Genomic DNA, 72,089 nt, shown 5'->3' with positions numbered 1-72,089 from the left:
GTGTTTTCTGTCCAATGGGAGACACCTGAACAGCATCCTTGCCAGAATCATTTGGCTCCAGTCAGTGCTGAGGAGCGGCTCAGTTTGTGAATATATCAGACTCTTAGCTTTGGAAGTGATGATTCCCTCAACAAAAGTCAAAAAGAGGTTCAAGATGCAAGAATTTGGAGACTTAGGAGCAGCAAACTACAGAGATGCAAATAGGATATTCAATATTGTGTTTTCATCTGTGCATTATCATATAAAGAATAAGAATTGTTGTTTTTATTACCTTCAGGGAGAGTTAGTGTGTGACCAAGCTGCACTGGCATGTTTCTACCTTAGCTCCGACCTGGCTTCTTCGTCATCCTCTTCTTTTCTGTTTCATAACAGGTGGCAGTGATGTGGATTTTCAGGATTTCAAGAGCCAGTGTAGGGCCAACTGGAGACTAAACCTGGTCCTGCCTAAGCCTCAACACCTTACTCTCTGTTCTCTAAGTCTATTCTTCTAAAACTTTCTAAGTATTCAAGTCTTCTTCTGTGGAAAACGTAGAGTCAAAGAGCATTTGGAGTCGAGTAGAGTTGAGTCCAGAGAGCTTTATTCTTTAATACAGAGTACAAAGCCCAAGCAGTTCTGCAGAACAACTGAGTTTATACCAACAGAACATTCCCTTTTAAAATGCAAGATGTAGGCGTGTATGTGATGTATATGCTCATGGACCATACCCTTTTTTCTTTCTTTTTTTTTTTACCATACTTTGAGTGCTATTTTAACAGCCTTATGTTTGGACAACATGGCGTCCCATTCAGATGAAGCAGTTTTCAGTGGTCAGCTGCTGCAGGTAAGACAGATTTAAATAGTATGCTAATTACCCCCTAGGGTGCCCCAATAACTCATGTATGGCATGTTTCATGTGTGCTGTAAGCAAAGGAGTCAAATGTCTTGCTAATTACTTTTTAAAAAAAAAAAATACCCTCAGCTGCCCCCATTGACATTACTGTGTAATTGCAGTTTTGTGTAAACATTGGTTGCTATAGCACAACACAGCTGCTCTGGCACTTTCTTTTGAATAGCTGTCTTCTGTGATTTCACAGATTAATATATACTAATGTAACATGGCTTAGTATAGCAGCCTTACAAAGTAGCACTTGCATGCAGCTCAATAGAATGAGAGAAAATAAGACACCACAGTAGTGTTGGGAAGTCTGATTCTTTTCACTAACTCGATTCTTTCGGTTCATTCATCTGTTGTGAATCAATTCAGAATTGATTCATTTGATTCACCAATTTAAAAAAAAAAAAAAATCTAGTAAGTGCTAGTCACAAACTGGCAGTGCCAAATTGCCAAGTGTATGGCTTAGAGTCTGGTTTTGAGTGTCATGAGACTGTCATGAGTTAACTTTTGTTATGATTTGGCACTATATAAATAAAATTTGATTGATTTTAATTTGATTGTATGCTTAATCCACTACACCACTTGACAAGCAGAAGACACAATAGGTCTAACCCTTAATATCTCTGTTTTCTGTCTATGAACAATATAATTATAAAATTACAAAACTTTAATAAAGGTTTTCCACTGGTATATCAACATAGTACTCCTGTGTCAATAGTTATATTTAGTATGTTTTGACTTTTTATCTATCTAATAATAATAATGGATTAGATTTCTATAGCGCTTTTTTGGCCACTCAAAGCACTTTACATTATTGACCCATTATTTATTCACTGTCACATTCTCCCTCTGGTGGTGGTAAACTACATTTTTAGCCACAACGTGGCAGCCAGTTCGCTCTGACCCTCACCAAACAGTCACATGCACTCATACACCAGTGTGAGTGGCACTGGAGGTAAGGAGGGTGAAGTGTCTTGCCCAAGGACACAAAAGAATGACTAGGACTGAGCGGGATTAGAACTGCCAACCCTTTGGTTATTGGACAACCCGCCCTACCATCTGAGCCATGGCCATCCATCCATCTACCTATCTATCGACAAGTCCTCGGTAAGGAAAGTACCTAGCTGTCCTAGAAGTCACTAGATGATGTCATCGCCTAATTTGCATATATGTCCATTTGCATGGAATTTTAATGGACGCTGTAGGAGAGAGGAATGAAAAAGAAACAAAAAGTGAGTAAAAAACACCGTAAATATGTTTAGAATTGTGAACGATTGAGCAATTTGTGAACAATTCAGAATCGACCCAGCTGCTCTCGGCCAGAGACTCACTACCTCAGCTTAGTCCGTCCGTCACCTGCAACTAGTCTCACAACACAATCAGAGGTCTTGCCATGGAGACAACCAGCTGCTACACTGTGCGTCACACAGCACTTCCACCTCCGACTTGAGTGATTCTGACTAGTTTATGTGAATTCAACAACATATTAGCAAAGTCCTGCTGAATCGATTCAGTTGCGTTCGCTCAGCTCGTTCACTTAAATGAATTGATTATTTTGAATGATTTGTTTGTGAATTGCCCTTCACTACACCACGACATCCAGCTTTAATTGTGTTTGATTAATTAATTATTAATATCCTGTTAGCTAAAAATCCAGGAACGGCTAAAAACAACACTGAATTTAACAAGTTAGCATTTTCAGTAACTACTGTAGAGGAGGGTGAGGCCAGGGTTACTTAAAGGGATAGTAGGATACAAACTGTAACTTCACCACTATATATCACTAAATATGGTGCATTGCCGCATAATGAGCTTTAAAGAAATGTATGATGAGAGTACAGAAATGCAGATAAAAAGGACAATCCCACCAGCAAACAGTTGGTAGGCAGTAAGTGTTCAATATAAATTAACTTTACGTGCTAAGAGAAGGTGGTAAGTTTGAGACCTGAAAGAGGTTTGGATCAAGGAGTGCAATGGAATAAGTGGTCTGGATCAAAAAGGGATTGAGGTTGGGTCTGGGCAAGACAGCGTCATGGATGGGGAGTCATAAAGTGAGATTCAACTTTTGGGGCAATGTCTTATAGAGGTATTGCAGCTTTATTGTCCACCCCCTGTAGTTTTTCTAATGACAGCTCAGGAGGCAAGGAAGCAGAAAGGGGGTTTTGGATGAGAATCAGGCAAGGTCTTTGTTCTTGAACCTAACTTATAATTACTTCATAAAGTTCGGTGCCTATTCAGAGGGATGTTAGGGGCTAATACCTTCAGAGCAGCACAAAGTAAAGGAGGTAAATGAAAGGACTTCATTGAGATTATCTCAGTATTCGTGATTTATGTAGCACCTTAATATGGTCTGTGTTACCAGGTAGTTTCTTCACCGAATTGGTCAAACTGGAAGGTTATTTGCATTGACCTTCAAGCAGAGCAACTTAATCTGTTATTAACTGGAACATGAAATGCCCTATTCTGGAAATCCATGTAATAGCCAAAGGGACATGCTAACCACAAAATGCCTGCAAAAAATCCAGTCATTTTCAGCGCAGATCTCATCCATTCTTGGTGCTTTTTTTTTGCTTGGATGAGAAGGCAAATTGCAGGGTTAAAAAGAGCTCTATTAATGACTGCACTTTTAGAGAAGAGAGCGAGCAAGACACAGAGAAACAGTGAGAGTAAGGCAAGGCAGACATTTGCAAGTCTAATAGCATCCTGGCTGTAATGAACAGTGTTTCTGGTCATCCTCAGAGTGGTGAGGAAATAATAGCTTACAACAGGTTAGAAATAGGCAATGGACTGAGAGTAAGGTGGTCAGGTCAGTAAAGGGTGCCGATAATGAATACCAAATAGGACAGGATCAATAAACAGCTGTGTATTTGTTACAAGGAGACATAGTGTGTTTGTGTGTTTCCCTGTGTTTCTGCATGTGTGTGTTCATCTGTATGGATGCACATTTTAGAAGACACCACACCAATGATTTTACATGCTTCATTTTTCCCAAACAAAATTAAAAATTGATTTTTGCATGCTGACAGTATGCAATAATACTGTGTGTGTGTGCATGTGGAAACTGAAGTCTGTGCGCTAATGTGCAGTTTTCCAAAAGACAGATAACCATTTAAGTACATAAAAGACTCTGCTGTTCATTAAAAAATTATTCATGTGCAGGAAATATTATAATTCTCATCCAAATGGAAATAAATGGATGTAGATTGATGGTATTTCTAAGGACCCAAAGTTTCAATTTCCCATTTTTCTGCTGCATGTATGGGCAAATCTGTCAGCCCCTTACTGTCTGAGTATGCATGTATGTGTCCATGCCTTCCAATAGGTCAATACATATCCTATTTGTATTTGATTATTTGAGAGCTATGTGTTGCATGTCTAATAACTGGTTCTTTCTATGACCAGAAGATGGCAGTAAAGCATTTCCTCATCGAGGCTGTTGAGCGCCTCTGCTTTCCCAGAGAACTGTGGCATGAAAAGAGAGGCCTTTTTTTTGTTGGCGCTCCAGAAACACATTTTTCTCTTCTCTTCTCTTCTCTTCTCTTCTCTTCTCTTCTCTTCTCACCGACTTGTTTCTTCATACATCTTGTTTTTTTGTTTATAATAATTGTTCTCCACTCCACTGAAAATGTTTATTTGTTGGCCTAGATCACAACAGTAACAACAGAAACTATGAGAAGATGCACTTATTAATTGTTTTGCCATCCCTCTGTTTGCCTTTCGTTCTCTTTCAGTCTCCTGCATCACTCCCTCCTGTCTATCACAGGCTCTTAAAAAAAAAAAAAAAGCTGAAAAACAAGACATTAGGTTGTGCAAAATGTAATTCTGGAGGTAGACAAACAGCACGTGTTTAATACTGTCACCATAGCAACAGTAGGGAAGAGCATCACAGTAGGGAAGAGCAATCACACACTACAAACACTCCCACTCACATACACGCACGCACACACACACACACACACACACACAACACATGCATTCACCACAAACACCCATAGTACTTTATGTATTCTGGATATTACTGTACTTTAGTGAGTACAGCTGTGCAGTAGTTTATTTCAAAACTTGATTTGACATTGATGCATACACAGTATTGCATCTGTACTCATATTTGATATTTGCTGTGTGTTTGGAGTTTGCCATAAATGTACAAGACGTTTGTTTTAACTCTCCTGGTGTTTGTGATTTGGGAATTTGAGATAGCATTATCCATGGGTGCCGTGACTCACTGACATATGTGGTCTTTGTTTTCATCTGTTTTCATGAAACTCAGCAGGAGCACTATCCTAATATAATCAGCACTTCAGGTGAAGGTGATGGTGATAGTCTATTTGTAGACTCGACCCCCATGACAACAGCACAGTTTGTGCAAAATGTCACCAGATCCATTTATGCATGATCACAACATGCGTTAGATCTCTTTATTTATGTATATATTTAAACTTAATTGCAGCTGATGTGCTTTAAAAAACTTCCAGAAATCAATGAAAATATGTTAAATCCCATAACATTTTTTTAAAAATAGTAAGCCTGGCTTAAAGCATAATTGCAATAATACACAAATTATGGCCAGAACTGTATGTATTTGAGACCCTCCTGGCGCCAGAATCCTTGTCACTTAAAGCGTTTAAAATAATCTAATCATTTAAAATGATTAGAAACGCTGATGTGAGCCCTCCCATACTCCTCTTCTGTAAAGCTGCCTTATAAATAGAACCTGTGTTGAGCTGTAAAAGCCAAATAAGTGCTATTGAACAGTTAATCCCATAAAACCAGCAGATTACTGAATATTCTTTGCCAGTCAAGGCAGTAGGCCATTAGCCCAAAGTGCCGTCTTGTCTCTACTCTTTTCAATATTACTTTTTCCTTTAATCCACTCTCCTTTTTATTCTTCTACTTCTACTATGTTTTATTCCCTCTATTTAACTATGTCACTCATATTTTTCTTATAACCCACAATTTTCTCCATTATTACTTCTGTATTGTTGTTGTCCACATATTTCTCATAATATCCTTTTTTTTTTCTTAAGGAGGAAACTTCAACAAGCCAAATCTCAACCAATCTACTGCGTAAGCTGAAGCCTTTTTCTCCCCTACCTCCTATAAACCGCCATCCACCATTAAGCAGCACTTCGGAAAATAGTAAATTTCAGCCTTAGCCATTGGAAGAAAGTGAGAAGAGAAGCATGGTTCCCAGTAGACAACATCCTCATTAGCCACAGTAGAGAAATGAGAGTAGGAAGAGAGAGAGAGAGAGAGAGATGGGGAGGAGAGGGGAGAATCATCTTAAGAGGAGTTATAGACAGATGGACCAACTGTTTGCCATTGAGCTAAATGGATCTTGGAAAGTGGGAAAAAAAAAATGAATGTTTGTCACTTTAAACTTCATTGGAGTGCCCCTTGGTAGCCACATCCTCAAGGCTGTGTATTCCATAGTTGCAAACACGCTGAACGTAGAACTATCATAAATACTATATGGAAATTGGAAATTGTGATGACTTGGGAAGGTACTGATTTAGAAAACATACACATTTGGAGACTGAGAGACAGCAAAAGTATAAAATGTTGGTATTTCAGTGGCCAGTTTTGCCTCTTCTATGGCCCCGCTGCTTGGATGGCAGATTCTAGTTGTTCATCACACACATGCTGATAGCACTGCTGGTGTCAATACGGACATCATCAGTTGTCTGTAAGCATGTGTGCTGGCTCGGGTTGCCTGTGTGTGTCTGTACGCGCCGTTCTGGCGGCAACAGCGAGAGCCCAACACAAACAGAGGGGAGAGCATTTCATTATCAAATGTCTCCTCAGCCTACTCATTTTTTATGCAAGCTAAAAGCTAAAATTATACTTATATGAACTCAGCTATTCCCATCGCTGTATTATCCCCACCCTTCACCCTTTTACTCAGATTACAGGGTAAAGCTGGGGGTGAGGGTGTCCAGGAGAAGCTGAAAGAAGGATGGATAGCAGGAGTAAATGGAGGGAAGGACTGAAAGGTGTGAGGAAGGCATGTACCTGTATTTAATCCTGTCCTGTGCTGATGCTGGAGTCAGATATGTGTTTGGTTATCTGCGGCTGCTGCTTCTGCCAGAGGACTGAAGTACACACACATTCACAGTTGCACAGCCACATACTATGTAAGCACACACTGGACAGGGCCAGGCAGTGGCCACTGGTGCCTGGCTGTATCGATTAGAAAAGTAACACAGTTATTTCTGCAGGTCTGTCTCCAACAGCTGTCCCCCTATGACCACGGGTGAAAAGAGAAGGGGTGGGTGGTGGTGGAAAGGTGGAAGATAGGACAGACAAAAAGAAATAACACAACAACAACAACAGGAGCAACAACGACAAAGGGCCATTCCTGAAAATGGATGGGAAATTGCAGCGAAAGGGAATCGGGGAGAGAGGAACATAGGTAAAGGAACGTATGAGATGAGTGAATGAGATGTAAAGCCAGGGGAGGGAAAAAAAAAGTCAGAATTAGATTGGGGTGAGAGATGGATGGCAGAGGTAAGCAGGGGAGATTAATCGAGGTACAGTAAAGTAAAAACTGGAAAAGGAGAGAGGTGGAGGATAATGGAGGAAAGGGGGGGGAAACAAATAAGAGGCAAGTTAAAAAGAACATGAGCCAACAAAGAGAAAGAATCTGAAACAGAGATGCAAGAGTGAAGGTTAGATTGTAGGACACAGTGGACTAAACAGGAAAAAGAAAAACACGGCTGGCAAAGAGGGGGGTTCTTCCTTTAACACAGGCCTTTTATGCATCTATTGAGTGGATGGGACTTGGTAGGAGACCCTTGTCGTCAGTTGCGGCGAAGATTAAACTCTAACTCACCCGATGTGTGTGACCGCTGATTACACTGGAGAGAGTTATGGAGCTGTGTTTATGTTCAGTGAATGCACCTCATGTGCACACTCATGGGTAAAATTCCACACGTTTATATGGCGTTGTGCATGCATACGTTATGTGAGCGTGTAGGCAGGGGTAGTATGTGCACACCACATTTTCTTGGGGTAATGGTTAACTGCCAGAGTGGAGTGCTGCTGACAGAAACACATTGACGTGGGACAAAATTTACAACTTCCCTCCCCGTTCACACACCCTTCCTCATCCTCAGCCACTCTGATGGGCCAAGGTCAGCCAATTACCCTTCACTGACCAGCACGCGCACACACACACACACACACACACACACACACACACACACATAGAGACACATGCGGGACGTCAGCTTTTTGAGTGTCTGACTGTAGTGTAGTGGACAGCGGCCTGGCATGCTAGATTCATGGGGAATATGTCAGCCATCAGCCTGGGCATTTCAAACAATGCCTCACAATGTGCTTGACAGCCCTGAAAAACAGCCTGGTGCTTGGAAACTGCCAGCCCATCATCTCAACTCCCTCATCTGGGCTCTCTCTGGCTCTCCATCTCATTCTCTCACTCTGTTTGTGTGTGCTCATCTCTCGGCATCTCTCTCCGTATCTCATTTTCTCTCCTAATTCACCCTCCAAGCTCTCATTTTCTGTCACATACATTCTCTGTCAACTCCTACCCCTTTATATTTTTATTTTACCCATTTCCTGCCCTCGGAAACATTCCCATGTTACTTTTTTTTTCTTGCCCACCCCCCCGCCCCCAACCACAAAAAGCCTTTGTCATAGAGCAATGTACTTTTTTTCCATAGCTTTTTTCCCCCATCCCATTCCTCCTCCGCTCTTCCATTCTGTAAAACAGCACCAGATGCCCCTTATTAGGAGCTGAGCGGCAGGTCACCCGGTAGTTAAGTACATAACACACACCGTCAGGGACACACACATACACACACAGGGTAGTTATGTACATGATGGTATTATCTGGCCAGGCGGTGATATATCTTGGTGAGACACAAGCCCATAAAGCTGCAGGGACATGCAGTCCCCGTCTCTCTCTCTCTCTTTCTCTCTCTCTCTCTCTCTCCTTTCTCCTCCCTCCACTCTCTCTGCTCCCCTCCAGTCACATGCAGTAACAACCAGCCCTGATTCACAGCATTCAATTTACACTGGCTCGTAACAGGAGGTGATGGGCTCTTGGAGGTTGGAGGAAGGCTAAGGATAGGATTGGGGCATGAGCAGCAGTGAAACTGTGTTCATGTGTGTGAGTGAAAGAAAGAGAGAGAGAGAGAGGGAAAAGCAAAAAAGTTCGTTCTCACATGTGAAAAGATTAGTCATAATCCAGACATTGCACTGTTTCTAACACAACGATGATTAATGAGGGTGACGCCATTCCAGATTAGGATGATAAGAACTCTTTGAGATATGCACTGTTTTGATTAAATGAAAGTCTAAATAGATAATTATATAATTCTGTTGATGCCAAAATGCAACCTCAGTGTCCTCTCACTCGTTCCACTGGTGGCGTGCTTAGAATTCTGTTTATATATATATGTATATACATATATATATATATATATATATATATATATATATATATATATATATATATGTGTGTGTGTGTGTCTGTGTGTCTGTGTGTGTGTGTGTGTGTGTGTGTGTGTGTGTGTGTGTGTGTGCATTTTTACAAGTGTCAAGACGGGCATAGAATACAATCCAAAGAACAGGCCGACCCCAATCCCATCCCCCATATGAATATGTATCATTCCAAAAACCCTGATCCATATCTGCATGCTGTAATTCTAAACTCTGCAGTCCCAATCCCCTCCCTTTTCCACTGCATGCACCATGCTATGCATATATAAACTTATGAATCTGTTACGGTTCAAAAACACATTTACATCTGAGAATTTCTTTGGGAATGTATTTTTATACAGCTGAAAAGCCTCTCAGGTATTGTGTTTTCTCTTCTGTGCCTCAGAAACTATTATGCATTTGTGGCTATGAAAAGAAAATAATGATAAAAAAAAGGAAAAAGAAAAACACATTGTATTGCATTCTGAACTTCTGAATTGACATGCATTTGCCGAGGTCAAATGTTTCTCGCTCTTCCTTCCCTGGTAACAGGACACAACAGTAACAAGAATATGTTAATTATATTCTTTCATTTACTCAGGCACGGCAATATGTAGTGCATTGAGCGTCAACATTCAAAGTGTTCAGTGGCAACATTATGCCTGCTTTTTGTTGTTGCAGACCTCGCTCTATCACAGTCTCCAGACGTGTATTTGGTGATATTGCTCCCCTGTCTATGGGCATTACAGTGATGTGCATAGTGGGAGGTAGTAAACAAATAGAGTAGTGTCTTAAACATATGCCCAGTGGAATGTCTAAACATCTACTCATGCAAGTACATCAACAGAATTATGAATGATGTGAGCAGGGTTTCCTTTTTGACATGTTGCGACATTTAAACAAAATTTATAGGCTTGAATGCACCCAATCAAATGTAAGTATATGAAAAAGGTGCTGAAATTATGTGTTTACTATCTGCATGACAGATAGATATATAGTCCACCTAGTCCATGCCACTGAGAGATACAGCACTGTCCTGTGGGAATGTGCAATGTGTACATGTATTCCACGTTTTTTGCGTTATTTGGATAATTGATTGCATGTGTAAATGACAAGAGCTTTGCACACATATCATTCATAGGCACATGGCCCGCTGAGCGAGGCCTGATCTTTTGACATATCAGCCTATGAGAATGATGGATACACATGTGGGCACGAGAGTTGACATTCATGCTCAGCTGATAATTCATGAGCTTGTGCATTCATTCATTGTGCATGGAGCTCCCTATTTTTCCCCGAGACTGACAGAGGAGTGTTAGCACAGAGGTGCACCATGGACATATTTAGCATTCACTCTTTAGCAATGGGTGTGTGTGTTTCAAATGGTCAATGACACCCACTGTGAGTGATTCATATTCACAGTGTACATTTGTGCCATGCAGGTAATGGTTTCTGATGCATGCCGGATCATTGAGATTCATTGCGTGCATGGCGCTGCAGCCGCAGACCTGTCAATAGACAAGGAAGGGAAGGGAGGAGGGAGGGGGGGGCGGTGAGAAGGGAGCACTGGAGGGACATGGGGGGGGACGGAGAAAGAGAGGGACAGAGCAGAGATTTGGCTGTCTTCTCTGTCATTTCTTACTTGGAGACGGAGACCCCTGGGAGCCCCCTTCAGTAGCAAATGGACGGAACACACACACGCATATAGATGCACACAACACAGTGGGGACGGTTGTCAGTGGGAAAAAAAAGCAGTGAGACAATGTCCATAACAATGATATGTGCCCATCAGACGGGCCACCCCTGGTGACACACTGGCAGGCCTGCGAGCCATGGCTGAAAATTGTTTATGACAAATATTTGTGTGCCATTTCCCAATTTCTGCCTTCTTACCAGTAAAAGTGGCAAATGAGCAGGCATGAGAGACAGAACTCGAGACAGTAAACAAGTGTACAACGTATATGAGGAGAAGATAAAGACACATAAATGATAGGAACTGAAATGTAAAGAGACAAGCGGCATTTGGCTGTTTGCAGGCAATGAATGCAAAGCTAAGAGCTACCCACAATTCACTCTCCCCCCTCCAACTCCAATCCCATCTACGTGCACATGCATACCTTCTGTCGTTTCGTGTGTCTTTGTCTATACTACCAAACACTGAACAGAGATGCTAGTGATGCCTTAGAGCAGTCTGAACCACACGTATGTGGCAGATACAGAATGTCAGCTTTGCTATGAGGCTATTATTTCAGAGTTGCTCATCCCAAAAAGCCATCCTAGCAGCATCAATGTTTATGTTCTCTTAGGAGGGTCTTTTACAGTGCATCATATTTCCAAGCATCTCAGTGGCCTCCTTATATTAGAGGCTGCTTTAGGTTACAGATGAGTAATCGCAAATGGAATAAAATGGAACAAGGCAAGGTCAACAGGTGTGAATCCTGGATGGTTTATTGCTTTATTTGCGCATTAAAAGCAGAAGCGTATTCTTTATTTCTAGCCTACAACAATATGAAGTGTCCGTGTGGAAATGCTGGCAATATACATAAATACTGAAATGCATTATACTGAATATGTGATGTTATTACTCTCCGTTTAAAAAGGGGAAAAAATGCAATACCACAGTCATTTAGAACATCGAGCAAATGCTTCTATTTATGTCAAATCTCAAGCATATATATGTTGATTATTGCCATGTGATAAGAAACACATTTCAGCTCTATTAATAACTATAAGCTCACTTCCTGACAATGACACTTCATCGTCAATCAATCATCAATCACCCACACAGACCACTTACCACAAGTGCAATCAGCACCCTGCAAGGCCCTTCAAAGTAGGAGGCATTTTCCAAACTCAGTCAGCTGCATTACACTGCACTGAACCGGGAAGGTTCCTTTTATTTCCTCTCATGGAAAAATATATCTATTTCAAAATAAAGTGAAAGGTTACTTCACACGTATCACTGTGTTATCCAGACTTGCAATAATTTTTCGTGAAGCTATCATATTTTGTCTTGCAGGTTCTAAAAATGAAACACTTGAAGTATACTGTGACCTTTGCTGTTGCTACTGATGGGACTACAGTAGTGCAGTAATGACAGTAACATACTCTGGTAGAAGTTATATCCCCTGTTGGTGCAAATACCTGCTATTTATATAATGGTCTCCTTAGTTTTCAGAGGGTCAGGTACAGTAGATAACAGGTCAGACACTTCAAACTACAAGACAGAAGAGATTTACTACAGTGGCATGGTTATACATCAAGCAATGCATTAGTTTATACCAATTAAAGGGCCAATAAAAGTGTTGGATACCTTGGAGAAAGGTTGTGGCTGCGTGGCTCAGGGTAGCATGCCAAATTAAAAGCAAAAAAAAAAAAAAAAAAGCCCAACTTGGAACCCAAAACTTACTTTTTCATCTATTCATTCATTCAGTTAGCCTGTCATTAAAAGCCATGCCAGGATCTCTGACTCACCCCCTCTCTGCCAAACTGTGACACCGTGTGTCCTTGTTTTAAGCTCCCTGATTTGTCTTAAAATAGACACAATTACTGCATTGGCTACTTAAACCTGTGGTGCATGCCAAGACACACTTTTGTAGAAACAGGAGGTTCAAATGTTAAAAATAATTCTATGAATACTAAAATGTCCCATAGCTTTAGATTAAAGACCTTATGAAAGCAGCCACTAGAGCTGGGTTTCCATTACACTGTGTTTAAATGATCTAAATGTACTTTATGAACAAGACTGATGTTTGTGTTCATTTTTAATAAGCCTTATATACATGTGTTTTTCTCATATGAGCATTTGATATAACTTAAAGAAATCTGGGTCAAAGCACCCCTCTGCCAGACCCACCCCAACTGTGTTATGGAGTGTTACATGAAAATGTATAATGGATTCTATGTGATTATTCATACATTTTATGTGGTAGTCACTCTGATTTTCAAGAAAAATAAGTAGCCTACACATGGTGTTCCCTCATCTGGTACACATCTATGGAACTTTTGATTCTTCGGTTTTAAAAGCATTAGAAGCACAGCTAATAGTGCTTATTTACATGGGCGGAGTGATATTCCCAAAGGAGAAAAGTTGTGATGTGGTTTTAAATTAAAAAAAAAAAAAAAAAAGAAGAAGAAATTATTAAAAAAAAAAAAAAAAGAAAACTCTAATTTTTGACATAAATACCTTCTGTTCTCTTTGATAAAGTGTACATTATGCATGGATGCAGGTCCCCCATGACCTGGTTTCAGTTTTATTGCAGTAGTAATACAGGGTGCTTGCTCTTTATTCAAATAAAAATTGCAGACTTTTACCAGACTTTTTCAAAACTGCTACCCCCACCCAGTTTCACTAGTGATTATCAGCTTAATTTACTTTGAACCGCTGTGGTGGCGGTGGTTATGGGGGGTACATTGTTATATTGCTACATACATGTTGTTGTGAGAGGACATTTACGATGTCTCCAACTTGGAATTTGAAGTGGGACAGTTTTGCCAGTCGTATTTGTGCCCTGAAAGTCTGACTCTCTTTGTTTTTAAGTTGTTAAAAGGGAGCATGTAGAAACTATAAAACTGTCCTCTGTTCTCTGACTTTTTACACCATGGAAACATGACTTTGCAGAGCATCAATTTACTTCATGAGAGCAGCTCTGCAGACTGTTAGCCTCGTAGCATAATTGCCTAAGTCATACACTATATGGACAAAAGTATTTGGACATAAATTCAGGTGTAATGAAAAATGTCATAATATAGTTTCATATTGTGATAAATATCATTGCATTGATTAGTTTTGTTTAAATTGTTTTCTTTGCTGCCTCAGAAATGGCTTCTCTCAACACTGATTTTTTTCTTTGTTTTGTTTTTTTTTTTATCTATGACTATGATTTCAAAAGTTCTAACTCTAAATTTCTAAAATATTTTTTCATGCTCTAACTGTAAATAATAATTTTCTACCACAACCAACCATCTACTTTCTTCACATCTCACTTAGGAAGAAAAATCTCCCATTAAACTTAAATGGGAAATATTGATGTTTACAAACTGTATGGACAAAAATATTGGGACACATCATGGCGACAGCTCGCAAGATGTGCTCTTCATACTGATTTGAGATATAAACATCAATACTAATAATCAATATAATATTAATCACAATATAAAACTAGAAGCACTCGGAGAGCGCAGACCTCCGCCAAGGCTGATCAGTGGCCCCACCCACGCCAAGGAGGTGATGTTTTTGCCAGGGTTTGTTTGTTTGTTTGTCTGTCTGTTTGTCTGTCTGTTAGTGTGCAACATAACTCAAAAAGTTATGGACAGATTTTGATGAAATTTTCAGGGTTTGTTGGAAATGGGCCCCCCCCATGGGCCCCCCACCCCCGATCACCACCAAAATTTAATCATTTCTTCCTTATCCCATTTCCAACAAACCCTGAAAATTTCATCCAAATCTGTCCATAACTTTTTGAGTTATGTTGCACACTAACGGACAGACAAACAGACAAACAAACAAATAAACAAACCCTGGCAAAAACATAACCTCCTTGGCGGAGGTAACTATATTATGACATTTGTCATCATTGTTTTGTAGCCCTGTTAGAAAAGAAACATTTGAATTCAACATGTCCAAATACTTTTGTCTATATAGTGAGACTTAAGCAATTACGCTATGAGGCTAACGATGATTTTGTGCACCTTTTCCTTTAGGGAACATGACTTCAAAGAACATCTGAACCAGAATCAGGTATGAAAAGACTTAAAATGAACAGTGTAAGTCAACTGATCACTCGCGCATACACCCACTCACATACATAAATTTGTACATGAATAATTCTGTACCAGGCTGCTTGATCCGCATACAGTAAACAGTTCTGTAACTTAACTGCATTCATCCACAGCTTTAGTGCTATTTCACTGGTTCTCTGAGGCTTGTTCATCTAGTAATGTTATATTAAAAAAAGGTCAAATCTAGTATTGAGTGCAGTAGTAGTAGTAGTAGCTTCTACTGCTTCTTCTACTTTTTAACAGGGAAAAAAATATTCAGTTTGGTTGAAAAACAGCTATTATTCAATGCACCATGTCTTGCAATGTAATTTAACATTGTTGGAAGTAATGGGAGGCCAATAAACACATTATGGTTCAAGGTAAGATAGCTTTACATTGCCATCTCTGTGGTAATAGCTATTGTTAGAGTAAGGAGTACCACAAGAGTGTTTTGCTAAATGGAGAAAAAAAAAAAAAAGGAAAATACAATCATACATTGTGTATACAGTGACAATGTGGGGTAGTATGATGGAGGCAAATGGACAAAAATAAGCAGCGGCATTGGTTTCCTGTCAGTTAGAGGTTACTTTTGATAGTGTGTTGGGTGAATAGAGTGGCCTTTGGCTGTGTTCACAAAGAAGCAGTTGTGTTTTTGTGTATGTTATATTGACACTGTAGAGTTTTTTGTGTGAGTGAAATATTTTTTTACAAGCAAATGAGCTAATTGCATTAAGCTCATTTAAGCCTCCTGAAAGAGCCAGATGCTGTAGATCCACAGGGCTGGATGGATTAAGACTTTAACAGTGAATGCACTGCATCAGTTCAAATGAACTGACTGTCACTGTGCTTTATTAGTTTATCATTTTTACTATTGACATACTTAGCTCATTTCATGAAAAACATCCGAGGTGTAATATTTTAATTTCATTTGCATGTTTATCTACTCAGCTCTCCAAATCACTACATGGACACGCTAATAGTTTTCATATCAGGCCAACATCTCAAGGTGCACCTGTATTCATATTCGTGCAAAACAACTTTGAATTATTTTCATCCTCTGCAAGGAGGCTTTCCCTATTTTTAAACAACTGTTGTTAACTTACAGAGTGTGTACAAACAGTGTCCAAAGTGAACGTAACTTAGTGGCTAAGGAACTATGTAGATGGAGGATATCTACTAGACAAAATATATGCACACTGTGTATGAATGTAGTATTTAGTTAGGACAAAATGCTGTAGTAAAACAGACCCCAGATGTAAGCTGCCTAAGCAGGTGCCTCACACTTTGTAGCTTTTAAGCTAGTTTTATAAAAAGTCCAAATGATCTACTGACACTAAAACTTAATAAATATATATTTATTAGTACTAGCGGCATTGTACCTGTGGTGCCATTGTACGACAGCATGATAAGTAGAATTTGTCTGCCACCACTATCCATTTGTAAACTACCATTTAATCATGCATTGTGCAGGTAATAATTTGAGGCAACATGTGAGGCATGAAGGGAAGAGCATGCATTTGTTTGGCCTGTCAAGCATGATTAAATTCATACAGCAGTGGTGAATGGCAGCCTTCACATTGTAGCATGGTCTGGTAGGAGCAGAAATTTCATGAACGGCAGCATAACCACCAGTGTTGGGCAAATGACTTCTAAAAAGTAATTAGTTATAGTTACTAATTACTTTTCCAAAAAAGTAATTGAATTAGTAATGGAATTACTCCTTCATAAATGTAATTAGGTACCAGGGAAAGTAATTATTACGTTACTTTTTTGAAAAACCCTCAAATATGTATAATGAAACTGATTTTTGAGCATGTTTCACGGTCCGTTGCATAGAGTACAACAGCAGACAGGTACTGAATACTATAACTGTGGTGAGGCTGGGGTCCACCAGGGCCCGGCTTTTCCCCCACATGAATGCATATGTGCATTTATAGGAAGAAGATGGTCCTCCAGTTAATCCCACATGTCCACTTTTTTCAGTCACTCCTCCCTGATACAGCAGTAAATGTCTTCAGTCCAGTCAGACTGACTCACTGATAGCTCCTCCCCTAAGTTAGCTGCACATGTAGCTGCGTTCAAGGGAATGGGGTGTGCTGCAGACTCAAAGTCGGAGATGTCATTAGTCGTTCAGGTGAAGGCAACGTGGACAACTCAGACTCATGGACACACAGGTGAAGCATGAAGGCAGTGTGGGCAATTTGAATATAAGAACGGCTCGTAAACAAATGGCTCGCAACAAATAGGTTCTTATCGTTCACTTAAAAGAGCCGTTCAAAAGTCTCAACTCGTCTGCGAACGTCAGATCTGTCGTGCCTGGCTGAGCGAGCCAGGATGGATAAAATCGCCCAGAATACCTGACAACATTTGAATACGTACATAAAATTGTGCCTAGTAGATAGTCAGGTAATGTTTCTATTCATTTGGCGAGTTTGGTGGTGATCGGGCCTGTGAAGGAAAGGAAAGGAAAGGAAAGAAAAGGAAAGGAAAGGAAAGGAAGGAAAACCTGTACAAATGCCCTCCCGTGCTGCAATATCAGGACACGCATCGGACACGTGTCGGACACAGAATGTCCATTTTAGTAGGATATATACTGAGTATAGTTTAATCAATCAATCAATCAATCAATCAAACTTGATTTATATAGCAATACATCATAACAAAAGTTATATCATGAGAGAGAGAGAGAGAGAGAAAATATGAATATGAATGAATATTGATAATGGAGGCAGGAGAGAAGCAGGACCATGGCAGCAGGTCCAGAGATGGGACATAAAGCACATAGACTCTGGGGAAGAAGTCAAGTCAGTAACATGTATTAAAGGGGTCATATTTAGCTAAACCCACTTGAGTTTGAACCCTCCAGGTGCCGCAAAACTATCTTTATATTCATTTTGGCAAAAATCAAGTGGATTTCTACAACCCGTTTTAATTTCTGCTTAATTTGTCACAACATTTGCACATATAAGGTCAAGACTTCCGATGAACATTTCTCTGAATACCCCAGAATTGTTTGTCAGCAGCAGCGGTTGTAGTCCATACTGAAAATATGTCCAAACTTCAAGTCGATTACCTAACATGTTCAGTTGTTGGTTGAACAGGACAGAGCAGCACAGCCAACATCCTGGAGGGGGTGGGACATGAAGTAGCTCATGTGCATTTAAAGGGCCAGCGCTCAAAATGACTTTTCTGGTGTCGTTACTCAGAAATAGGGTTGAAGATGGACCTGTGCAGTTGAATTATTAAAGAATTCAGACCCAAGCATAGCATTTACAGTTTATGTAGACCACAGGGAAATGTTTGAAAATGTATAATTCCATTTAAAAAGCAAAATATCACTCCTTTAATATGTACTCTGTAACATATTCCCTGTAGAATTCACAGTATACAGTATAATACCAGGCAAAAAAAAGTTGCCAATAAACTGCTGTAATATTGTTTGCTAATTACTGTAAAAATAATTACAGGATATTACTGGATACTTTTTACAGGTTTTTGCTATATATAAATTACAGCAATGTATTGGATAACACGTTTTAATAAGTACACACTATGAAGCATTAGTTAAGCATTAACAAATACTGAATTCATCATTTATAAAGCATATTTCTGACACGAATACTCATTAGTATATAGTTTATAAGCACAGTTTTTAAATGTTTTACTAATCAATCATAATCATAATCATTCATCCTTCAATCATCCAGTTTGTTTGATAATCCCATGTGCTGTGTCTCTCCTTTGTTAGAATAACTGAGACTTTTGTGAGATTTTAGGCATGGCCAACCTTTAAATCTCATTTGTAAATGTTTCATATGTCATAGATAGTGCACATTTCAGATGAGCTCACACCATAGACTTAATTAATGAGTAGTAAGTGCTTTATAACTACCTGAAATAATGAATTCCTGTATTAAGACCTGTTTATAAGACATCTATTGAAAAATGAATGTATGACTTAGTATAAAATACACACTAACATATTCACTAACCATTAGTGCATGTCTGAATACTAAATTTTTAAATGCTGAATCCATAATTTATAAAGTATGAAAATACAATCATTAAGCACATTGTAGATGAGCTTATTAATGATGAGTAAAACCATTATAACTGTGCTTATAAACCATATATTAATGAGTATTCATGTCAGAAATATCCTCTATAAATGATGAATTCAGTATTTGTTAATCCATAACTGATGTTCTTATTAATGATTAGTAGAACATTTATAATTGTGCTTATAAACCACACACTAATAAGTATTCATGTCAGAAATATGCTTTATAAATGATGAATTCAGTATTTGTTAATGCTCAACTAATGCTTCACAGTGTGTACTTATTATAAAGTGTTATCAATGTATTGTTGTTTTATGTTAGAAACCGTTAATTGTACTTTAGTTTTTTTTTTTTTTTTTTTGTTTTTTTTTTTTTTTTTTGACTGCTCCAGTACGACTGTATCTGTGCTAATTGAGCCTGGACTATTGGAGGCATTTCTGAACAGGGCTAGTGTTAGCTTAACTTAACCAGCTTTTTGCTTGCTAACATTTGCAAAAACAATGCATTCTGAGTCCCACACCCCAAATATTTCATATGAAACGTGACTGAGATAAATAAAATAATGTGAAATACAGTCACACACACATATAAAGAAATGTTATTTTATTAAAATGCTAATTTTGACATGTCTACATTACACGGCGAGTTTAAGTAGACATCTACATGATCAAATTGTTATTCACTTTGGTAAAGTAAAGTCACATCAGAGAGAACTTTGGTCACACTTCTCGTGTCTCAATACACCACACAACTATGAGAAGGAAGTTTCATTAACTTTGTTTTACAATATGTAAAACAACACAGACTCTGTGACAGCAACACAGACGGTTCAGTCATGGTGACAAGCTGACATATTCCCTCCACCCAGTTAACTCAGCTACTCTACCCAACAGGCACAACATGAGCCATGTAACTACAGAACACATAACAGAACACATAACAGCAACTTTCTTTTAACGCTTATTTACAACTTACAACATAGCGCACGGTCACATGACTCAGTGAAACTGTGCACAATCTGAGTCACATGACCCGACACAAACTGTCCCATAACAAGATCAGTGTGGCTTGCTACATTAAATGGCATGAATTTACTACTGAATCACATTTTAATTTTGTGAGCTTACATTACACTTTATTGAGTGGATGGATGTTGGGTTCGCTCCCCCGTGTCCTCCTTCATGTCCTCTTTGGTGCCTTCTAATACTAACAGTGTGTAGCCTATTTGTAATTTGTATCATTTACAGTCAGGACCAAGTCAAAACATAACCATCCTGTAATTTGACCAGGGTAAGGCCTTAAATGGCATTATAAAGCATTAAATTTGATGTCCAGAGGCTTTAAAAAATTAAATGCACTTGATGTAAAAAAAAAAAAAAAAAAAAAAAAAAGCATTGTTATTCACGATTTTTTTGATTATATACATTTAATAATTTTGAACCCTTTCGCTTTAAATGGCTATTGTTTATGGCTGATACACAAAGTCACAACACCGGATGCTTGGAATGCAACATGCTGTGAGCGTGCTCATGCTGTGGCGAAAGAGTGGAGGGAATATTAGCAAATGCTGGAAAAAATGGGAAAATGCAAGTTTCAGCAGAAGTGATTGGAGGGGGAACTATTCAGAACCTGGTTAAAGCCTGTCGACAGTAAACCATCATAAAACTTTAACCTCCTGACACCCAGTAAGTAATCATTTTCGCCATTTTACATTAAATAATTGTCTTAATTGGAAACAGCATGATGCAACAGTTTTTTCAGATACATTTTTTGCTTTTTTTTTTATATTATGTCCTTTTCAGTGGATATTATGTAATTTTTTATTTTAAAGTAAAGCTGTGAAACTCTTGTCCACTACAGAGGACAAAAATGCATTGCTGGGTGTCAGGAGGATATATAAAACTGTATCTGCAGTTGGACGTGGGCATTAAATTTGTTTCAAGTGGCATTAAAAAGCATTTGCTGATACCTGCAGAAACCCTGTTTACAATGTGAAACTGTGATCAAATGCTTGAATTTACTAGAAATATTTTTTTTTACCCATAATGCATTGCAATATACAGTTACACCTTGTAAATTGTTCAAACAAGAAGCCACTGTAATTTTTTTTTTTTTTTTTACTGTAGAAATTACAGAAAAAAGTTTTTACAGTGTATAGTTCAAATATACTATATATTAGGCATACTTTGAGTACATGAGCCTTTATAGCAGCAGACAATTTAATACATTTATGGTCAGTACCTTACTCTGATACACTGAATAAAGTCAGCCGGGTTTGTAGCTGCTGGTACCAGCCTCAAGCAGACTTCCAAATGATCATTCATCATGGTGGAATGCTATTTGGATTTTAATAATCTTCATTTGGGAAAAATGACTGATGTCCAATTAACTGTAATTAGTTGCCTTTGAATTTTTTTTTTTTTTTTCTCAGCTCACTATTTGGAGGGAAGTCTGTGTTGTAGTTTTTCCCCTCTTTGGAATGTCAATGATAAATTGACAGATCGGACAAATGCATTCCTGTTTCTATTTTGCAAGGAATATCTATCAAATATACAGGGTGTCCCAAAAAAATGTATACACATTTTGAATAAAGAAGTTTTTGATAAAGTCTGTCTGTCTGTCTGTCTGTCTCTCTCTCTCTCTCTCTCTCTCTCTCTCTATCTATCTATCTATCTATCTATCTATCTATCTATCTATCTATCTATCTATCTATCTATCTATCTATCTATCTATCTATCTATCTATCTATCTATCTATCTATCTAATATTTCTTGTGCATGGTTAAACTTATAAACTTCTACTGCAGCGACAGCATAAAGTTAACAGAATAGACCATAATATCCTTAATTGCTGTTATTTGTGTGACATTTAATGGCCATCTCCAGTTTGAGTGTGGTGACAGCCCTACCCACAGCCACTGGATCCCTTTTGGATGACTAAAGACGTTGTCATAGCTGTTCACCAGAGGAGACAGATATCCCTGTAAGAGTGAGTGTGTGATCTCTGGCTGAAGGTCGCCTGCCTGTCATCTCTTACAGCACCCGTGGGTCTCTGATTTTTACCCTGAAGCTGCCCACCCTCCTCCACATTTTAAAACTTTCATCCTTTCTCTGCTCTTTCTTTCTCTTCTTCCTTTTCCCTTTTCCTCTCCCCCTTATGGTAATTAGTTGCAGCCTTGCTCTCCCTCCATTTGTTAATCTCTGCTGCACTCACACTCAGACTCACACACACACCCTGACCATTTCACCTGATCCCATAAGCACCGTTTTCACTTGATCTTTCCCTTCAGGCTGCACATTACTATCGTCCTCTTTGCTCTCTCCTCTCCTTTTCCATCTCTTCTTCTTTCGCCTGTGTTCCCTGTTCCCCTAAACCCGTCACCCTTTTTTTTTTTCTTTACAAAATAATGTTTCATTTTAATACAAACCCATCTCTGTTCCTCACCCCCTTGTCCATCTCTTCTCTCTGGCTCTCCATGCTTGTGGGCCCTGCGGTGACATAATTTAATATTCCTGCTGTCATAGTAAAGAGAGAGGAGGCTGGGGTTGTCAGCACGGACCCACATTGATTTAGCACAAGCATCACAGAGGGAGCATCTCTCTTTATTTTATTAGTAGGGTACGGTCAATCTGATGCAGTGACAGGAAGGTGGGGCAGAACTGCTCAAATAAACAGCTGGAAGCATGGAGTAGAAGTGGCAGGCGGCTTGTACAGTATCAACTTTATAAGAGCCAAACCAGGCACTTTCTGTGTTAAAGTCTGTGAGAAGGAAAATTAATGAATATAAGAAGGAATTAGCTCATTTGTGTCTCATCTCTTCTCACCAATGTTTATTCACATCTCCAATTACTTAGTGTTCTCTGCCTATAGTCAATTAAAACGAGTAAATGCAATGTATAGCTCTATACAATGACTAATATATATGTTTGACAACAGTTAAGGGCCTTAATGGTAATTGGTCATTGTGGTTAAGTCGGAGTGGGTTTATTTAACCCTTAAAGACCTGATGCTACTTTTGTGGCAGTTCCCAAAATAATTTTTCTCTCTATTTAACATATTATCCTATATATTTAGTGTTTTTTTCCAGTGAAAATCAGATATTTTCCTATATTTAACCCATAAAGACCCAGTGCTATTTTTGTGGCAGCTCCCAAACATTTTTTTTTTTCTATTTTGAGCTTTTGTTAAGTGATTTATCATCATTCAATCTAATATTATGTCCAATATTTTGTATTCTACCTGTAATCAGGTAGTTTCCTAAACTTAAGTCACTGAACATGTAGATGTTCATAAAAGCTCAAATTAAAGTTGAGGGGTTTTATACAAAAACAGAGAAAATGGAAGAAAAAAGTGACCTTTTCAGTCAAATCTATCATTAAAAGCAAGTGTCTTCATCCACTGTCATTGATCCAACTCTATGGGTTTTACTGGTGAATCAATGTTGTCAAAGATGACAGTGTTTGTACGTTCACTACTGAGCCTCTGAATGTCCAAATGGGTCATATCTGATGACCATGAAAAGATGACAAACTGTATTTTACACTGATTTTTTTTACACATATTGACAGGATTAGTGGATCAACAGGTATTTAACTTTCTATATCAGTAATGATTTTGGTCGCCAGTGGATGTTTGGATCTTTTTGGGTTAATTTACTGATCATGTACTTTAATCACCATGATGATGTGACATTTGAGGGTTATTATATCAAAAACAGAGAAAATTGAAGAAAAAGTGACTTTTTCAGTCAAATTTATCATTAACTGAACAAAAACCATGTGGTTCCATCCACATTGGTTTTACTGGTTAATCAATGTTGTAGAACATGCTGGTGTTTCCATGTTCACTATGGAGCCTCTGAAAGTCCAAATGGGTCATATCTAATAACCATGAAAAGATGACAAACTGTATTTTACAGCAATTATTTCAACATATTGTTAGGATAACTGGTTTAAAAGTTATTAAACATTTTAGATCAGTAAATGATTTTGGTCACCAGTGGATATTTGGGTCTTTATGGGTTAAAAGTAGGTTTCTCTATGCTTTTTTCTACTTTGTGCTCAGATGAGTGCAGACTCTTGCCTGACGCCTCAGTACCCACCTTTTGAAATCAATATTTTCATCATGTTTGAGGTGATGTTTTAACCTGCCATTGTTCAGACATATTACCCACACATGTGGTACATGTTTTGATGGTGTATCTGTGTGTGACAATGATGCAGGTGTGGAACTGACAGCAACACAGGCCTGACAGGTAGCATCAGGGTTTGAAGTCCCTATGGATCTTCTCAGAGTCAGATAATAACACCTTAGTACTATTTTTGATTCTACTCCAATTTTCACCACAACACGCAAACTGTAAAACCAAAATTAATCTGTGACACTAATCTGTGAAACATCTTGAGACCAAAACAGAACCAATACTGCATCAGCAGAGGTGGCGATATAACAAAGTATAAGTACTTTGTTACTGTACTTAAGTAGATTTTGTAGGTATCTGCACTTTACTTGAGTATTTATTTTTCTGTCAACTTTTTACTTTTACTTCCTACATTTTTTGCATAAATATCTGTACTTTATACTCCTTACATTCTCAGAATGGGCTAAACGGATATGACAGTACATAATATACTTTGCTTCAGAGGGAAAATCAATGTGGAGGAGAGAAGGAGCACAGGCTGTGTACAGGGTCAGTCCCAGAGTCCTGCACAGGGTCAGTACCAGAGTCCTGTAACAGGGTCAGTACCAGAGTCCTGAACAGGGTCAGTCCCAGAGTCCTGTAACAGGGTCAGTACCAGAGTCGTGTAACAGGGTCAGAACCAAAATCCTGTAACAGGGTCAGTACCAGAATCCTGTAACAGGGTCAGTCCCAGAGTCCTGAACAGGGTCAGTACCAGAGTCCTGTAACAGGGTCAGTACCAGAGTCCTGTAACAGGGTCAGTACCAAAATCCTGTAACAGGGTCAGTATTAGAGTCCTGTAACAGGGTCAGTACCAGAGTCCTGCACGGGTCAGTACCAGAGTCCTGTAAAGGTTCAGTACCAGAGTCCTGCATAGGATCAGTACCAGAGTCCTGCACAGGTCCACTTTTACCAAACTTTTCTGCCCGTACCCATGAAGCTGAGTACCGTGACCTGAGCCTTGATTAAACACATTGTCTAGACAGTAACGCAATTTTAAAGGCTTTATTTTTGGCTAAAACACACGCCATCAATAAATCTGTAGTGTGTGCTGCTCAATGACGTCTTTGTTTTATTTTGAAGTGAGCTTCACCTCTGTTCATATCTGACCAAACTGGTTGTGGATCAGCTGCGGTGAAATTAGATGATCATCAGCATTAAATGTCCTGAAAATTATTTTCATCCATTAATCTTTTTTTTTTTTCACTTCCTTGCTTGCTACCCTCCCGCATTTCGCTTAATTTTACCTGTACCCATGAAAATTCTCATACGATTATAAGATTCTCTATATGATTTTGCCTGGTTACATAAGTATAGTTTCATTCATGGCAAAAATGCAGTTTTACTTTTTTACTTTTGTACTTTATGACAATATAGAAGTTGTACTTTTTAACTTTTACTTAAGTAAAAGAGTTGAATAAGTAGCTGTATTTCTGCTTAAGTAAAGAATGTGATTACTTTGCCTCCTCTGTGCATTAGTCATAACATGGCTTTTGTTTGGTCATAATAACAGTAATTAGGACATGCTTGATACTAGAGTTATGTCACATAGCATCATAATATCTATGTGTCATCGACCATCAACCAGTACTTAATATAACTATGTACCACCTTTGTGTTATGTGCTCAGCTGAGTAAAAGAAAGGACTTTACTTCACAATGAAGTCAAAGACCCTCTTCACAGCTGGTCCATAGGTGTGATAAGTGGAAATGACTGAAAATCTAAATGGTTGGCTCATTCATAGTAAATAACACCATGATATGAGGATGGGAAGACAAAGCCCATTGGTCACACCAAAAGGAGCACTTGTACCTCACGGGATGTACATAAGTTACAGACACATACAGTATACCATCCATTTGTAGGCAGCAAAGTAAAGAAACCAACATGCTCAATAAGGCAGGTCAAACAGGCAGGTTTTGAATTTATTGATTTTTATTTTAGAAATGAAGTTGGCAAATAATGAGAAATGGACTGAAATATACTGTGCAACGTTAGCAACATGGAATAATTTGATGGATAATTCTACTATTGCACTTAAAGACTACTCTAAAGTTATGGATTGCTACCCTTTTTAATCACTCTGATTACTATGTCCATACATTTGGATTGATTAAGTATAAAATGAATTGAATGCTTGAATTGTGAAAAATGCAGATAGTGAATAACATTCCTATATTGACATAAGAAAAATGGTTTTCTGCTTTGCTAAGCAATGAGGAACACATTTGACCATGCTTAAACTGAATGCCAGTGACCAGGTGCCCATTAAAAGACTGCTCTCTGTGATTTCGAGATAATGATTTTAGCTTTAAGCAGAAAGGATGTACTTGAATGTGCCAAGACAATCAGACCCTGGAAATATAAAGTCTGTTTCTGGTACCTGGATGTTTTTTTGTATTTTATTTACTGCTGTCAAACGATTAAAGTTTTTAATCAGATTAATTACAGGGTTGCTGTGGATTAATTTTGATTAATCATGAATAAATATCAATTTTTTAATCTATATTAATCATATTTCATTTTGCACGAGCAAACAAACTCAAGAAATAAGGGACTATATATGCACTTAACATGTTTGTCACAAGCTTGGCGACGCGTAAGCTGAAATGCTAGCAGAATCAGACTAACGTATGCTTTGCGTTAATGTGGTATTTTAAGATGGAAGTGCTTCAGTGAAAAGAAAACTCCTTCCTGCAGTGTGCATAATACTTTACATTGGTTGACTGTTCCGTCTTGAGTTTTTTTGTACTCAAATTTCCCATCGACAGGGCCAACATGCTGTTTAGCGCCTTCCATCTTTATGGGTTGGTTCTGCTGTCACTACTACTGGATTAACTGCCCATTTGCGTATATACGACGGTAACTCTACTTGGACAAACTGCCCCAAATGCATTAGCAGAGACATTCAGACTCATTCTGTACTGCAGATGGGTTAATTGCATTAAAATTTTTAATCAGATTAATCATGATGATGGATTCATCTGCGTTAATTTTGACAGTTGATGTTAATTTTATTCTTTTATTTTGTTTTTTATTCATTCTCCTGTCAGCACTTTGGTCCACTGTGGTTGTTTTCAACTGTTTTACAAAGTTGGATTGGATGTTGTATGTGTGTTGTGAGGAATCATTTTTTTTGACACATAGCTATAGTTAGCTGATTGCATTGTGTCACTGTCCTCCAGTTACTACTAGCCAGTAGACATCATAGAGGTTGTTAATAGCAGTTGGCACAAGTATATTATAGTAAAGGTATAAGCATATATATATATATCACTATTTGGACATGGTCATTCCAAAGCTTTTAACAAGCGCCTCATCCTCACAGTTTGTTGTTTTAATGTAGTTCAGACAGCTGAAACACCCAGTGTCAATGAAAGAAAATTGCAACTTGTATCAGAAAACTCTGTCTGTCTATCTGTCCAGCCGTCCGTCTGTCCATCAGCTGTACTGCTTGTCCTGTGCAGGGCTGCAATTTCCTCTAGACACTACTTGAAAATTATTTATGTCGAATAAATTGCTGGTGTCGGTCAGGTTTAATACAGTTTTTCTCGCTGTTCATCTGCGCTTCAGCTGACAGCGGCTTGTTCTAAGAGATTCCAATGAAGGTCAGAGTTGGACTGAATGTAATTAATGCTTCAAAGCACTTTGGCAATGCTCACGTCTCCCGTTTAATGTAGATTCTCTGTTAAGTGTGTAATCCCAAGAAAAGAGAGGGGGGGAAAAAAGGATGTATTTTCAGATTCATTGTTGATGTTAACCTGTAAAACTATTTGTGAAGGATGGAGTTAATTAATCCATGAGAAGGTAAAGCTGTCGAGGGCAATAATGTTAACTGAGAACGTCTGGTGACATTTTTAGTGGTTTCCTCTGTTTTAGTAAAGGTAACTCATAACCTTTCAAGATTTATAGAACTTCAACTCTAATTGCCAAAAAGTCAAATGCCAAAAAGCACACAGATGAAGCAGGAGTTCATAGTTTTGTTTAGACTGCATCAATATATTGATGTCTATTGTGTGAATGGTTCTCTGGAGGATGTCAGTGGGGATTCAAGGGTACAGCCAGTGATGGACTATGTCACGTTGCATTCGATTTTGTGTGTATTTGTGTCAAATGGCTTTAGAGGGATCGATCCGCCACACCAAATGATGTATGCGTGTATCATGTGATGAGCTACGGAGGCCAAGGTTTTAGGCTGAGAGCTCTGTAATTCATTACAGCTATATGAGCGTTCATGTGTGTGTGTGTGTGTGTGTGTGTGTGTGTGTGTGTGTGTGTGTATAGAAGAATGGTTGTGTGATTCGTAAGATGGAACCCGCCCGGCTATGAGGGAACTCATTAGACTCCTGTCGTCTCGCCTCCCAGTAGGAAAAATACCTGGCATCTGGGAGTTTATATTCCGTCTCCTTTACAACACCCCCACCACCACCACCACCTTTCCCTTTATTGCTTCCACACTCTGTGCCACAAAATCCAAGAGCAATCACCAATCAATCTTGTACACTCAGCTGGCCCTCTCTCTGCTGCTAAACACCACCTGCCTGCTCCTGTTCCTTCGCCGCTCACTCAGCCTCCTCTTCAGTCACAATCAAACACATCCTCACTCCCGCTTTTGTATTATATCCCGTTAAGGCTCATCAGGCCCATCGCCTCATACTTCTGTAATCATGTAATCCATGCATTCTTCCCACCCTCCTCACTTGAGCCAATTCATCTATCACTCTTCTGCCTCATCTCCCCCACACTTATGATTTGCTTTTATAAAACTCCCAAGTGATTGCTTGTCGTACAACTTTGACACCTCTCTTTCCACTCCTGCTCTCCTCATGCTCACCCTGTACCTATAATTTCACTTTGTTGCCATGGAGATTTTGTCTGCTTGTGTGAGTCATGTCACAGGTTTAGTGCAGGTGAAACAGGTATTAAAAAAAAAAAAAAAAAAAAAAAGTGTGCATTTTCTAAAAATTAACATCACGTGAGAAAGTGAGCAGAAAGGAAAAATCAAGGGCAGCAGGGAGGGTGATGGAAAAAGTCACTGATTTGAATCCTTGAAACGAACTTGTGAAATACTTTAGCTTCTTCTAAGATGTATTTTGGGAAATAATTTGATTTATGTTTAACTGTACGAATGGAGAGGAAACACAGGGAACAGGAGCTGAATGTGGGACACAGGTTCAATTTTTATCTGCAATTCAGTTCTGTTAGAAAATCTTGATTTGAAGAAGATAGATAAATGGTCAGCTGCAGTGAAAACATGCAGATGTAAGGCTGCAGTTAGCAACAACTCCTGTCGCTATTAATGATAAATGCTAAAAAAAATTATTAACTTAATGAGCTCCTGGAGTACAGAGAGACATTTTGAAACTACTTTTTCTCCAAGGACATTATGTTGTGATTGGTGTCTGTATGCAGTCTAGTGTCCACAATGTTGGACAAATCATCCTGTGTTTTTTCATGGGAGTTCTTGATAAGTACTAAATTAACTGTATTAATTATATGCTTTGTAAACATGGTGTGGTATATTTGGACCAACGTCTTCCATAAATAAAAATAGAAGTCTTGACTGAATTCTTAGAATCAGGATGAAATGGTGCAAGTTCTCAGAGTTACGGTTAGGGTCCTTATCTCCAGGAAGCCAGTGGATTTCTGTTGTTACTTTTATTCTAAAACAACCAACAAACAAGTCTAACTATTTATTCTAGATAATTCATTTATCAAGGCAGGGGTAGTTGTTCGTTTACCTGCTTTACTAGTTTCAGCTACTTCTTGTAGCCTTCATCAGAAGTATCACAATGATGTTGCTGTGACGTGTCTCATAGGCTGCTCAGGAGGGTTGGCCAGACAGCAGGGAGGGTTTATGCCCCCTGCTGTCTGACGTCTTCCCCAGGACCGCATCCCAGTAGTGTGATAAGGTGTATGCACTGTCATTTCTGCTCATTGTCGCATTGACGCTTCTGACGAAGCTACAGGAAGTAACTGAAACTAGTGAAGCAGGTAAACAAATAACTACCCATGTCTTGTAAATAAATTATCTACAATAATTGTATGTGGAAGACAGTATGAAACTCTACCAGAAAGAAAAATAATCAAAATTGCTTCTGTGTCATTCAGATGTTTGTAGAAATCCTTCAAACACTTGGAATTTGATTGTTTCAGTTCTAATTTAGGGCCACGTGTATATGTTGTCAGGTGTGACTTTTGCAAGGAGTCATAGAGGAGATTCCCATATTTTTGTGGTGTTTTAAACCAATGATACTCAGTGTGGTCCACCCCTAAGTGGTTCATGAGAGGATGTCATAAAAAAAAGTCACATTTATATCAGTGTTTCTCAAATCACCCTCATATGACTTCCAAAGCAAAGTTACAAGTACAGATAACTGAATCAAATGTAGCCTAAATAAACCTACGAGTAGACTTTTATTGAATTTGTCCATGCAAACCCATGTTTTGTGTCACTGTCTCTATACAGTCAGGTTACTTAGGTTGCCTACTGTCATATCAAAGACCTCTGGTGACTTGTGAATTGTGGTGGAAATGAAGTAGAATGGCTAACTAATCAGAAACAAAGAGTGAAACGAAACAAAAAGTGACTTGAACGGTTCTAAAATATGACAATGGATCGGTGACTGAAGAGAAAAGCTGGAGAAACGATGACCAATGCTAGCAACAAGGTACAAAGACATTCTGTTAACATTGAGCTTTAAGCACCATTTGTAATACACTGCAGACTTAATTTGTAATATACAAAATATAATGACATTGTAAAATAGGCTGTTTAAAAAAGGGTTTTTTTTAGAGTGGGATTGGGAAACTGGCCTTTTTTTTTTTTTTTTGATAAAGTAGTCCGTGGTGTGAAAAGATTGAGAACCCCTGTTTTAGACCATGTTAACAGAACATAACATCCTGAAATTTTGCATGAAATTTGTTTTGTTGAAGCTATTCACACCGTGATCCCGCCGTTCGTCCACACAGATCTAGGAAACATTACTTCATAAAATAGCCACTCTTTTTCCTTTTCTTTAGCATTCCTTTATCTGTCAGTGATTTGAATTCCAATGCACATCAAGTAAATACATAAACTGCGACTCAGAAAGTAAAACCATACATTTGAACATTCAATCTGACTTGAGCCCTGAGGCCTGCTGTGTGAACATAGTCTGTGTGTAGTAACTAAATGCAAATGGTCTGTGACACAGAGGTCACCACAGCATGGACTGTCATCATCATCTCATGTTTTAGGCTCTTTTCTCCCTTCTTTTTTTTTTCCCTGTCTCCCCCTCTGCTCCTCCAGTGTCCCTCCTCTGCTACTCTTTGCTCCTCTGTGCCCTCTCTTAGCCACTGTACTTCACAGGGTAATGGAGCTTGTCGTCTGGAGTCTGTTCCGTCAATATGTGACCACTCTGTCTGAACGGGGCAGGTTAGCCTGGGTTTACACCCTGAGTCGCTATCCACTCTGCCTCACCTTTGCAGTCCCTCCCTCTCCCCTGCTCAGCATTTCAACAAATGTTACAGTTATGCAACTATTGCTGCCCCTTAACCAATTATAAACATCACTTCTTACTTAGATGAGAAAACTCCTTAAATATTGTTAAACCTAAGGGTAAACAGGAAATACATGTTTATTCACCCTGGAACTCAAAGGTCTGAGAAGAGTTTTTGAGATTTAGTTACTGGTTTATTTAGTTGTTCTATGTATTACACGCATCAAAATAAGAGGTCTAAAAACTACAGTGGTGTATTAGGGCCACATAAGAAAATAAAAACACTTGTCACTATGAGAATAAAGTCGCAAAATATTGAGATAAAACCCCTAATTTTATGAGAATAGAGTTGAATACAAAAAAAAGTCATAATTTTACAAGAAGGAAGTTGTAATATTATGAGAATAATGTTGTCATATTTCGAGAATAAAGATATAATATGAGAATAAATTTGTAATTTAAAAACAGGCAGGAAAAATATCATAATTTACAAGAATAAAGTTGTACCCACTTGTCACATAATGGGAGACCTTGGGATATTTTGTGAGGTTCATTTGGGGTTTACGCACGGCAAAGCACTGAGCCTGTTAGCCCCACCCACCATCAACACATTAGCATTAGTCTAAGGACTTTGAAGGGAGTTTGCACACGTTTGGGTTTGTTTCATTGTAAGAAATGAACAGATTTGGAGTAAATCGTTTCTTTTGTGGAGCAGGAACTGACTGGAAGTGGTCAGCTACAGGGTTATCAGTGGTTACACCATGACTTTATTCTTGTAGATTATGATATTTTTCCTGCCTGTTTTTAAATTATGACATTATTCTTGTTATATTATGGCTTTATTCCTGTTTATTTATAAAGATCTCTACATATAGATTTATACATATATACACACACACACACACATTTATATATATATATATATATATATATATATATATATATATATATATATATATATATATATATATATATATGTATATATAACTGGGGAGGGCTTAATATCAAATCCCACATTAGCCCTGATTTTCTGATGCAACAAGATGTTCTAAGCACTCCTGTGTAATTTTTTTTTAAATTTTCATCCAAACCCCCACCCCGAAAATGACTTTTTTTAACTCTGAAAATCACAACTTTCACAGCTTCTCCACTCTTTTTACCAGTGCAATGTATAAATATGTTCATGATGGGCCATTTAATGATCTTTTAAGTGCCATATTGTATCGTAAGAGTACTTTGTACTATGAACAGTCTAATGTCAAGGTCATGTCGTAGGTTAAAGGTCACCAAAAAGCCTAGTTTTTTCAAAAATTCATACCATTCTGACATTTTATCAAATATGTCCTAAATTCTCTTCCCTCTGGTTTCCTGGTGGGATCCCCCAAGGCCTTTGGCCCTTTCAAAGCCACATTACAGACTATATATTGCAACATGTACATTCCATTTGAATTTGCCACCATTAGTATGGCGGGAAACACTCGCATACATTTTGGTGGGAAACACTAACACTTCATTCATTCACTCGTTTTCTGAACCTGCCTTATCCTCACTAGGTTGCTTGGAGCCTATCCCAGCTACTTATGGGCAAAGGTGGGGTACACCTGGGACATTTTGCCAGTTCATCGCAGGGCTGACATATAGAGACAAACAATCACTGTCACATTCACACTTATGCGTGATTTAAATTCACCCCTTAACCTATCAGTGCATGTGTTTAGATGGAGGGAGGAAGCCAGAGTACCTGGAGAGAACCCACGCAGACACGGGGAGAACATGCAAACTCCACACAGAAAAGTCCCATCCCCATCGACTGGTGTTGGAATTGAACCCAGGACCTTCTGTCTGTGAAGCACGAGTGCTATGCACCGCACCATTGTGTTGCCCGCAACGGAACATATACATGTAAATTACAAAGTCATGTGAAACTACCATTTATTCTTTTTGACATTTCTATATGGAGAATACATTGAGTAAATAGTTCTGTTTAATGTGTCTTACTGAATGGAAGTTGTTTGTGGTCAGTAGATGTGTTAAGAGGAGAGAGCCTGAGCCGAACATTTGGAAGAACCCACATTAACAGCTTAATTCCATCAAATATGCATTTGTGACCATCTGGGTGACCTTTGACCTATAATTTGACCTTGACACTACACCTTTCGTAGTGCAAAGCACTCTGAAGATATGACATGCCTCACAAAAAAACATTTAAGGAGCAGATTGTTACATTGTACTTTATCAAAAGTGAAGAAGGTTTGAAAGTTGCCAAAAAGCCCATGTTTTCAGGGTTGAAAAAGTAATTTTCGGGGTGGGGGGGTTTGGATGAAAATTTCCAAAAAATTACACAGGAGTGCTTAGAACATCTTGTTGCATCAGAAAATCAGGGCTAAAGTTGAATCTGAAAATTTTCCTGAAATAACGCCCCCCCCCCCCCCCCCCCCCCCCCCACACACACACACACACACACACACACACTATAACTACATAGAGCTTAAACTAAAGGCATTAATAGTAACAATATTATTTAGTATTCACACAACTATACTTGGCTGAAGCAACAAGTGGCTGTAAATTCATGTATTGTATTTAAACACTTGCAAAAAGAGACAATACTCACAACTAAACTGCATAATAACATACCCAGCAAATGGGGATTATCATCTGGCATTTAAAATACCAGTCAATCCAGTGAGGTTTTTAAACCATCCATAGCAAACAGAGAAATCATCAGTACAGCAAAAACACTGTAGTCAAACAATCATGAGTAAGATCAAGTGTACTGCAGAAAAACAAAGTAAATATTTAATCTTTAGTTTTGAAAATACTGCAGTAAGAGACATAAGGTCAGAATATTAACTGTACACTTAAGTAAAGGTTTGAAGGAAAATGCACTCAAGCACATATTGTGAAAATTAAGAATAATAGGCCTAATGTGACCTCATGCAATGCATTCAAAGGGAACATACCCATAAGAATAATAAAAAAAATAAAAATAAATTTGGTAATGGTGACTCTGGGCCTGTGCTTAGTGAGAGGGGTGTGCGTGGCTCTGTGAACAGAGTTCTGTGATGTCTGGGTCGATTAAGGTTAGCTTCAGCCTCAGACTTGGTTCAGCTTCCAACCTGCATCTATATTTATTCTTAATGAAGGCAAGGGAAGAGAAGCCTTTCTAGCACAAATACATCATTGCAAATGGAATAAGAAAGTATACTGCCTTGTCCGAAAGTACAGGATATTCACTGTGTCACTGTATCTGAAAGTCCACCACTGTCTGGCCTCTGAAAGCAGACTTCAATATCTCGTCACAGGACAGTTTAATTAAAAGTTCGCGGTCAGGAGGTGATTAGTCCTCCTCTACAATGTCGGAAGCCTTAATGAGAAACTTTGCATACCACTAGAGGGCACTTGTGTACGATCGATATTATAAAAGCCAAGTGGCCTCTGTGTGCGTATGTGTGTCTGGGGACTCACACAAAATCTGGAAAGAGCTAACTGCTGCAGTTTGTCACACTTATGTATTTTTGGTCAAGGAACAGACTAGAAATGGCAAGTTGATAGGACCAGTGTTTTGGAGATATTAGTCATTTTGGAATACAATAGTCTTACAATCATGTGGCTACACCCACAACACTTTGGTGGTGACTGCTGGACAAATGCAGTACAGCATGCGCAAATACACAACAGTATAAGAATGACCACATCTACAACTTGTGCGTCCCCACGGGTCAACGCGTTAGTATACAAGTAATTACACTGTTTATTCTGCCTGTACATTTGAATTAACTGACATTTTATTATTGTGTTCATTTGTAGTTGTTTGGTGCCCACTTGTGGTAAAATATAAATAGTGTTTTTGACTTTTTGCATAGTGTGCAATGCATGTGCTGGGAATACTGTGTAATGGGAATGTGATGAAGAAGTGGGTTTGTGCAGAACTTAATACTTTTGTCTCAGCAATTGCCGCCTTGGCCATCATTTGTCTTTTTACACTTTCTAAAAGTGATGCTGGAATTCATTAAACAAGATAAAGGACCATTTTGTCATCATTGGAGCCTACATCACACATGTTAGCTAGCTGTCTAGTATACAAAAAGTTGAAACTCAATGTGAGGGCAGTAAACTGCTAAAAAAGTCATAAAAATCTTCCATCTCTCTCTCACCGACTGCACTCAGCTGCTCTCTGCTACAGCCACTTCCACCCCTCCCCCTCAGCCAATGCAGGCCTCTACCCTAATATGTTATACAGCAATAGAAAGAACCCAATCTCAGCTAAAAGATGACGTTTGGATTGTGTCAAAAGAAGGTACAGTAATTTGAATGGATGCAGAAATGTGTCGCCAGTGACACAGTCGTCCTAAAAGGGCTCAAAGTCAAAACATTGTAAAAATGTTTTCAAATTGTATTTAGTCCATACTCATACTGAGGATTGACAAAAAACACAGAGGGGTGTGTGTGTGTGATGTTTTCTTTTTTGTTTTCGTTGGGGGGGGTGGTCATACAGGGTGGGGAAGCAAAATTTACAATGAACATTTAGTTGTTTTTTCTCAGCAGGCACTACGTCAATTATTTTGAAACCAAACATATACTGATGTCATAATCATACCTAACACTATTATCCATACCTTTTCAGAAACTTTTGCCCATATGAGTAATCAGGAAAGCAAACGTCAAAAGAGTGTGTGATTTGCTGAATGCACTCGTCACACCAAATGAGATTTCAAAAATAGCTGGAGTGTCCATAAAGACTGTTTATAATGGAAAGAAGAGAATGACTATGAGCAAAACTATTACGAGAAAGTCTGGAACATACTATTAAAGAAGAATGGGAGAAGTTGTCACCCGAATATTTGAGGAACACTTGCGCAAGTTTCAGGAAGTGTGTGAAGGCAGTTATTGAGAAAGAAGGAGGACACATAGAATAAAAACATTTTCTATTATGTACATTTTCTTGTGGCAAATAAATTGTCATGACTTTCAATAAACTAATTGGTCATACACTGTCTTTCAATCCCTGCCTCAAAATATTGTAAATTTTGCTTCCCCACCCTGTATATGTGCGGGTGCGGCCCATAACTAACATAACTAATGCTGGTGTGAAACAAAGGTGAAATTTGACATACTTTTAACGTCCAACTCCCGGCTTCTATTCCTCTATTATACAGCGGATCTTACACAAAATTTTCACAACCACTGGACCCCCTCCACTGCTCTGTGGGCCCCCCACAAATGCTGGGCCCCATAAGTTTGTCACGTTAACCCCCTCTTTACAGCGCCCCAGTGCATGGAGACGTTCATGAATTCTGAGACTGCCGACACTTCAGTTCAGGTGAACGTTAATGCCAGTCATGTACAGGTGTAAGAAAACTGTCAGAACCTGCCTGTTATTTCGATTGATTGGTTGTCCCCCCGAGGATGAAATTCATTGAGCAGAAGTAGGAATGTAAAAACCAGAGGGGGGGTGGGGTTGATCCTCCCCACCCCACCCCGACAAATCGCACCCTGCTCATACTCAATAGATCTTTAAGAAAGGGGTGACTGGAGGCTGCACTCCAAGTGGTTCCTTCATATTTGTTGGACCTTGGATCTCTCCCAATTTTGTTGCAGGCATTAACAGTGTTGTTTCTTCTTTTCCTTTATGTGATTGGACAAGAGGGTTTGCCAACTTTCTCTTGGCGAGTGACACTTGGTTTCAGGACATGAATGTAAAGCAGAAAACATACCTGTTCTAAATATCACAGGTAACAAGTTTTGTCTTGTTTACTTCACTGCCAATCAAGCTGCAGACAGCTGCTGTTGAGTGTCAGCCTGCTTCACCTTTGTTCACTCATCTCCCGCTCTTTGTGCTCACATAAGTTCTGTCTTAATACAGTCAAATTCACTACAAAGCTGCTGTCAGTTACATATTTTTTCTGTTTCTGACAGCTGAATGAAAAATGATCAGTCACAAACAAAGTTATGTGTGACATAAAGTCCTTAACCTGTCACAAAGCCTCACTCTGACAATGGGCAGCTGAGATCACTGTAAACGCAAAGAAAATACCCTGAAAACAGTTAAATATGTCACAGTTTTGTCAAATATTAAAACTAGAGGTGTTCATGTCATGTCAAAAAGACTCAACAGTTGAATGCGTGACAATTCCTTTTTGAATGATAAAATTTTTTTCAAGTTTTATCATACTGTTGGTGGTTGTAAATTATTTAAATATTTATGTTATTTTGGTTGTATTTATTTTATTATTTTTGATAATAAAGTCACTCTGCACTTTGCTTCGTAGCTCTAACAGTATGAAGTGAATTGTGCATTTTTGCAGAGCTAAGCAGTGGTGCTTCCTTTGATTTGATTGTTAGCCCAATACCCCCACCCTCAACCCCATATTCTGCCAAAAAAGAAATAAAAATCAACATAGGAACCACTGCATAGTATATGAAGGCAAACAAATGTTGTGTCCCCAAAAGTTGCCAGTAAATATAGTACAAAAACCTGAAACAACTTTTGTAAGGACATTCCTCGTGCCCTTTTCTTTATAATGGAAATATCAAAATCCCCTTGGACATCACATCAAACAAAAAATCCTACAGTATGTCTGCAAACTGCAGAACTCACAATAAGACCTTTACTGCCTTGAAGTAATCACCTGCAAGCCACACAGGGAGAGGAATAAAGCATGCCAGGCACAAAAGCAGAACTCATAACCATTAAAGTCAGTACAGTAATTGAATGAAAGGTGGGCTGCTGTTTTAGTGGCTAGGGCGCAGGTATGTGTCCTAACAAGATGGCAGGATGCACTGTTTTTGGTTGTTACATTGGCATCATTAGATTTAAGGGCTGATTCAGTGTATGGATTGTGCTAAGTCAGATGTGAAATGGCACAAGAGGGAACACTGCTGTTATGGTTGGTAATTTCACACAATGATGGATTGACAAAAGCACAGTTTACATTCACAACCTGAGTGTGTGTGCACGGGGCATGCCGGAGTGTGACTTCCTAACTGTTTATGTTTTTTGCATTTTGAGTGTGGTTATGTGTGTAATGATGTGGCTCAATGTGAAGACACTCTACTAAGCATTTCTATCAACTGATAAATTCTCATCTTGGCAGTTAACAATTGCACATCACTATGCAAGAAAGGATCTTTGTTGTGGGAGAGTGGAACAGTTATAAAATAGTACGGATTTGTGTGCGTGCACAGGCGTATGTGTTTATGTGCATTGCTCAGTATGAGCCCAGAGAGCAGGTTGTGAGCCACCGTGGCATATGGTGTGCACCCAGGTGATGAGCCAGTCTCCTGTACTGGCCTTTATTGTGTGCATATCTGCGGGTGCATGAGTGTAGGTGTGTATGAGGTTCTCTTTCACTCTGATGACCATCTGTGCCCTCTTCTTCAAAGCATCCCCTTTTTGCCCAGCTCCACAGACAAATTAATTATTAAACTGCTTTTCCAGGTGACACCCTAACCATTTGGTACCTACTTCTCTTGGGGACCAGACAGAGACTTGAGGACACAATCACTTAAACTCCCTCCTGATTCCCTATCATCACCGTGCTCCCCTCTCTTTTCCACATTCCTGCTCCCACATACTCATCTTTGACATCCTCTTTGAACTACTGCACTTCTTTACCGTCATTGTGTGCTCATTTGATGTCTCTGTCCTTATTACCCAATTGCTTTGCCTCTCAAATGACTCCATGGTTAATTTGGTCTCTTCCTTTCTCTCCCTCTCCCTGTTTCTCACTCTCTCTTTCATTCTCCTTCTGTCCGAAAAAAGTCAATCTTTCCCCTAGCCCCAGCCTCAGGGACTGTGACCGCTTGAGGAATCCAATAAGGTTGATTAAGTGATGACAGTATAATTACAGCAATGGCACAGGCACAATCAATCTCTTGCTTCCTGAATGGGATAAATGAGCCGACCTGGGTCATCAGCGCACAGGAGATCACTCTGCGCATACTCGAATGCAGAGTTGGAGACAGAGTGAAATATTCACATGAGAAGACACAGCATCTTTTTCTTAGTAAATGATCACAGCTGTCGTGTACCATCACAGTATGAATTTTTTATCTGACTTTAACTCACCTGGCAAAAAAATATTTAGCTTTAAAGTTAAAATCATGAGCATTTTTGCACCTCAAGTTATAAAGTCTAATGATAAAGCTGAGAAAATTAACACCTGTATGTCGATAAATAGACAGCCTCCGCACGTTGCATTCTCATATTGAATCTTGGACATATTTGTATTGTGCCTTGTTCTGCGTGGGGTGCAATAAATGACTACCAACAACAAGACACAATATTGATGACCAAAGTGTAAAACCTCCTATCAGGATTTTCTGATTGGCGGATTTCGCTTGGGATGATGAGAACAAGCGTTATTTTCACTATCCAAAGTAAAATCTAATCTTGGACATTTTGTGCTTTGTCCCTATAGTATTTGATTCCCTTTGCTCTATTTCTGATTATGACAGTGAGAAACACATTGATTTAAAGTGGGCTGAGTAGTTGAGTAATTGTATTTTACAGAGACAGTGATTTATAGCAATTGTTCTGGTCTGAAATGATTTGGATTTGGATTACCCCTCTGAACGTTTCAGAATACATGTTATTGATAGATCAGGTGAAAGTTTACTCGTCATAGCTTAGGCTGCAGCTCGGGCCTGGAAAAAGTGAAGGGCAATGGATGGAGGGATGAATCATTATGCTGTGAAATACAGTTTTACTTCTTCACTCAATGTCACGAGAAAGGAATCCACAAAGAAACACATTTAATAGAGTTGACTTGTGTTAAATGAGCTCATCAATTTTAGCTGTAGTGATAACATGGAATAACATGTAGAGGAGAAGACACCATTTCACAATTCAGCCAATTCAAATATATCAGATAATACCCCATTGTTTAGGAATGTGTGCCAAGAGTTTATGGGTTCTTCCTATGTTCTACCCTTCCAGGATGAATAACAGTCATCCTGATGAGAGACAGACAGAAAAGAAAGTGATTTCTTTACTTCTGCCCGCAAAAATGTAGGGTGTAATCCACTCTAAACTACGACAACATTTCTCTCAAATTCCAAATAAAAATATTGTTATTTACAGTATGCATTTGCAGAACACAACAAATGGTCAAAATAATAAAAAGATGCAGTGTTTTCAGACTTCAAATAATGCAAAGAAAACAAGTTCATCTTCATTTCTAAACAACACAATACTAATGTTTTAACATGGATAAGGTTCAGACATCAATATTTGGTGCAATAACCCAGCTTTTCAATGACATCTTTCATGTGTCTTGGCTCTCCACCATTGCTGTTGGATGACTTTATGCAGCTCCTGGCATAGAAATTCAAGAAGTTCAGCAATGTTCAATGCCTTGTGACCATCCATCTTCCTCCAGAAGTTTTCAAAGTGGGTTCAGGTCTCGAGATTGGGCTGGCCATGACAGGGTCTTCATCTGGTGGTCCGTCATCCACACCTTTATTGGCCTAGCAGAGACAAGGAGCACTGTCCTGATAGAAAAAACAGTCCTCAGAGTTTGAGGACATTGTCAGAGCAGAAGTCCAGTAGTTTTCAAGAGTTATTTTTTGATTCCAAACACTTTTGCTGTACTAATAGCACTGTTTTTGCCCCCCCAGCTAGTCCTATTACAAGAAGTGATGGCCACAGTAGTGGTATTTATACTTCTCCTTCTTAAATAAGACATGGATCAGGTGTTTATTAAGTAGAATAAGGTGTGTATGTGTTGGAATTTAACAGACACAGGAATGGAATGGTTGTCGTACATGCAGACATGCTGATTTCACTGGAAATTGCAGAGGTCTCAGAATTTTTTCACACACACACACACACACACACACACACACACACACACACACACACACACACATACACTACCAGTCAAAAGTTTTAGAACACCCCAATTTTTCCAGTTTTGTATTGAAATTCAAGAAGTTCACATCCAATGAACAGCTTGAAATGGTACAAAGGTAAGCGGTGAACTGCCAGAGGTAAAATAAAAAAAAAAAAAGAAAGAAAAGGTAAGGTTAAACAAAACTGACAAATAATGTTCATTTCAGAATTATACAAAAAGGCCTCTTTCAGCGAACAAGAAATGGGTTAACAACTTAAAGCAGTTCTGCAGCAATGGAGGTTGATCAAGCCTCGAAAGTTGGGGCTACCAATTCCTCCAGGTGTCCCAACGTTTCTTATTTACTTACTACCCCCTGTGTCTGCATAAAAGTAGTGCTGGAACACACTTTGGTACCATATCGTTGTGAGCATTATTTGAACAGTATTGTACTGCAGAAAGTAGTGTGTTACTATAAAAGTGGAAAAGAAGAAAAGGCAATTAACGATAGAAGAGAGACAGACCATCATAACACTTAAAAATCTAAGTCTTTCCTACAGAGAAATTGCCAAGAAAGTCCAGGTGTCAGTAAGTCCAGTTTCCTTCACCATCCAAAGGCACTCAGAAACTGGGTGAAATGCTGACAGGAAGAGGTCTGGCAGACCCAGACACAACAGAATCAGAAGACAAGTTTCTGAGTCAACAGCTTGCTTGATAGGAGACTCACAGGACAACAGCTTTAAGCACAGCACAATAGTGGTCGTTGTAAGCAATTCTCAGTTTCAACTGTGAAGAGAAGACTTCAAGTTGCAGGTTTGATCAGTCCATAACACCTTCTTCCAGTCTTCAGTAGTCCACTGGCGGTGTGTCATGGCCCAGGCAAGCCACTTCAGAATACTGAATACAGAAGACTTCAGAATTTGAAAAAGAGGACACCACTGGGACACCTGTAGGAACTGGTAGCACCAACTTTCAAGGCTTGATCAACCTCCATTGCTGCAGAACTGCTTTAAGTTGTTAACCCATTTCTTGTTCACTGAAAAAGGCCTTTTTGCATAATTCTGAAATGTACATTATTTTTCCGTTTGTTTAACCTTACCTTTTTTTTTTTTTTTAACCTCTGGCAGTTCACCGCTTACCTTTGTACCATTTCAAGCTATTCATTGGACTTGAACTGCTTGAATTTCAATACAAAACTGGAAAAATTGGGGCGTTCTAAAACTTATAGTGTGGGTATGTATATATATATATATATATATATATATATATATATATATATATATATATATATATATATATCATCATAGCTCATATTCATAGCTCACTGAAGTCACAAACTTTTTGAACTCCACTGAATGCATCTTTGATTCCATTTGTGCCTCTGACATGATTCTATATAATTTACATTTTCTTCTGCCTTGCCATTTGGTTTATATTGGCTTTATATGCAACAGCTTAATGTACTTTAAGTACATAGGTTGGACATCAAAACTCAAGTGAACTCATGTTGCATGCGAGTGGGGCAATCTTTTACCTTTTATGTCACCGACATGTGAGTCATGTGCTAATCTACATAGGTGTAACCATCAGGAGCAGTGCTGCCTTTACTGGAATGAAATGGAAGAGTATAAAAGAGAATAATCTAAAGTGCTTTGGTTTGCTTTGTATCTGCTGTGGTATCTTCCTTGTAACTAAGGACTTGTTTTTCTCTTTGCTGCTTTTGCATTTTGCACTATCTTGTCTTTCTGAAGTCTAGTAGCAGGTGGCTTGGCATCTGGTCAACATGTTCATAACCCCCAACAAAGCTCATCTCCTTCCTTCATCTTTCCAGTCGTATGGTCATCATTAGCCAGTGTTTACAGATATGGTAATTTTGCTTGTGAGCTTCACAATGAGACATAATGAAATTTCCTTATGACTAGCTGAAATGGAATACCAAGATCCCTGAACCAGAACCGGACCAATAACACACATCTAAAAAAAAAAAAAAAGAAAGAAAGAAAAAGAAAAAAGAAAAAAAACATTTATTGAATACGTTTGTGGCTTTATGGCTTTGTTTTGGTTTTACATCTGAATATCTTAGGAGCCTGACCATTTACAGGAACAATTCAATGTAATATTAAAAACCCTTTCTGTGCTTTAAAGAGGGTCAGGTGCGCTGGGTGTTTGACATGGGAGCAGAAGGTCCCTTTCATCTCAAAAGACTTGGGGAACAGAACTATATTCATGGCCATAACTCATTGTGAGTCTCCTTTTCCTTTTGAAGGGAAATTAACCAGAGTTAAAAGGCCTTTGTTAATGCCAGACAATCAAAGAATTACTGGCAGGTTGGTGAATATTTTAATATCTACAAAGAAACTGGATCACGGACCATCTGTTTCATTTTACAAGATAGTGAATAATGACCAGGAAATATCATTTGCTCATGAAATGGTTTAAGCATATCAAAAAGTTTTCCAGAACATTTTTATGTTGTCTTCTGTTATTCACAATTATCCTACATGATACTCAATAGCAAATTATATCTTCCCCTCTGCCGGACTTTGTCAGTCAGTATTCTCTAAATCAGGGGTGTCCAGTCCTAGTCCTCGAGAGCTACCATCCTGCATGTTTTAGATGTATCCCTCTTCCAACACACCTGATTCAAATGATAAGCCTATCGTCAAGCTCTGCAGAAGCCTGATAACAACCGTCAGGTGTGCTGGAAGAAGGAAACATCTAAAACATGCAGGATGGTAGCTCTCAAGGACCAAGATTGGACACCCCTGCTCTAAAATATCATGGACCACATCTTTGGAATAGTCCTGAACTTCAATCCACATCTTCTTTATCCTTATTTAAAAAAGCAAGTGGAAAGGACTCTAATTCATGAGAAATTGTAGTGTTTCATATCATTCAATTTTTTTATTTTAATTATATCAAATTTGTATTCTTTTTATTCTTTTTTGTGTGTTTTGTTTATTTGCTTGGGGAGGTATTTATATACACTTTTTCGGCTTCTAACCTCTCTTGCACAATGGTGTTACTTGCATAATTCTTTTTTTTTTAATATTATTATTTGTGATATGCAAATAAATAAACATAAAGTAACTTGTAAAAAGCAGCAACTAAAACCTGGCCAAACAGACACACTTTTCGAAAACTGCCTGATATCTGTTGGTGCCGCGGTTCAAAACACACACGCACAAGTGTCTACTCGCTTACCAGATTTATGTCCAGCCCATTCCTAATTCGCTCACTCTCACCCTCTCTTGCTCCATTACTGAAGATCTCCTTTGTGTCTTCTTCTCTCTCCTGCTACACTCGCGCCTTTGAAACGTCTGTCAATATTGACTTTATTTATTTAATTGACATCGCTCGCGCAGACACTGGGACCTTGCATAAACAATGACGCAATGGTTTGGAAACTCCTCGCGATGAACAGACGAGGGGAGGGCAATAAAAGAGAGGAGCACTCATTCTTTGCTCCTACCCTCCTCCCTTGTCAGTCCATTGGGAGGAGAAGCTTAAGTACTTTGGAGCTGGAGTGTCTGTCTTTCACACATCAAACGATTTGTTTTATCCGGTTCATATTCTCCCCTTCAGACCCTGCGCAGCCTGATACAGCTTTGATGATGAAACGCAGAGGACATCCACGCATTGTATCTGAATTGGCATGCATGAAGGTGTGCGTTCGTTATGTATGTTTGTGAATGTGCGGCCTTGTTTGTTCCACTACCACAACGTCATTTCAGATGAACTTCTACTCAGACAGCGTCGCCAACAGGCCACGTCATTGTCATCACCTGCATTTACCCCAAAACAGGGGTGTCAGTCCCTTTTCCTCAGTTGTCCTTCTTCCCTCTTTCTCACCATTGCAAGATTAAATGCAATGCAATGAAAAGAGTCATTAAGAGGAGATCTTTTTTTTTTGCCATAGTAGAATGCTGTGGGAGAACATAATTAACCCTGAGAGAGAAGATAAGAGAGAGGATAAGAGGTTGTTATCGGGTTTTTCATACAAATATCTACATCGTTCCAAATACTGTACATGCCCAGTGTTTGCTGAAATACATTCACTTTCATATCTTCAAGGTAACCTCCGTCACAAAAAAACTGTATTAATCATGGACAGGTTTTGTTTATTCATGGACATGGTTTTTTAACCAGATTTCAAAGGGACAGCAAGGTTGAATAAATTATTTAAATTTTAATCCAGTTACATTTTGGTTAATATCTTTCACTTGTTTTACACAATGAATGAAATACAGTAATATCTCTAGACCTTGTCAATGTTAAACTCTGGGTTGTAGTTTTTGTTTTGTTTTTTTCTTCAATGCATACTTTTTTCTCTTTGTTCCCATCCCTCTCATTTCCGTGCTTTTTCAGTTGAACGTTCTTTTTTCTAAGTCTCTAGAATTAAGTATTGTCCTTTGATGGAGTTCAAATTTCACAAAGGAAAAGTGAAATTAAAGCAGTGGCATCTCTCATAAAAACCTCCCTGTCTCATCAATTGGCAACTAACCAGGATTTTTTTTTTTTTTTTTTTTAAATGCAGGCTTTTTATTTAACTTGAGTGAAGAGACTAGTGCTAGCCAAGGCACAGTCTAATGCAAGATGACAAGGTTTATCATCTATTTTGACTTGAACATGCTCCTTGAATGTCCTACAGATGGTTGTGTAAAACACTGGAGTTGCAAACCAAGACCAGAACTACAGCAAGGGTACTGCGACAACAAGAACATTTTTATATTGTTAAGATTTTATTGATACCACTGCTCTCACTGATATAGCTTATCAAAGGGGTGTTTTGATTGTATTCGCATAGATTAAAGTAACAGTTACAGTTCAAGTTATGAACACAATTATTTGCTTTATTGTTTCATCATTGTCATATCATTGAGCAGCACATATTAGAGATTTAATGATAGCATGTGTTTTAGGCAAAAATGAAGCCGTTAAAAGTGAGTTATGTGTAGACAATGGTTTTGATCATGGGTCGGGTGAGGTTGCAGGTCTAATGTACATGGGTACGGGTGGGTGTGGGTTTGGAAAAGTGGACCCATGCAGGACTCTGTTTGGGAGTTGTCGGCTTTCCCCACACACACACGAAGATTTTTTGTCGTAAATATTGAAGTTGAATATTTACGATTGTCGGCCCCGACCCATTTCAGAGCTGATTATCAGGATAAATTCACTCTTAACACACCTCAAACCACAAGATAATCTTATAAAACATGAGGCAATCTGGCGTACATACACTGAGTGTATATGATGATATATACAGTTTGCTTGCGTTTCATTCTGCCATTCACTGAAATAGACCTTTAGTCTAAAATGGTTCCTTCTGCTGCTCATCTTTGACAGGTCACAGTTGTAACTGACCCACCTGCTAATGGCAGCACCTAGTTAGTCTGTTTTTGTGTGCAATTATAGCTTAAAATATGTCTTGGTTTGCCGTGTTTACAATAGTTTGATTGACAGGCCACAGATTAGTGGAGAGATTTATGTCAAAAATCCAAACAATTAAAATGTTACACGGTTATCACTGGCAAGTCTAATAAGCCTCTTTGGATGGATGTTTGAATGTCAAAAATTTTACAGAAGGATCTGGCCCTCAGACCGATGCTACAGAGTGATGAAATACAGACCAATCTGTTCTATTTCTTTTAGCAACACAGCAAGATAAGGATGAATCTAATGGCGTTAATGAGGTGGTGTTTCGCTTAATTAACATTTAATCTGTACTGTTACGTTAATGTGTAGAATCAAAATACTGAAATCACAGGAAGAAAAAGTGAAGCAAGTTAAGCTCTGTATTTCTGTTATTTTTTACAGCAATCCCAATAGACTTTGTTAAACTGCTCACAGGAGTAAGCATAGATAGATAGACAGACAGACAGACAGACAGACAGACAGACAGACAGAGACAGGTAGAAAAAAACACAAACAAGTGAGAAATGAAATATAAAAGAAAATGAAAAATACGGCATTCATATAAATACTTAACACAGCAACAAGGTGGTGCATTGGATAGCACATGTGCCTCACAGCAAGGGTTCGATTCCAACACCAGTCGATGGAGGTTGGACCTTTCTGTGTGGAATTTGCATGTTCTCCCCTAGGGGTGTTAGGAAATATCGGTTCTGCAATATATTGCGATATTTCATTTCACAACACTGTATTGATATTAAAAAGTACTGTATCAATATTTTTTGGTATTTTTTCAAATGCACATATGGCAGAGGTTCATTTTTGCTTTTTTGTTTTTCTTTATTGTTTACATCTTATTTATTATTATTTAACACTGTTTTATTAAATGGGGCGGCCATGGCTCAGATGGTAGAGCGGGTCATCCAATAACTGAAGGGTTGGTGGTTCGAATCCCACTCTGTCCCAGTCATGTGCTGTTGTGTCTTTGGGCAAGACACTTCACTCTTCTTGCCTCCAGTGCTGCTACTCACACCGGTGTCTGAATGTTCAGTGGTGGTTGGAGGGGCTGTAGATGCGGATTTGCTGCCACGCCACGCTCCCACCAGTCTGCCCCAGGGCAGCTGTGACTACAAATGTAGTTTACCACCACCAGAGTGTGAATGTGTGAGTGAATGAATAATGGATCCACTGTGAGCTTTGAGTATACATTCTTAGAAAAGTGCTATATAAACCTAATCTAATTAAATAATGGTTATTTGAAGCATCCTAAAAGCACGTTTTACTGTCTGAGAGAGGCAGATGTTAGTTCCTTTGTTGGGATTGCACAAAAATAATGCTATGATGTTATTATGAACCAATAGAATATGAACATTTGAGCAGGATCTTAATCTGTAATGTCTGTAAAACATAATTTAAGTTTTAACACAGGATGATTTTGTGACATTGCATTAGATCCTGTTATGGTCAAATAAAAATGTGTTTAGTATTTGTGCATATTCCTGGTGTAATTCAATTCTTCAAGGAAATAATCATTTTTAAAAAAGACGCAAACAAAAAAATGGCCTTTTTAACAGTATCATAATATATCGTATAGTGATCCTAGTATTGTGATTTGTATTGTATTGCCAGATTCTTGCCAATATACACCCCTACTCTCCCCGTGTCTGCGTAGGTTCTCTCCGTGTACTCCTTCTTCCTCCCACCATCCAAACACATGCACTGATAGGTTAATTGGTTGATCTAAATTGCCCATGGGTGTAAATGTGAGAGTGATTGTTTGTCTCTTTATGTCAACCCTGTGATGAGTTGGTGACATGTCCAGGGTGTACCCCACCTTCGCCTATGAGTAGCTGGGATAGGCTCCAGTGACCCCCATGACCCCAGTGAGGACAAAGCAGGTTCAGATAATGAATGAGTGAAAGATATAAATATTTATATAAACAGAGAATTAGGATTAAAAAAAATTAAAAAGCATTGTCTAGTAAATAACTACATCTACTTAACTACATCTATGTAAATATATATGCATGTAAAAACTTGGGACTTGGCTTCAATGGGAAATTTAGACTCAGTAACTCCTAAAACACAGTTCTGGTGCTTGTATGTGTCTTGGTTGTGTTCTGACTGGGATTGTTTATTAATGAATAATACAAGTCAGGACGTCCTCAATGAATCTTAAGAGACTGGTGTAGAGAAGTTTCTTAACGTTCTTGTTGTCAAACTCTTTGTCACATTGCATGTTAGGTATTGGTGTGACAGCACTGGGTTGGACCTGCTCGTAAACCAAAGAACACAATCAATCCTGAGTTCTCCTTCGGGAGCGTTTTTTAATCCAGCTGAAGAAACGGCGGCCTGCGTCTGGCACTGGAAATACCAGCTCATATGTCTCAAAGCTATCACTGTATGAGACACTACATCATGACCATGAGTCAGACTCTAACTAAACCTGCATGGCCTGAAGCCACTACATGTGTCACTGCAGCGGGCTGGAAATATCACAGCGTTATACCCTTGCCACCGCTGTACTTTGGCATGACAAAGAGCCAGTGTGCTGGACGTGCACAAAATTACAAAACGTCTGTAGCTAGTCACATCATGGTATTACACTTCCTCTCCTCCACCCCCACCCCATTCCACACCATGTTCTTCCATCCCTGTTTCTGTCAAAAGCCCATGATCAAATGCACTTGCTTAGATTTATATAGTTCCATTGTACCTTGCCGACGTTTCCGTTTCACCCCTCCTCCTCTTCCGCCACTCTTCTTGTGTTTGCTATCACTTCCTCCATTTTTCTGTCACCATGCATATCTCCGTCACTATAGGTCATCAGGTGAACGTGTGCATTTTCTCTGCAAGACAACGTGATATTCAGGCTGTGCTGCTGTTTGAGAATGACATTTGGTTGGAAAGTAAGGCCCTGCAGCGAGCGTGCTGGTTCTTTCCTGGTCATCTTTTTGATTGATTTACCCTCCGTGTCAGAGATTGCTTGATAGATAGTCACAGTGAACAGCCCAGCGTCTCCCCCTGTCACTATAACAGCATAAAAAAATATTTCATTTGTCAGACTTGGCTTTAATAAATTCTCCAATTTGTCAATAGAAGCAAATGAGCAAACCGTATTACTGAAACTTGTGATAAAATGTCCGTCTTGGATCTGATATGACAAGACAAGTTTAGAAGTGTTGTTACCAACAGTATTAGTATGGACATGATCATAATCCCATTCAAGGGAACATTGTTCATCTGCACAGTGTCTGTACCTCCAAGACTTTTACAGCCTCAGTGATCAGAGCAAATGGAAAAGACATAAACTTAGAGTTGAATTTGTAGTGGTTAGAATTAATTGCTTGTTTGTTTTTCTTTGTGATTAATTTAATTTTCCTCCCACTTTGAAACCCTTAATGAAGAACTCTCCAAGCAACTTCTAAAAATGTCTTTAAACATGTTTCCCAAATGGCTGATGGTCCATCACAGAAAATGAAATGATAATGCACACTGCTTACAGTGTTGTGGTTTCCCATCACACTGTTGAACAAAAATGCATCTCTGATGTGTGAAGTTTAAATGTTGGGACCCCGTAACATTTCACAAAGTTTCTAATTGTTGGATATTTTTGTATATTTCCATATTTTTGATATACTTGTCCAGTACATATGGTACAAATTGCTGTTCTGATTGTATTTTAATAGTAAAATAAATAAATAATTATCAGGGCTGGGACTTCAATGTGTTAATTTCAATTAATTTATTAAAGGAAAAAGCATTACACTACAGACAACACAACATTTCTCAGAGCACGGGTTTGCATCATACCGGTCATACCGATGCACTGAACAAGTGGAAGCGGCAATGTTAGGCCAATAAATAAAAGAAGAAGAATGCTATGAAGGATGACAAGGATGAGACCGCTGCTTGACCCGGTGGACGGGACATTTAGATTTAAAAAATGGTTGAGATAAGAGCACTGTTGTGTTCAAACTAAGCTATAAGCTAAATGCCAAACATGTTGCGGCTAGTACGAACACCAGGGCTAATGCTAAAGCTAATGCTAATGCTAATGAGTCCATGTCCAATAAATGAACAAATTCACTAGTGAAATGGATTACAGTGGACGGTAGACCACTTTAGAAGATCAGGGGTTAGAAACGATGCTACAGATAGCGTCATCTGACCCCACTCATGTCTTTGCACAAAGACAATTTTAAACAAAGTCCAGCAGCTTTATGACACTGAAAACCAAGTAAAAGGGAAAGAGGGACTAAGGTCAGTTAAGGAACCTTCTTTTTTTCTTTTTCTTTATCATTGTAGATGGTATGGCACTTATGGTTTATGGCACGTTAGCTGTTGGTCTGTTTATTTTTGGCCAAGGCTATTTATTTCTGGAATGTACTTGAAAGTAGTGTTTATTTACAAAACAAACATGTTTAGTAGATTATATAAAGTAATAAACAGGATTTGGTTGTTTAAACTTATGTATGTGTCTGTTTATTGATTTAGTTATCAACTCAAATCTGTTTGAATTGGAAAATGTTCCTTCTGGTGTCAAATACTGATATGCGATTAAAATATGATTAATTATGGTTAATTAATTACAAAGTTCATAATTATTATTATTTTTTTTTTTTTTAAATCGAGTCCCATCATTTTTATTATACTTGCACAGATCAATTGTAACACACAACAGTTTCTCCTGGGATTAATAAAGTATTCTGATTCTGAGTGTGATTCTGATCTAATACTTGGTCTTGGATCATATTAAACTTACTGTTCCTTCCTTATCACCTTGGGGTATGAACTAGTTTGGACTGACTTTAGAAAGCCTGCTGTCATAATGAGGGCTGCGACACCCTAATTGTACAAATGGGGATTGCAGTGAACAGATTTAGACAAGAGCTCTAGAGAGAGACAGAGCTTTAAACACAATATACTTTGGACTTTTTCACTTTGTCACGAGATATGGATGTTACTGTTCAGTATGGATGGTACGATTTGTTGATATATTGTATTGGTCCATTGGTGAATGCTCTGACCGAAAAAGGGGGCATCAGATATTTGGTATGAAATTGAGATGTGTAGTTTCTATGTCTTAGTATCAGTAAACTGATTTATTTATATATAATTATTTATGGAGGCCCTGTTCCTTCATGGTTTAGAAATGTGATTAATAATATGGAACCAGTAATTTAATATTTACTGGCAGATTGATTCCTCCTCCTGAACTGTTTCTTCAGTATGTCTGTCATCTCATCTGTCAGTGAACAGGTCTCTTGTGAGTTTTGCAAGTAAGCAGTTCTTTGCTCACTACCGAGGCTGAGGTATGTTTTATATGTGTAACTGGAGACAGACCCAAAACAAGGAAGTGGTTTAAAGCCATGTCCAGGCCTGGTTTTTGTCCTTGATCATTTGTTCTTGGGGGAAAGAAAGAGAGATAGTGATGGATTTCTTTTACAATTCAGGAAAAAAACCATCTGAAGACACTTGAGGCAATGACAATACAGGACAGAGGTGATTTCTCATTGACTGCAAGGGAAGCTCGGCTTCCCCTAAAATTATGAAAATTAAATGGTCAAATATGTACGATTGTGTTGACAATTCATTGACTACAAATGTGTTAGAACACATTCATCTCACAGACGAGTTTGTTCAGAATCAGCTTTATCACAAATCAACGGACTCGATGTTGTTCACTTCTCATACATTCCCGTTGCGCGGTTTTCTCATATGATCTCTGCTCAGTGCATTTGCCCGTAGACGCCCGGCGTCCATGCACTTCAATGGGACTGAGTGGAACAGTTTTTTTCATTGCCTCAAAACTGGACGGTAATTGGATATATGCCACGATGCTGTCCCGCCCCCGGACACTCAGCATCTCTGGGGGTGAATGGAGCTGTGGGTGGACCTCGGCTGGGCTGGACGCAAGGCTTCCACGTGGTGATTGGAGGATCAGTCGAAAGGCTGAACCCCGTTTGATTGACAGCTATTTTGAGATATACTCCTTCACTTGACAGAGTTCAGTTTAATACCGTCGCACATTCTGCTGTGAAATCGAGAGAGAAACCACTACGAAATTACTTGTTCATTTCTTGCACTGTAAATAAAACACACTCATTGTACTTCCTCGTTTCAATTTAACATAATTTCAGCGTTTTCTTGTTTAGTTGGTACGATAAGGTCACTGAACATTTTCTTAAAAAGGAACGGAGGGCCGAATTTATGTTTAAATAACTTTTTTATGTAAGCCGACAATGAGCTTTCCCTCTCTGAAAGACGAGCAGCTGCCAGTGATACAGTGGTACCTTGACTTACAAGTGCCTCAACTTACAAGCTGTCCCAGTTACAAGCAAGTTCTTGTTCAATTATTTGTTTTGAGTTACGAGCCAAAATCCGAGTTAGAAACAAATTTCAAATACGCCGCCACTACATGGATACAACATCCACCCAGGATCCCGTGTCTCCCTTGTTTAGTTCACATGGTTACTTCGCTGTGGAAGCATCTCTATTGTGTTGTGCTCACATTTTGTGCTTTTTATGCGGCTATTTTGCCAAATGTATTTTTCCTAACCAAGGGTCCAATACCTTTTCATCTCTTCCAGACACGTGGCAAAGTGTTTCAGCACCTCCCCTCTGGACAGCAACTGAATGATGTTGTGCAGCAGGAGATAACCTGTAATACCTAATATCACCATAATCTTCAAATTTAGAATTACAAAAAAAAAAAAAAAAAAAAAAAAAAAAACTAACCAAGATAAAAGACATTTAAATTAAATACTCATTATTAATTTTTCAAAGCCACAGGGAGCTGCAGCAGAGGGATGAAAGAGCCACATGTGGCTCCGGAGTCAGGAGGAACCCGTCAGTACTCCTCAAGACACTGTGGTTAGCAGAGACATGGAGGATCTTGGGAGGAAATTGGGGTGTTTTTTTGGGGGGGTTGGAATAGATTAATGGCATTTCACTTAATTTTGTTGGGGAAGATTGATTGAATATAGGAGCAAATTGGGTTACAAGCTTTGTCACAGAACAAATTCAACTCGTAAGTCAAGGTACCAGGACCCCCCCCCCCCAAAAAAAAGGGGGGGGGGGTGCAGGAAAATGGTGGAGTCTAGGGTTGAAGGATTCAATAGGGTGAAGTGACGCAAAATTGACATTATAAATGCTTCAAATCACGTAAAACTGTATTTATTATTATTATTATTATTATTATTATTATTATTATTATCATCATCATCATACTCTAATAAAATTAATACAATGTAACCTCACTAATATGACCACTTTTGGAACCAAAGCAATGAGATGGCTTTAATAAGGTTGTCCTCAGTTTTGGCTTTGAATTCCAGTGCACTCCAAATAATTTAAAACTAGGGGCAACAGGATACAGTAGAGGTATAGGCCTATATTTGACAACTTTGTGTGATTCATTCAATCACATAAAGTTTTCAAACATCCCAGTAACTCAGAGATATTTAATGTTACGTTGATGCAGTTCTATAGTTCTGACTGTATAATACATTCCATACCTTCTGTGGCTGCCAATTTGTTTTTCATCCAGACCCAAATGCTGCTTGAATTAACAGTTGTCTCTTCATGATTAGACTTTAGATTTAACTCCCTTTACTATAAAGACTCTCGTCATAAATGGCAAGCGCGCAAAACAACCCCCTCCAATGCGAGACATAGGAGAGCCTTGGGACGCATAAATTTGCAAATACATGTGGATAGATAGTTCAGTAAGTAACGCTACTGTCTACGATACAGGAGGCCGGGGTTCCAATCCTGACAAGAGTGCTTATATTATTTTCAATATTTGACATGATCAAATGGGGGTGGGGGGGGGGGTATGGGGGGCAGGGTACTGCTAGCTAAATCCACTATTGCACTGTGATTGTTTCACAGTATGACAGAAATAAATAGTGTATATGTAAAGTAAAAATCAAGCTTTTTCAGTGGAATATTTCTAAAGGTCAACAATGAATTTGTTAGCAGGACAAAAATTGTTGAATTTACACTCATTCCAAATCCAAAATAAGAATTACTGTTATTACTGCAAGTGAGTATGTAGCCATTACCAGCATTTCACACCAGTGTGAGTCAGGAAAACTGAAAGTTGGAATTTTTCACTGGTGATTCCCTGAAAAGCTCAGCCCTCTAAAAAGAAAAAAGTAGCTTGGGTTTTTGTTGGTGCAATTGATGCTACATTTCCTGGTCAACCATAGAGGTCCACATTACAATCTAGTTGATGACATACTTGGGGATAGTTCATAAATACAAAGGAGATTCAACCTACACATGATGGCAACTGCTGTTGGTTCCTACAGAGGGAAACCCACAAGCACAATAAACACTGTCTGAAACATTTTAGAACAATCCTGGACCAATCTGATAGGCTCTGCTACCAGGGTTTATTCTTCACTGAGCTTGTGGTTCATAATTTAGCACAAACTGTCTTCAAATTGTCAGTACTCACAAGTCACACAAATTTGGAAAACTGGTGTATTCAAATAACTCATAATCTTGACAGAAAGAGAAATTTTCAGGTTTGGAGTGAGCTTGGCCGAGTTTTTCAATAGCAGATGTTTTTCCTCCAGTAGCACAAAGTCTGTTTACAAGAAAAAACAGAAAAAAAAAAACCAAATCACTACATTTATTTATGTTACAGCAAATCATATTCCAATGAATCAATCATACCACATTGTAATCGTGGTGAATTGTATTATTTTGGTAGTTGCTTTCCACTATACCTTCAATATATTTGATCATTCTCATGCTTGTTCCATACATACCTCTGTGACTGAATGCCCATTCCTATTTTAAATCATGAAATGTGTAAATACATAATTACCTCCGCCAAGGAGGTTATGTTTTTGCCAGGGTTTGTTTGTTTGTCTGTCCGTTAGTGTGCAACATAACTCAAAAAGTTATGGACAGATTTTGATGAAATTTTCAGGGTTTGTTGGAAATGGGATAAGGAAGAAATGATTAAATTTTGGTGGTGATCGGTGGTGGGGGGGCCCACAGGGGGGGCCACTGATCAGCCTTGGCGGAGGTCTGCGCTCTCCGAGTGCTTCTAGTTAAATAGGTAATAGCAGAGAGACGGGGAAATGATTTGTGCAAATTCAGAGAATGGACTGAAAGAGCAACTGACTATCATAACCTCCTAAGACCCAGGAAATGTCAGCAAAGTACAAGCTTTTTTTTAAAATTGTTTTAATTAAATAAGTGCCTATATTGGAAACATCATGATGCAACAGTTTTTTCAGATGCAGTTTTTTAAATTTTTATGGAATGCCCTTTGTGGTGGACAGTTTTCTTTTCTTTCTTTTTTTTTTTTTTTTTTTGTATAAAGTTGTGAAACTCTTGTGCACAAATGCAGACAGAAAACCCATAGCTGGGTCTTAGGAGGATAATCTAACCACAGAATGATTGATCATTGTTGACCAGCCGGGGGGAAGTTTTTAATGTCCTCATATGTCGTCCATCCCCATGTTTTTTTTTTTTTTTTTTTTAATCAGTAACCTTTCAGAAGTAGGTCAGGCTCTTTGAACTGAGCAGTTTAAGGATGAAAAGTCAGATATGTTATTGCTTACCCATCTGACTGCATTTGTGGTTAGTCATTTTCTCTCACACACACTAAAACACACACACACACACTACCTAAAACCACCTGAACAGCTGCTAATAAATTGTGGCAGAATGTATTAATCAACCTTTGATTCTCTGGGGCTCGCCACAGCAGCTTTACGAAAAGCACATGCAAATTGCCTCCAATATACAATGATGGTGAGAGCTAGCTTTGTGCTTCCAGATACACACTTAAGCCCATTTAATTATCAATGCAGTTTATACATGAGCAAGGTACAAAATAATGATTTGCAACAAAAATACTGGACCTTGAAAGTGTTTGAGTTATGGAAAGGCTTTGAAGGATTTGGCTTGAAAGTTGTTTTATTGTCTTTGAGTGTGCTCTGAACAAGATGGCAAGCATCAAAGCAATGCAGTGATTGAGGGCAAAATGACAACATAGTGTGTGACTTGAAAGTGCAATACCATTTTAGTGAATATATTTCTCTTGCTGCTGATGTAGTGTCTTTCATTTATATGGGCCTTCTGAAGACAATGCCCAAAAGCAATGAAATACTGTCACTTAAAAACAAAATTGAAATAACATTTTAGAGAGTCTATGCCAAATGAAAGATCTCAAAACTTGGCCACATGGAATTTAAACACTTGCAATTTCTCCCTTTTCTGCAGTTTAAAACAGCTCTGTGACACCAATCATTGATTCAAGCCTAATGTGAGAAGAAGGAGGACGATGTTTGAATGTTGATCAAACACAACAGTACTGTATGACTGGTGAGCCTGAAAGGAAATATATATTCCACCAGCCTCAATCGGTGCCAAGAAAGGGGCTCTCTCATTACTGCTCCCTGTGATGGGTGTGAGTTCCCTCTCCATGGCGGTGAGCTGCCATCTTAAGCTGTCATAGCCCGAAAGATATGGGACAAAACTTACCCTTTAATCAGGAACCATCACATCCCCTTTAATCAACCCAACTGTCCATGCCATGTCACTCTTTTTACTGTCTATACACCATGTACACATGAGGATTACCTCTTTCACTATGTATCAAACTCTCCCTCATTAAAAACAACATCCTGGATCCTGGACAGAGATAGGTTTGGAAAAAGAGACACAATCAAACGAGGGTTTTGGCTGATAAGAGAGGAAGTTAGGGAGTGGCACACACACCAATACTGAACTTGTAATGGAAAAGAACATATTCTGAACTCTGACACGCTGCGCTGAAGTTGCACAAAAATATTAAAGTACTTTGATTGTAAACTAATCAGATTTGAAAGAACAAGCTTCTTGTAAGAAAAAGAAAGATTAACTGCTCTCTATGAATAGCCTGTGAAGCACATTTCATCCCTTCAAAATGTCACTGAAAATCTTTTTCACCATGGCAACGCCCCACGATGCAGTATATTTTTTTTTCTGTTCCTGTGCTTCCCTGGGTGTCGACACAGATGTTTTCCTATTCAGATTTTTAAATTATTATAAAGCCTCGTATGAATTTGAAGAGTGTAATTTTCCACGGCACTTCATGTCTTTGCAATTGAGTGTCATATTTATGTTTTTTTTTTTTTCTGTATGAATGCAAAAATCTTCATGCAGCATTCTACATGACCACCATTTAGTGTTGATTTGGAAGGCTGTATGTGTAGCGACAGGTGAGAGAAGTACTATAGATTCCTATGTTAAATTCAGTTATTTGTCAAGACCCTGCAGCTGCAGTAGATGATTAAATCTCACCATTTGCTGACCTGTTGCCAAAGATCAGGCTAAATCTCCATAACCACAGCAAGACCTGATCTGCACTCCCACCTTCAAAAAGACCCTCTTTAATCCAACAAGCATTTAAATGATAATTAATACTTAAGCTGCCAATTGTAACGGTAACCCAGAGGAGGACCTGCTCTCTGCCTGCCTATTTCACTGCAAAAACGCAATAACGTCCACGCTAAGGCTGACAGACAGGCTACTTTTGGGCCCCATGAATAACAACTAGCCATGGAAAACACTGTGGCCCTACTCAAGTAGGTGTCAGGAAGTCAAGTGGGTTTTGTGTTATCTCTTCGTACTTTCAGCTGCCTATTAGCATAGCTATTCAGACGGCACGGCCCATGGCCCACAATGGGAATTGAAAAGGGAAGCCAATCTCTCTCTCTCTTACTTTGCTCTTTATGTCTTTCACTCTTCAGTCTTTCTCTCTATCCGCTCCCTCACTCCTGACTAATCCGCTAAGTCCCATGGGGAGCTAGAAGTCGTTGAGTTCTGAAGTGGCTTTTTGTCTTTCGGTTTTGTGTTGGGAAGTGGGAAGTCCACCTGCTCCAAAGAATTTTAAAAGGGACATGTGAGTGGACTTAGGAAAGTTGAGCCAGTGAAACATTCAGTAAAGTGGAAAGACTTATTTTCAGTGACTGCTTGTATTTTCTCTCATAATATAAAACTGATAGTTGTGTCTTTTAATATCAACACACCATGTATTTATACTAACACAGTGAACTTGTGTTATTTGTTTCAGCTTCACCAAAGGACTAGTCACTTACAATTCCTGATGGGTCGCAGGAAAATTAATTGCCTCATAATGACAGAAGAATAAACCTTCCTTGAGCAGGACTGAGCAATAGTACAATATGTGTTCATTTAAAACAGCATAACTGAAAGGCAAACCTGTACAACAAAACCTTTAAAGCAAGTGGCACACTTCATATGTTTACTACTGTGCCTAATATTTACAACTTTAAAGCCCCTTTATGTGTGAGGAAAATATCACCACTAAAAATAAAAGTAACTGACACTAAACACTAGATGACTGAATGAACTGAATAGTGCACTAATAAAAATCAGAAACTGACGTTAACTTTGAAGATATGCCTATATCGATATGATCTAAATGTACTATGAACCAGTTGACGGCCTGATTTTGATGTCTTGTATCTGTTATGTGAAACTTTGCTGCTTGTTCTGCACAGCATCTATACTTTTGGGTCAATCTTGGGATCAACTTCTGTTGACCTTTAAGCTCATACGAGAAAAATGAGAGTAATGTGAACTGTCATTGTTCTGTCATTGAACTGTTACATCATATTATATTATATTATATTATATTATATTATATTAGATTAGATTAGATTAGATTAGATTAGATAAAATTAGATTAGATTTTTGGGGTTAAGATGATTATGTATACCACATTAATTTATATTGCTAAATTACTTAGTCTATGTGATGTTAATTTACGGCTTTTTGGACAGTTATCATATAATTAATCAGAATGATCAGTTAGGCATATTATTTTGTATCGCCCATGCATTATATGGTGAAATTTGACATTAGAATTGTTTATCTACAGAGCCTTTGTCTGAGAATAACTGTTTTATGAGTCATTGTTTCTTGTGGCACAGAGGAGCGTGGCTGACTGAATAATGAGCTAATAAGAAGTCTCCTGTTACTGTTCTGTTGGGTTTGCATTTAATAAAGAAACAATAGCCCTACAGAGACCGAAGAACTGGACCAGCCAATAACAGTTACAATAGTAAATATGAGAAGTGTCTGCTCTGGTCAGACATACTGTCTAATCACAGCAGGTCCATTTTAACCATAAATAAATGGGAAGTCATCATAAAATATCCATTACCTGTCACCTGACCACTGAAAGCATGCAACTTCTGCTATTTGCACTTCTGATTGGATGCTAACTGCATTTCGTTACCCTGTATTTATACTGAGTAATGACAATAAAGTTGAATCTAATCTAATCAATGTGCGATTTAAAGCAGCGTATGACTTTTATCACAATTTTTTTTCAAATTTGTAAAACCGAGTGATAGCCAATTATCACTAATCCGTTAGTCTTTCCGTGCTTACGCACCTGAATCACAGTCCACTTGTTTACGTAACAAACCAAAATGTGACTTGGGCCTTTTCGGAAATGTTGTTGCGAAGTGCATTGTGGGAATGGGAATTCCATGCAGCAGCAATTTTGCTGTCTCTTAGTGAGTGCTGAACCCAAACGTTGTCTTTACCTCCATCCACCTACTATAGTCATTCTTTAAAACAACCCTGGCGGACTGTATACTTTTACATTATAGTGATCTGGCACATTTTCTTGCCGAATTTGTGAGAAACTGCTTTTGCTTGGTTGCCATTCCCACAATGCACTTCGCGACAAAAGTTCCGAAAAGGCCCGAGTGGCATTTCGATTTGTTATGAAAACAAGCGGACCGTGTTTATGATTTAGTCATCTTTGAAGCTGTTCACCGTGAGGGAAATGATTCAGGTGTGTAAGCACGGAAAGACTAATGGATTAGTGATAATTAGGCTGTCACTGGGGTTTTACAAATTTGACAAAAAAAATTGTGATTAAAGTCATACGCTGCTTTAAGGTGTTACACAGAAGTGCCCTAGTTTGGCATGTCAAACCTAGTGGAGAAAACACACAACAGTTGACTATCACAAAAAGTACTGCACAATGTGTGTGGGTATAAGTATCCAAGTGCAGCACGCCGAGTGTGCACCCTTTAGTGTGCTGAGAAAAACAGGGTGTGACCGGGCTGATGACAGACATTAAAAGTGTTACAAACAGAAACATCAGAATGAGCATGGGGAATTGTGTGTGATGAACATGCATGGCCCTGAGTATGTGCCACGTTGGAAGGAGGGAGAGGTGGGAATGGCTCTGTCACACCTGCCCACACCTACAAACAACATTTCCGATGCGCAAATGCAGAGCAGATAACACCAACGGAAAACACCAATACCCAAATGTCATTGGCCACTGTTTGCTTTGTGATAGTCACACACTGTAAAATTCAATTTGACCCATTTGTTGTGCTAACATATTATTTGTGTTAGAACAATTGATTACTTGACATGTTGTGATAACACAGAAATACACGTCTCAAATCTTAACTTGAAAATCCCTAAGACTATTGATATTCATTTTATCTTCTGTTAATGTAATTATACTTTTCTTTTTTCTTTTGTTCAGACAAGGTATAGTTTGCAGCAGCATGTCGGATGACGCTTCTGAGGAAGACTGGAGTCACAGTCGAAACTGTCAAGCAGGTAACATCTGAAAACTATACGTTGTCTGAACAAAAGAAAAGTATAATTGAAAATCCTTGTCTAACTAAGTTGGTAAATTCTGTCCACTTAACTTGAGTTCAGGAGAGTAGGTGGAGTTAAGCCCTGTGTCATCATGTTTTGGTGACGTAACTTCCAAATGCATCGTGGACATTTGGCTGGTGCCTTTTCCGGTCGTGAACTTATTGTCGCTTATATGCAATTCCATGGTGTGAAAAGAAAGAAGCAAAAAAGATTTTGAACTTTGTATTTTTTGAGCAGAAATTGCTGCAGCTGAACTGGTAATAATAATTATAATCATCATTATTATCATTATTATATTTTCACTTGATTGAGATGCGGTGGAACAGTGGTAAGGGCAGTGGAAAGTTCACTAACCTCAGACCAATGAGGTCCAGGGTTCAATTCCAACACCAGCCATGACTGATGAGATGAAAAGACAAGTCTGAGTCAACCGAACCTGAAAACTGGTGTCTATACATTTACATGTTTAAGTTCAGACAACTACCCCGAGAGTTCAAGAAACTCACAAATCTGTGTCCAAAAAAGAAAGACACAGGTACACACACAACAAGGGATATTCACTGAGACAACATGATGTAGGTTAGGAGAACGTGTTTGTGTTCATTGGATGTAAAAAGTATATAATATCTATTAAACCAATTTGATTATGAACAGGAGCAGATTGTCCGTGTGTGGAGATGCCCAGTCTAACAACTTGAACATTTACGATAAACTAAACCTACTTTGCCTGTGTGTTACGGGCAGTGGTACGTAAAGACACACACAAATAAGCAAACAAATGCACACACGGGTCGTATTTTTGAAGATAATGACAAGGCTGCTGGGACACTCAATGTCCATCTCATTAGCTTCCTCTCCAGCTTTGGCCATTTTACCGACTTACTCAGCAGCCCTTTTGCCATCTTCCCGTACAATGTGTGTATCAGTGTTGCTGTATCATATTGATCTTCTCCCCTCACTTTCCTCTCTTTCTCTGATGGCTTCTCAATAAGTGCATAGATCTATGATTGATTTTACCATTGTACGTCTCCTTACAGTCATTATGAGAGAATTTGCAGGAGCTATAATAGGATCTGATGGCCGTGAGTGTTCACAAATCACTTTCCCATTGAACTGAAGCTGGATTCAGGAGACTTTAGTTGAGGAGATCCTGTACCAGTACCACTCTAAATGCATTCTGTGAGATTTTGCACTATTACTCATGGATTTTCTGCGCTTATAATGCTTCGTTTTTTGAATCTGTAACTTTATATGGGCAAACACTACATATGTCCTAAAAGTCATTCCAGCTGTCAGCCCTCCCTTGCCCTTCCCGTCTAGTCCTCATGGCCTCTTATTCGTACTTCTAAATCCCCTATTCCACGCTGTTCTGTCTCCCTCCCTCTGTCCCTGGCTAGTCGATGCCACGACCTTTTTAGTGGCTGCTTAAACAGATTAGCTGTTATTAAGAGCTATGCACCACTGATGACTCTTTCATGAGGTAGGGCCTCAGTCCCATGGGGGATGGAGATTGGAGGGAAAAGAGGGGAGAGCTTGTGTGCAGCATGAAGGGGGAGCTATGGGTGAACAGGTAGACTTAGGTCAGGGAGAACTGAGATTAGTATAAAGGAGAAAATAAAAACACAAAAGCAGCCAAAACAGCCTCTAAAACATCTTTTCAATTATCGTCAGGTTTTCAAAACCTTCACTCATTCTCTTATGATGCTGCTGTTCTCATCTGGCTATTTCATCAATATGTTATTCATCCTCTGAATTTCTGTCATATAATGATTACCATCAAATCTATTGTCAACCGACTGGCCAGTTATGATTACTGATCCATTACCAGTGTGAAATTATTCTTATCATTAATAATAATAATAATAATAATAATAATAATAATAATAATAATAATAATTATTATTATTATTATTATTTTGAGAAATATTGACAAACCACCTCAGGCCTGTCTTTAACCCTTTAACCCTAAGCTTAAAATGGTCTGTCTGGACTTTTATTTTCTTATTTTGATTGTAAAAAGGTTAGAAAATATGCTGTGAGTACTTTTGCCCATTTTTCCAGAGTACTTAGAACTTTCAAAATCTAGCAGTCATTTACAATTTACTGCATGTTATAATACTGCTAAAATGGCTTCTTCTCCAGCTTTTACGACAGGTGTGAGGGAAATTACCATAATTACCCAATAAAGCATATAAAGCACAAAGTCTCAGGTTTCAGAAACCATTGGAATTGATCACCTATCTGTTTATAGCTGTAAATTCTATTCATTTTCATCTATATAAGTGTATTTGTTTTTAATAGTGGTTTTCGCATTTTGAGATCCAAGTTGGGTTGGTATGGGAGCCATCGGTCCTGGGGGGGGGTCCTGTATTATAAAATGTGAATTCCTTTCTCTTTTTTTGTATTGTGCTTTTGGAGATAAATACTGAAAATAAATACAAAATTGATCAAAAAAAAAAAGAGAAAAGAAAGAAAAAGAAACCGTTGGAATTTTTGCAATTACAAACAGTGAAAAAGTTACAGCCATCCAAACTGCATATGCACAGGGTGTGTCAGCAATGACACATCAGGTTTGAAAGAGCTAAACCTTGCTTTGTGGCTTTATAAAGAACATCTTATCCAAATATGTAGGTCAACACGATGATGACCTTTTTATTTCCAAATAGATCAAAGGTCAACTTTACTCCTGTTAGCATGATAAGCACATTTGGTACAGATGGTCCCATACACTCAAGGATAAACTGATTTACATTTTGTTCACCAAATGTCAAGGCTGCCAATAAATAAATAAATAAAAATGAATAAAGTTGCCATCGCTAATTGTAGGGTTTGGTTACCCACACATCCACAAGACTGTTTGGGGTTTATGACTTTTGCCAGTAAAGACGTTGAATGTTTTGACATATAATGAGCCAACAGATCAATCTAGGAGGTGACTTCTTCCTTTCTGACTTGATCATAGAGATCAGATGCATAAGCAAAGAAAAGAACTGCAAGTTTTGTCCTACAACATTGTGATAGTTCTTACCATGTGGAGCACAATTGATTTTATTGTATTTAACGAGTTCCCACTAGCGTACATTGCATGTGACTGCCTGGCTGTCCTTAGTCTTCTTTTGCCACTTACCAGACACTGCATAAGTGTTGCAGCTCAATCTGTAATTGTGTAATGTGTGACTACAGAAGTTCACTTTTGGTTATTCAGGTTAATGAAGAGCAAAAATACTGCCTGTATGAGGAGAAAGAAATGATATTTTTAAGTTAAAATGTTCCTGAGAGGATCAGCAGGCAATTAAGTCCATTTTTTGTTTTTATTTTTTCCCCCAAAACTCTCATTTCATTCTCTGGAACTTCCCGTGGTAGGTCAATTGCTTAGTACACTGGCCAAATAATCAAACTCATTCTCATTCCTGACCTCAATTGAACCTCACATCAAAGCTGCTATTACATACATACACACCCACACACTAGTCCCTTTATAAATTGTTCTAAAAGAACACTTCCATCCAATTCACAGGTTTTATCGATCCTGGAAAGTAATTAGTAAGAGTTATTATAAACAGAGAATGATCTGTGTGAGTTGTTGGCTGCTCCTCACTGTTACCCAGTGACTCATGCAAACAGCATCGCATTAAAAACACATTTTTATTCCTCACTCTCAACAACTGATTGTAATAACCGTAAAAATAGTTCCTCATGGTTCCTCAATTTGCTTTTTTTGCCTTTTGCTCTTTTTTTTCTCCCTGACCCAGCACAATTCATTATTCTGATGCAACGAAAATGGAAAAAGAAGAACTCAAGGTCACATTTCATCAATTGCTGTTATGTGCCAAAGCATATTTCTTCCTTAAAACACCTTGACATTTCTGTTATAGAGCATTTTTTCCTGTCTCCAGGTGAAATATGCTAGTCAATCCTATATGTGTGTATATGTGTATGTGTGTGTGTTTGTGTGTGCACAAAAGAGATATGAAGAGGGGGTGTATTTGTGCCTGTGTGCGTGCCTTATACCTTTTTGTGTGTGTGAGTGTGATGTACAATCTAGTAAATTGAAGCAGCGGGGGGATCGAGCTATCGATGGATCAATAAATTGATATACAGTGTTGGTTATGAGCTCTGTCAGGAGGTGTGCAGCATTGTTTTATAGACTGCATTTATAGTATTTTCATCTTCATCCAATATATCTCTTCCCACTGGATGCAATTAACATTTACTGACATTCTAATGAACACTTTTCCATAATCCTCTGTGATTTCATAATCAGTGAGGCTTACTGCAAATAATAAGATCTCCCAACTGTTGGAGTCCCACAACTGATGAAAGCCCTGAAATGTCAGGTATATGATTTGACAGTTTACCATAAACACTGTAATTATCTCCAAAGATTTGTAGAGAAGGGGCGTGGGGGGTAGGGGTGGGGTGGGGGTGGGTACCACTTTTTTCTGTATTTTCTGTCATGAACGTCATCATGTCACACTCCAAGGTGGGCGCTTGTCAAAACTGTGATACCTGTCAAATAATAATGAAAATAAATAAATGAATAATAACAATAATACAGCAAGAGCACCTACATGTAAAAGCAGTATTTTTAATTATCTCAGTGCACAGGGCTCGGGTACAGATTAGAATCAGTCTATAACCATGGGCGACAGCAAATCAGAAAGAAGCGCTGGTCATTGATGTGACAGGCCTCCTGCCAGAGGGGGCAATGTGGCCAGATTTACCCCCTCACTCTGACAACTGTAAAAGGTATCACACATATTGTTATAATGAGGACCAGACTGGCAGTCTTCTGTGTCCTTCACTCTGTAGTGGGAGAGGAATGAACGCACACAAGGGGAAATGCATAGGTACTATAGGTAGTTTAGGACGATACATGGAGGCCGGAGAGTGAAATATGACCACAGGTTTAGGGATCAACAGATGCTCAGCTGTAAATGAGTGTGCATGGGAATGTAAGAAGCTAGGCAATACCGTTTAACCACTTAACAAACTAATTAACAAACTAATTAATTAACTAATTCACAAGGTACAGCTCTTGGAACTTACAAATCCACTTTTTAGATAATGAAAACTACTGAAATCCACTGACATTGTATCTTACCCAACATCAATAATCATACACAAGGCAAAAAAACAGACAATTACCAGAAAATATCCATAAATATTTTAGAAACTGGGAAGGAGGTTATCACTTAAGAGGGGAACATAACTTCAAAATCAAAAACAGGACAACAACCTTAAATAGTTTTTGTTTATCTATTTCTGGTGTAAAGTTATGGAACCATCTAAGTGAGGAATTCAAGCAAAGTCCAAATATTAACCAGTTTAAAAAAATGTACAAAAATATTTTGTTTAGCAGTTACAATCGATAATGATCATTGCTGAATATTGTCATGTACTCATTGATATGGCATAGTGATTAGTGGCAGAGAAGCCTATGTGAATGTATATGTGTATGTATGTGTCAATGTATATATGTATTTGTACATGTATATGTAAGTGTATGTGCATGGGTATGTGTGTGTGTGTGTGTGTATATATATATACACACACACACACACACACACATATATATATATATATATATATATATATATATATATATATATACACACACACACACACATATATATATATATGTATGTATATATATATATATATATATATATATATATATATATATATATATATATATATATATATATATGCTTGTATATGTACTACTTCCATGTTCAAAATAAACTAAAATAATAATAATAATGATAATAATAATAATAATAATAATAATAATAATAATAATAATAATAATAATAATAATAATTAATTAACAAACTAACTGACCAAGGATATGTTCAGACTGCAGGCATGTGTTGCCCAAATTCATCTGTTGGCTCATCTGTGAATCAGATCTGTTTGTTTTTTGTTTTTTTTCGTGAATGTAATGCTACAAATCAGTTTGATTCTGATTGGTTTTTGTTTTTGTTTTGTTTTTTTTTTTATCTTTTTTTAATTCTGAGATGGGCCACTTCTGTATATGGTCCTGGAATAGACACTGATCTGATCCTCAGTAATGCAACATTAATCTAAACATTCAGATGCTCATCAGTTCAGATTTATTCATGCATTTGTTGCTTTGGCCTAGACGCTTTCTAATAAAGTTTTCCCTTGACTGTTTTTTGTACTTACATTATCTTTTTACTTATCTGTTTTATACTTATATTTCTATTCTTGACTGTATAATTTATGTATTTACTTGAGCACATTACAGAATATAAATCCAAATTTCGTTGCACTGTACTGTATTTTGCAATGACAATAAAGCTTATTCTATTCTATTCTATTCTATTCTATTCTAAAACTGTTGGTTTCATAGTGGGGGAATATTGGCAAATCAACTCCCAGCAAATTATTGGGTGTTGCCATTTTCCCATCCCTACCTGTCTGACCTCCGTCTAACTCTAATACTATAAAGTATGTCAGATGATCAGTATAATGCAATATACACATTACAACAACAGTAAAATGAATTTAAATGCATCATTTACGTATTAAGACAATGCTGTTCCCCGCTAGGAAGTTTTAGACTACAGTTTAAACAACACCATATTCCACTGCAGTCATTGGTGGAGGTATGTTGAATGTAAATGTTGAAATTATTGACTAAATATATTTCATACTGTTCATACATTTCAGCAGCCCATCCACATAGTTTTCAGGTGGGACACACTGTCGATCATCATCCAGAATACTTGGAGACAGAAGGACTAGACTGAATCATAGTTATCAATGTTTTATGAATATAACAAGTCAACACATATACACACACACATATATAGATACATATATTTACATCCTTGTAGCAACTCATGACAAACCCCAGGCTTACACAAATTCCTTCAGCCGAGACCGTGAAAGCAACTAAAAAAAAAAAGATATGAGCACACAAAGCAAATTAAACATAAAGAAATGAAGTAGAAAAACAAAGACAAAAGACAAACAAAAAGTGTGTTTCAGCAGCAGGTGCTAAAACAAATTGGACATCATCCAGGAGAGGATGTTTTTGTTTGTTTTTCCTAATTTTAACTGACAGTGTATTTACATTTGCGTACTGCCTGCGAGGTTCTCCAACATTACTTCACTGAGCCCAGCTTTTTGTTCATGGCTCATTATCACGCCCCTGAGATTGCCGGCTATTGACATTAATGATATCTAAAACTGGCTGTAAGCTGCTTAGCTGTACATATTGTGCAATTTGGGAGTTACAGTGTGTCACTAGTGAATTCTACCTTGACTAAAATGCTTGCTTGGCCTGCTAGCTGAGCAGTGCAGACCGTCTGTGGAGGCTGGACATGCATTTTCAAACGGATTCATTAGTCCTACAGGGTCTTAGCTGTGGGCCTCATTTGGTGATGTTTTTGTTTCAGTTTTGTGTTCATGCTGATTCTGTTTTGTTCTTGCACCAATTTAGGCTGTAGAGACACAAATGCATACTAAACTGATTATTGATATTCAAAACAGTGTTTTACATCAGAACTTACCAGCACAGGATGAGCCTAAAGTCTCGATAAAGACTGTGCTGTGGGTGATTGAAAGGCTTCGACTGCATGCTGCCAGCCTTAGTGCCCAATTCAGATATATTATTCAGGTCAGACTTGTTTCTTGTTTGTCCACTCGTAGTGGAATCTAACACTGGCCCAAAGAAACAATGTAATCAGTATCAGATCAGAGTGTGAACTGGTCACAATCCTGGATATGCAGGCATATATTAAAACTAGAAAAGCACTCGGAGAGCGCAGACCTCCGCCAAGGCAGATCAGTCAAACCCCCCCCACTTTGTGCCAGTATCAACATTTCCTGAAATTTTCATCCAAATCTGTCCATAAACTTTTGAGTTATCTTGCACACGGACAGAGAAACAGACAAACAGACAAACAAACCAACGCCGGCAAAAACATAACCTCCCTGGCGGAGGTAAAAAGAAGTATTAGAAGTTCTTGTTTTAAGTGCTGATTGTGTTATTCAGTAGAAGTACTAACACACATTTGACATTCCATCCACATGTGCCATGACATGTTGTATAGACAGTTTGTCATTAATTGCAGGTAGGGCTGGGCGATATGGAAAAAAATCATATCACAACTAGAAGCACTCGGAGAGCACAGACCTCCGCCGAGGCAGATCAGGGTTAGGGTTAGCCTACCCCCCCCAGTGTTTGTCTGTCTGTCTGTCTGTGTGCAAGATAACTCAAAAAGTTATGGACGGATTTGGATGAAAATTTCAGGAAATGTTGATACTGGCACAAGGAACAAATGATTAAATTTTGCCTTGGCGGAGGTCTGGGCTCTCTTTTCTAGAAAAGCACTTGTAGAGCGCAGACCTCTGCCAAGGCAGATCAGTGCCCCCACCCCCACCCCTGATCACCACCAAAATTTAAGCATTTGTTCCTTGTGCCAGTATTAACATTTCCTGAAATTTTCATCCAAATCCATCCATACCTTTTTGAGTTATCTTGCACACAGACAGACAGACAGACAAACCAACGCTGACAAAAACATAGCCCCCTTGGTGGAGGTAATAATTTTCTTCATATTAGACGATATCGATATGTATCACAATATAAATCAAATCTCTATGTTTGTCAAGTTTAAATTTTCCATTACTCATAAGGTAGTTGGGAAGACATCAGAAGGGGAGAGAGAGAGAAAGAGAGAGATACAAATGTCATAGTATTTATGAAGAAGTCTCACCCTCCGCTCTTTGAGTTACCCCCCCTCTGCTCTTATGTATTATTCCCCCCGTTTTATTCATCTCCCCCCAGCCCCCCATCTTAAGATTTATTGACCCTTGTCTTATAAGCGTCTTAAGTTCCATTTTCAGGTTTACGACCATATGGTTTGTGTGTATTAGTATTGCGGTAGGCCCGGACCCCCCCCGCTGTAAGCCAAAATTTAAGCAACATGCGACATTCGACTTCCGGCTTCTACGCCTCTGTTGTACGCCAGAACTGAAACTGTTCATACCGTACTTTTCAGTAACCTGGTCGGCGGAGTTCTTGGTCACTTTTTCTCTATAAGGGAACACATTACCTCCCGCTGCAGCCCAAACATTAGCGTGTGCTGCGGCGGCTCTTATGCATGTGCTGTGGGCGTCAACCTGACTTGTCGTGGCTCAAGTGTGATCGGTTCGGTGCAGCACTACTTAATTATAATTGGCTTTTTTTACGTCTGTCAAAACATGGACGAATTAATTCTATCGAAATTGTATCGAGCATGTCTCATATTTCTATCGAGGAAAAGTTATATCGTGATATATATTGTTATCGTTTTATCGCCCAGCCCTAATTGCAGGGATTGACCATTTAAAAAGAAGCAAAGATAAAGCATCACAATTTCCAGTTCCAGTACATGTACAACAACCAGTCCGGTTTAAGACAATGCTAACTTGCTTAAACATGTACACTGAGCAATATGTATAGACTGTACTGCTCCATTTGAGATGGTGATAAATTAATTTGTTATCCTAGCAACAGTACTGCTATCAGTCTATTTTGTACAGTGACTGAGTGGTTACATTAGCCCCGCCCTCAGTAATGTGGAATGTACCTAATCTACCACACTTTACACTCAGCTTCATTTCATTTGTAGAATAAATCTCTGTCCAGTAATAGAAACACATTATTTAATCACTGTAACTACCAGGTCTAATATGTCTCTGACTGAAGCTACTGTCAAAATAGCGCACTCACATCTTTGTTACATTTATTACTAGATCTAGTGGAATGTTTTATTTTAGGTAGCATCGTCCATCACATTACACTTTAATTTAACTTCTGAATACTGGATATTTTATTTTAGCATTTTATTTACATATATTGAATTCCAGTTTCTTTTAATACCATGGGTTCAAGTTCTATTCTTTTCACTTTATTAGTTTTTTGAACAATAACTTAAAAGTGATTGTGTATTGGTATCTTCTGATCTGAAAAGTAATCTGATGTGTGACTCAAAATCATCATTCAGTCTGAAATTTTTGAGTTTTGCAATCTGTGGCACCTCTACACAGACATGTGTCTTCTTCCAGCATATTAATATAATGTAGAGAGTAACAGACAGCTGGCTATTGGCGCAGATTTATTTAGTTTTTCTACTTCAGCATATCAATATTGGTTTATTTTTTTCAAGCAGTGCTTTTGTAATTTTAATTTTAAAAGATGAGAGCATGGTAGAAAAACAGGACTAATGGCCCTGTACCATGTACCAACATGTTCAATCAAGAATCAATAACAAGTTGAATTTGTGAGGTTGTCAGGTTCTGCTGCTATGTTATAGTCCTGTGGTCTTAATGCAAGAGTTCAATCTTCCAGTAGAAG

This window comes from Sphaeramia orbicularis, chromosome 1, assembly GCF_902148855.1.
Source record: "Sphaeramia orbicularis chromosome 1, fSphaOr1.1, whole genome shotgun sequence".
In the NCBI taxonomy this organism is placed as follows: Eukaryota; Metazoa; Chordata; class Actinopteri; order Kurtiformes; family Apogonidae; genus Sphaeramia; species Sphaeramia orbicularis.
The sequence above is the reverse complement of the archived record's forward strand: the minus strand, read 5'-3'. Positions refer to the sequence as shown.